The following is a 72,089-nucleotide window of genomic DNA, read 5'->3' as shown; positions in this document are numbered from 1 at the left end:
GAGCTACTCTACTTTACTCCAGCGCTACCACCTCCGCCCTCTTGCCTTGAGAAAGGCACTCGATCCCTCGCCGTCCAGCTCGTCCAGCAACGATGTTGTCCAGTCGGTGTCCACACAAAGAAAAAGATCGTTACGGCAGCGGAGCGGGGATTTTTAAGCTGACTGGCTGGCTCGAGAGTTACGCATGTGTGAGACTGCGACCAATGTTTCGTTAATTTTTTTCTTTTTCCTTTCCAATCGTGCTTCATTCTATTTCGCTGCTGCTCTGGTTGCCCGTTTTGGTCGGTACGATTTGAGGAGCACAAAATGGACCAATCAAAAATGGGCACATAGTGCATTTTGACAATGCTTGATATTTCACAATTATTCAATTATTTATCTCAAGAAAAATGAAATGTTATTCGTTATGATAGATGCGTAGATATATTTCCTATCAATTGATGCAAAAACCTTTGCGATCTATTGAGAAATGCTCGAGTTATAAGCGTTCCAAATCTTGCATTTTTTTCCTACTTGTTCAGTGCCTAGATTTCCATTTCACCCCCTATATCTTCCGGTTAGACGTAGTCCTACGTCAAAAACTTTGGAAAGTCAGTTTTTAAAACAATTTATTAGATACTGACAAAGTTGGAATTAGTCCAAATATTGCAACTTTTAGTCTTTGTTGTTTACTTCCTGTAGACAATGGTTTACTGAGCATTTCTGAGTAATTTCTAGAAAAAGTAATTGGGCCATTTTTTTGTCATTTAGTTGTTGTTCATAGAGAACGGATACAAACATAACGCGTTGTGTTGATTATTACCAACATGCGCTGTGATTACTGGTGTAAATAATATAATGTAATATTTTTTCAAAGAAGACTCATTGGCTTCAATTTAATTTATCGATCATCTAAATCAGTCCAGTAGTTCGAAAGTTATGAATTTTTGAAAAAAAATAATTTTTGGAAAAAAAGAAAAAAGGAACAATTTGATTTTTCGGACCACCCGGAAATGAGCTCCCGAATGAACAAATTAGAAAATACAGGTGTAATAGTTTGCCATAAGGAACAAAACTACCACTTTTCACAGAAATCTGATTTGAAAGTAATGAAATACCGACATTTCACGTTGGACGGTTGAGTAAAACTTCTAACTTCCAACGGAAATCAAAACCAAACAAAACGATTCATTTTCACTTTTGTGAGTTCGCTAGCGCTATAAAGCTTCAATCAACTGTGGCAGATATTTTCTCTGAGCTTCAAAAGCGCTTCCACAGGCTAGCTATGTGAGCTTCTGCTGTGATGTTTTCGTACAAAAGCTACCGCACAACAAGTAACATGGAAAGCTTATGTGTCGCACTATATCGATTCATAATGGCATCTTTATCGAATGCATCGGGAAACTTGAAAATAAAAATTGAACAGCTTTTTTTCAAACGGCTGCCATTTTGTCAGAAAAACATGTTTTTGACATGTCCGAGGTTCATGCGATAGCTGCATCTTTACTTATTAAGAATCTGTTCGTTTTTTTTTGTTTCAGATAACCAGAAGGGCTGGAATCGTGTACGTCATGGCATAAATATTGTTTGAACCCCCTTACTTCATCAGCTTGTAACTATTATAATAATTAATATTTTTTACGTTCAATCCTTTTCAATATTCTTTGTTTCATTTTTTCGGAGCCTCAAAAATGCCCGAAATTCGTGTCTCTACACTAGAATACCCCCTTAAACAAACGAAGATACCAAGAAGAATCAATATGTATTTTATTTTCATGTGTCATTACAGTGATCCTTAACTTAAAAAATGATCTGGTATAATAATGAAAGTAACTCGTTTCAAAATCCTCTTGTGGAATAAAATGTGCATCGTGAAAAATGACATCAAGATAAGCTTCGCTTTTCCGGCGCATTTACCCCCATCAAGCACAATGCTTGTTACCGTACATATCCATGTCAAATCCACGAATTATGAATCCTCCCGACAGCGAGGATTCTTTTAGTACACAGTGAAGTTACTCCTAACTCGAGTGCAAATATTTGTCTCTTGCCGTCACATGTGTCACAACCTGTTTGCACTCTTGGTGAGATTACAGCGTATTATGTTAACCACTTGAAAGAAATTGGCGGATTCTCGCGAGTTTTCCTAAGCACAATTGTTAGTGTGACTCGTTACGAATACTTTCCAAACTAGTAGCATAGACAGACGAATCGGGGAATTGACACGATTTTATAGATATATTCTATACGCAGCAGCATATTTATTATATTTATTTTTCACTGTTTTATTTTAAGAAACATAGTAATAGTCAGAGATGCCAGCCTTCCGGATTTTTCAGGAATTCCCAGACTTTTTAGCACGCTCCCTGATATCCTGACAAACACACAATTTTCCCTGATTTTTCTAAAATGATCCTGATTTTTCCTGATTTTTGTACTCTTTACATTACTCATAATAAAGAGTCTTAAAACTTCATATTTAGAAATGACATCAATTTCGTTGAAATCGTTGTGTCAGGATAGTCGATCGAAATTGATACAAAGGGTAATTTGTGATAATAAAACTCTATGATTTATAAACGTTGCTCGGCTATAAATCTCTCCATAACACAATGGAAATACAAACTTTTGACGTAGGACTACGTCTTTCATTTCTATACCGGGGTGTAAAATCAAAGTTTCGAAAACGAAAGCGTTACGCCGGAGACCGAGATTTTGAGCGTTAATAGCTCCTAAACAACTGAACGAAATGGTATGATAAACACTTCATTCGAAAGATAAAATGTCTACGCGTTCTATACTTGTTACTTTTTGATTCAAAAACTTGTTTCAATAGTCTTAAAATTGCTTTCAAAACAGGCTATTGAAATCACCAATCGGTATATAAGCGAGCGCCGCTCGGAAATCCACTCAGTTCTAATTGAACAGCGATTGGAGAATGTTGTCGCTGTTGTGGTGAAGCTCTTCGTTTATCATGAAAGCGCGGATGAACGGTGTCACCAAGAGCCTGTTTGTGCACCCTAGGCCAGAAGGGAATCCATCAGGAGGAGAGTGATGCCACAAACGGTTCCCCGGGATGATCTCGAAGCAGCCGAGATCTGCCCGCAAACAAACGCAAGCAGTTTGTTTGAAACTGTGAGGGAGCACAGAGAAGCCGATCCTTCAGGAGAAGAGAAGGTGACCATCGAAGCAGCCGCTACACACACACATACACGCACGGAATTCTTTCCGTTTGGATGCCATTCAGCATCGAGAAAGATCCGGAAAATAATCTGCCTGCCAGTTCCTCTGGGAATTTAAAAATACATTCATGTGAAAGAGTTTTCTTTAATGTTTTCTATCCATGTAACACTGTGACCAAATATGTTTCAATCAAGTGCTATTAACAGGTGGTTATCGAATTAGCATTAACCACTGGTGGGCTTCCAGTATCGAGGAAAATGTGGAAATATCTAATAGTTACTGAAAATAATCTGCCAGTTCCACTATGAATTTAAAAATACATTCATGTGAAAGAGTTTACTTTAATGTTTTCTATCCATGTAACACTGTGACCAAATACATTTGGTTTTGTGATTTTTCAATCAATCGCAATTAACAGGATAGCTTCTGAAGATTATTCTTCCTCACCAGTAGGATATTTCCGTATCCAATATTGTAAAGGGTGTGTCACATCAAATTGCATCACGGAAAAAACGCTGTAGAAATTTAATTTTTAGGAATTATATCTTCAGCTTTCGCTTATAATCAGATAAGAGTGTATAGATCACGTTGGCCATGCTTCACTGTCAATTTTTCGTAAATTTGGAAAAATGTCGTCGAACGAAAAAGAGCGTCGTGAATTAATCCTGTGCACTCATTTCGAGAATCCGGAGTTGTCACATCGGGACATCGGTAAGATGCTGGGAATCGTCCAATCCACGGTCAGCAGAGTACTAAAACGATACTTCGAGAACCTAACCATCGACCGGAAGGTGAAGAACGGCAAAAATGGATGCTCCGTCAGTGAAAAATATCACAAGCGCGTAGTTAAGCAGTTTAGACGTGATCCGAGAAGTTCGGTCCGGGATGTCGCCAATAAGCTGAATTTGTCAAGTTCATTCGTCCAGCGGACCAAGCAGCGGGAGGGCCTGCGTACATACAAGGTTCAGAAGACTCCTAACCGCGACGAAAAGCAAAACATGGTGGGGAAGACGCGAACCCGGAAGCTGTACACCGAAATGCTGACGAAGCCGCATTGCCTGGTAATGGACGACGAAACCTACGTCAAAGCGGACTTTCGTCAGCTGCCGGGCCTGTTATTCTTCTCCGCAGAGGACAAATTCAGCGTTCCGGAGGAGACTCGCAAGCAGAAACTATCCTAGTTTGCCAAAAAGTACATAGTGTGGCAAGCGATCTGCTCTTGCGGAAAGCGGAGCGCCCCCTTCGTGATGACCGGCACGGTAAACGGGCAGGTTTACCTTAAGGAGTGCCTACAGAAGCGCTTACTACCACTATTGAAGCAGCACGAGGGCCCGACCATCTTCTGGCCGGATCTCGCTTCGTGCCACTATTCAAAGGACGTGTTGGAGTGGTACGAAGCCAACGGGATCACCTTCGTGCCAAAGGAAATGAAACCGCCCAACGCGCCGGAGCTTCGCCCAATAGAGAAATATTGGGCGACTATGAAGCAGGCCCTCCGGAAGAACCCAAAAGTTGTCAAATCGGAGGCGGACATCAAGAGAAAATGGATTTCTGTTCAAAAAAAACTACAACCTGACGTTGTACAGAACCTTATGGACGGGGTAAAGAGGAAGGTGCGAGCATACGGGCTTGGGCTCGAAGTATGAATAAAAAGAAAATGCCAAAAGTTGTTTAATAGTTTTTATTTTACTGTCTAAAATTTTCAAAAGGATCGGTCTAATGGGCGAGTTTCTACAGCGTTTTTTCCGTGATGCAATTTGATGTGACACACCCTTTATGCGCACGCAATCGATTATTGCTCAGTCGCCGAAAGTTCCGAGCTCAGAGAGTTCATTCCCCTCTAGTTTGCCTTCCAAATTGCCATCGTAAACCACGCCTTCTCTCGATTCAATCACGCACAAAAAGCATACTTTAGCGATATTCTGGTGGTGAGACGCATTCATTTTTCGTGAGGACATCGACAAGACAACATCGATGCTGAGGGTGCCTGACGGCGAAGGATCGAGATTTGCCCGCAAACAAACGCAAGCAGTTTGTTTGAAACTGTGAGGGAGCACAGAGAAGCCGATCCTTCAGGAGAAGAGAAGGTGACCATCGAAGCAGCCGCTACACACAAACATACACGCACGGAATTCTTTCCGTTTGGATGCCATTCAGCATCGAGAAAGATTCGGAAAATAATCTGCTAGTTCCTCTGGGAATTTAAAAATACATTCATGTGAAAGAGTTTACTTTAATGTTTTCTATCCATGTAACACTGTGTCCAAATATGTTTCAATCAAGTGCTATTAACAGGTTATCGAGTTAGCATTTAGCCCACCAGTGGCTTCCAGTATCGAGGAAAATGTGGAAATATCTAATCGTTATTGAAAATAATCTGCCAGTTCCTCTGGGAATTTAAAAATACATTCATGTGAAAGAGTTTATTTAATGTTTTCTATCCATAAAATATCCATGTAATACATTTGGTTTTGTGATTTGTCAATCAAGTGCAGTTAGCAGGAAATCTTCTGAAGATTATTCTTCAGAACAAGGTTTTTCGTATCCTATATTGGATGCATAAAACCTTGTGCCTCCAACGTGTAACGCTCTCGTTTTTGAAGTCCCCCAAATATTCATTTATTCATTCATTCAGAATGGATTTAGATTCAACTTCAAACAAATGATTTCTAAATCAACGATAGTCCTACGTCACCCTTGCGGTTATACCATAGATATAACCCACTTCCTTTTTTTTTTGTCAAAAATCGACACTCTGGGATTTGTAGTGTAACAGACGTTCAACGTCTGTTCAACGTTTTTTGAAAAATTAAATATCACCGAAATTTTGGGTTTTCAAAAAAAATTGTTGATGCCAAATGTCTTAAAATTGCATTACTTGTCGAGAATAACTGTTATTTCGAAAAAAAATTGTCAAAAAAAATTGTTTTTGGCACTTGGTCGTATTTCCGTCTGAAAAGTCGATTTTTGGCAATGATTTTTTTTAGATAACTGTAAATCTCGACGTGTCATGCATTTTTAGGATATTGGGCATCAACAAATATTTTTGAAAACCCCGATTTCCTATGATTTTTCGGTTTCCAAAAAACTCAAATTCAAACGTCTGCAACACTAATGAAGTTCGAATGAGTTAATATTTTGCATAGGGTATATTATCGTGCAAATCATCATTTCGCAGCGTGTTCCGAATGAAAAATCGGGATAACTATTTTTATTGGCACTTAAAACCATATTCCGAAAAGTCCCAGAGTGTCGATTTTTGACAAAAAAAAATTTTCGAAATGAAACTAGATCTCGACGTTTCATGCTATTTTAAGACATTTGGGATCAAAAATTGTTTCTTGGAAACCCCGGTTTCCTTCACTCACTCACCCCCTGGGTGATTTTTCGATTTTCAAAAAAAACTGAAAATAATAAAAAATTGTAATTAATTGCATTTTAATTTTTGCAAGTTGTGTGACATGGACACGTTTCTGTGGGGTGAATTGGTCCTACAGGTTTGAGGCTTCTCTTTGGTCTAATTGATTCCAGATGCCGCTGAATTACTAAAAAAAGGATGGTCAGACAACTTTAGAAGAAGGAAGAGCTTGAAAGAGCAACGCAGGCCATTAAGGATTTTCTTTGACCAAGTGTTTGACGAAAGTGTTTGAAAGTGCTCAAACAACAGTGAAAAGATCTATGCAGAATTCGAAATTATCTCAATGCAATTTCTTTGGTCTGGAATCAAGACACCTGGTATCGATCCCAGAACACTGTTATTGATTGTAATATTTGAGTTATTTTACATTAGTTTTCTTTTTCGATGAAACACACACTGGACCAAAACACCCCACAGACGCACAGTGGTCCCTGAGCAAATTTAGGCGGCCAAAACTCAGATTTTTGAGCTGAAAAATCCAATTTTTGATAGACTGGGGTTTTCGGATACGCTGAGTTCATTTTTCAACTCTGTTTCAGAAAAAAACTGAAAGAGAGGAGGGGCAATGGGGCAAAGTTCAAAATTTACATTTTTTACATTCGGTTTTTTTTAAGGCCTCCCTCCTACAAATGAACTCTTTTCACTACTCGGTGCCACAGTCACTGAATAACATAAAAAATATTGTGACCTATAAAATATGTTTAAAGCATCATCTATATAAATAAAAATGTAAGGCAAAATCTGTTGGTAAGCGGAAAACCTGAAGAAGGGATGGTACGATTTTAGCCTCCTGTATTTTGTTGTATTCGTCTCTTCCCGTAGATCAATATAGTGAAAAGAAAAAACGGAAAATTTTCGGAAAATCCTGAAGGAAGATCGGAAAATTCGGAAAATTAAATTCCCACATGTTCGAAAATTACATCATAATGAGCGTTGTTAGTCCATTCGAAATTTGCGCTATCGAAATTGATCTTTGTTCGTAAGTGGAAATGGATTTTCAGGCGAAATAACGCTTTTCCATATCTTATACCTATAAATAAAAATAGAAGGCCAAATGTGTTGGTAAGCGCAAAACCCGAGGAAGGAATGGTTCAATTTGAGTCATCTATATTTCGTTGTATTCGTCTCTTCCCGTAGATCAATATAGCGGAGAGAAAAATCGGAAAATTCGAAAAATTGAATTCCCATATGTTCTAAGCGTTTTTAGTCCATTTGATCAAAAAACCTATTTTGGGCGGGACGAAGTTCGTCGGATCAGCTAGTTTATAATAAGAAAATACTACAATTACCAGTTTCTGAAGGCATTACAAATTCCAACTTCAGTCATCTCCTTCTTCTTGAATGGCGTTAACGTTCCCTGTGGAACTTTTGCCGTCTCAACGTATTCATTAACTAGCGTCGTTCATTAATACTTGGTTGAGATTTCTATGCCGAATAACACGCCTTGAATGTACTCTGGAGTGGCAAGCTCTAGAATACGCGTGACCACAGTGCAAGCCGGAAGAATTTTCTTTGACGAAAAATCCCCCAACCAGAACGGGAATCGAACCCGAACACCCGGCATGATAGTGTGGGACGCTAACCACTCGGCCACGGGTGCACATTAATGCATCTTATATGCATCTTATTTATTTGAAAAATCGATCCACCATATTGTTTGCAGAGCCCCATTTCTTCACTAATTTACTAATAAATCTCCCAATTTTCTTTCGTAGAAGCGCTTGCAAAGTTGACGAGATGTTGGTTAAATTTGTTTTTCCTATAACGAGGTCGTATAATAAATTCCTCACGGGAGTTGAGGCTGTTATATCCTGCCCAGTTGTTCTTAAATGATCGAACGAATTCTTATTACATAACTGGGAGGCCCTAACCGCAAAAATATTCGTTTTATTTTTGAAAAGGCACAACTTCAAATAACAGTTACAGTAGAACCTTGATTATCCGCGAGCGGATGATCCGCGGTGCGGATTATCGGAGAATGCGAGTTCCTTAGTAATTCTATAAATAAACTGACCAGGCGTTACGCGGGACAGTCCCGCATTTCAACAAAATGTCCGGCGTTAGATTGCGTCCCGCGAAACGTCCCACATTTGGCAAAAGAAACGAAAATGTCCCGCGATATCAATATATTTCAATATCACAATTTGATCATGTTGATTTTCTTAAACGGATGACCTCAAAAAAAAACAAACTTTTATTTGGCAGAGTGTTCAAGAGCGCTTCTAATGCATCGAAAGATTAATCCGTTGAGATGGTTTCATCACACCGACAGTGGGCTTTTTGTTTAGAGAGTGTCGACTGGAAGCGACAGCAACAAAATTATGATGATTTAAAATGATTTTTATAAAAGTCCCCTATTCATCCGCAGGGACCAACGTAAGTCAGACGAAAAGTGCATCTTTGGTCCCCTAACTAGCGGTCAGGGCTTAACCTTTTAAATAAGCCGAAAGAACTAGTGTATACTCGACAGGAAGAGGTCTTACAGAAGTTGGCCGGAACCTCAACCATGGCCGATAAAAAGATGTAAGCCGACGTGTTCTTTTACCTTTTCGTGGCTTATCTCCAGATGATCCATCCTCCAGTGATCTTTTGGCATAATGGGCTGATCCCAGGTTCGGCATAAAGACCACATCACCTTCGCCACTTCCGGCAAGCACATCATATGACTCGAAAGAAGAGCGGTTTGACCATTCCCTTCACGTCTGTCAGAGAAGAACCTTCTTCGAGAACTTGATGTGGATGATATATTCGACGTCATCGTTACCTGGAGGACGTAAAGTACCCGGTCCCCTGCCATTCGTTGAATTCTAGCATCAAGTACGTCTCATCTTTCATTATGAACAAGGAAAGAAGTTTTTCACCAGCATCTCATGCTACTCCTTCTGGGTGATTGCATGCTGCTCAGATACGGCCGGTCTCGTTTGGCGCTTCCGCATTAAAATGTCCATTTTGGACAGATTCTCCTTCACCGTTTGGCCGGTTGCTTCGATCTACCGGCTTAAGGAGCGGCAGGGAGATGATGTTGTAAATACCAGATCGGCTACATGTGGTGGACACAAAGTGCCTCAGGATGTCCAACTTTTTCGCTGTAGGGTGGAGCTTGCAGTATGGAAAAATCATTAAGTTGCTTGACAGTGCTGCTGCTGCGAATCAACAGCCTTGAATCATTTATGTTGTAGGCTTAATAAACGTAAGATTCAAGGAAAATTTGTTCCATAAAATTATATTTCATCACCGTCCGAAATTAGTCCATTTTTTGAATGCATACGTTAAGATTAAAATCGATGAAAAATGAATTGGAATTTTCGAGCAATCCATTCGGTAATTTGAAGAAAATTGTAGAACTTGAATCTTGCTTGCCAGGCGTAAATGCTCTGATTGAGCGTGTGGTTTTCAGGCGTAAACAAAATCCAAACCACCAAAAAATCACAACTGGGTACCGATACTTAGAAATAAATAATACCGATCAGATTAGACTCGCTAAACTATGGTTTATGTTCACATAACGTATATACATAACGTTTTGTTTTTTTGTGTCCCGCGTTAGACCTCTGACCATCTGGTCACTTTATCTATAAACCTTTCCGAAATTTGTCAGTGAGTGGTAGAGTCTTACTCTTTTGTTTTGGCCATGACTTTCGCATTATCTGATCACTGATGTAAACGACCTTACAGATGGATAGTTCAACAATTTCTGTATTTATAAAATATAGTTTTCATGCTAAAATATGTTTTTTTCGTGTTAGTATCGCGGTGATCTAGCCCGACTATTTCGCGGATAATCGGGGTTCTACTGTATTTCTAATTAACATTTCGGATTAACATTAAAAAAAATCCAAAAAGGGAGATTACGGGTGAAAAATTCAAGTGCTCAGTGATAAAAGACACTTTGAGGAACACTTTCATTAAAAAAGCTTTACGGGGAAATGAGGGGCAATTTTTATAAGTCCATCCGAAGTAAAATAAAACTTGCATAATAATACTTACTTTGTGTGGAGTTAACACATACTACAACCACCCGATTTTTTAAACTGACAACAAACGCAAATTCTCCGTTAAAAATGCTTCAAGAAACATAATGAGCCAAAGAAAGTCGTTAAAAAACTTCACAAAAACACATGTTAGAAAAACACACGCGAAATAGTGGCACCGGCAAGTATGCGAAACTGGTATCTTATCGTGTTGCCAGGGCAATAATGCGCGCGGGATGGGGTGAAACACGTGGTCCTAGATGCCTTCAACTTCCTAGAATAAGAGGATTTTTTGCTTTTCAGGCAACTTCATTTTTTAGGTTTTGGCCGCCTAAATTTTCTCAGGGACCACTGTGGGACGGTCCAGATGACCCCGCTTCAAATTTCAATATCCAAAAATCATCTCTTTTATTTTATGAGATATTTGGTAGTTTGAAGCTTGATATAATGATTAAACATTATTGATTGAGAGAAAATAAGGGTAGCTTAGTTCACAATGTGACATTTTTTATTTAGACCGTATAGGTTTGGAAATATTAGGCAATTTGTTCGAGGGGTCCAAATTCCCCCCATGTCCCCTACAATGAATTCGGTGAAATTTTGAATATTGCTTTCTCTGCAATGGACTCAGTGATTGGGGAAAAATATAAACAAACAAAAGATCAGGCGAAACACTGGCACTTCCATTTATGCGAGGACTTATTCCATGCTTATTAATTCTTTTACAAATCCGGTCCGAAGAAATATATACTCTGTTTCTGGTGACATTTGGAATGGATTCTGTATTATGAGCTACTATCGAGCAACCTGTTTCTCACATTTATGGGTCGCAACAATTTTAGACGAAGAAGCAAGCATGTTCTGGGAGCATAGAATATTTAAACTGCGTGAAATATGGCGAAAGATTGTGGAACAGAACTATGGATATAAAATTAAATTATAACGCTTCGATTGAAAATGATGTCTTTGTTTTTCCAAAAATCGACATTACTTTTTCCGACAACTGATTTCTAATTTTTCCTGATGTTTATTTTCATTCTTCCTGATTTTTTAAAATTATAGTTGGCAACTCTGGTAATAATGCAGACATTCTGTTGAAACCTAATAAATAACTAGGAGGGTATCATGTTCCAGATCACACTGCTTTCTTCATCTATCTAGGACATTGATCATTTTGTATTTGTATTACTTATGGCTGTCATGTCTTGTATCTTATTCCTTTTTGAAAAGGACTAAAGTTTTTTTTTCTTATTTTTTCCGCAAAAAATTATAACTCCAAAACTATGATACTTACAGAATTCTGATCAAAGAATGAAATATAGGAAATTATCTATATTTTCATTAAAAAATATAAGAAATATTTAAAAAAATATTTTGAAAAATTCAAATTCACTGTTTCCAAAAGCGATTTTTTCTAAATTCTCATATGAATAGCCTTCAAAATTTCTATTATGTCACCCATGCATTGAAAGATGAGCACTTTAACAAGGATTATTTTTTTAACAACTTTATCATGTTTTTTTTTTAAATTACAACTTGTTAAAGACATTAACTTTCTATCCTATAAATCTATGAATGAAGAATCCTGGAGAAATAATGTTTCATTCGTAACATTTTTGTGTGTGAATTATCGTGTCAAACATGTCAAGAACATATCAATTCTTGACATGTTTCTGAATAGACAAAAGTTGGCAGACCAGTTCATATTTTTATAAGAACATTGTCGAATACACTATATTGCTATCTTGAGTTTGAACAAAATAAGAATTATTTTTTCGATTAATGGAAGAATATTGTTAGAAAACACCTTTTTCCTGTATAGGAGTCCATCTTCCAATGAATGGGTGAGTTATTGTAAATTTTAAGGGCTATTCACATTTTTTTTTCGATGATTAAAATAACGTTTTTGTGAAAAAAGAATTTCCATTTTTAAAATATTTTTTAGCGTTTTTTTTTTCAAAATTTTCTCTGATTTTTTTTTCATGAAGAATGAAAATTTGCCCAGAAGCGTAGTCGTCTCGCCTTCAATGCTTCAGTGGAGGTCTTTCGAACCCCATCTAAAGGCGAGTGTACAATTTTCGAAAATCCCTCGATTCCTGATACTTCATTGGTTTCCAGATCTATGCCACCATCTTCAAGTGATCCAAACACAGCGGTAAATGTGCTCTCCATTTATTATCAGAACGCTGGAGGTACTGATTCATTACTACTTTCTTGTGTATTCGAGTGATATGTACGATATAACCGTCCTGATTAGTCAACGACTGAACAAAGCCTGGACCATTGATACTTCTTCTATCTGCAATCATAAAATAGACCCCATTCGTGATCCTTCGCTTTTTATCCAGTAATTTCTATCCCTACCTTTCTATGGTACTGACTGGGGAACGAGTAACCATATAGACAGACAGGACACCAAGACGGCGTTGCAGAGGTATAGTCCTCAGTAAAAAAGTAAAAAACGAAGATGTACCACCTCCTACGATGGGGGAATTTAAGGAGACCATTAATCAGCAAAAGAACCAAAAAGCAGCTGGCAAAGATGGCCTCGCAGCGTAGCTTTTCAAGAGAGATCTACCGAAACTTATACAGCGTATGCACCGGCTGACAGTCAGGATCTGGGACACACAAAAACTACCGGAGGAGTGGAATGAAAAAAAGGTGACAAACCGCAATCACGACCCTGAATGGTGCCCATAAAATTCTGCCTTAGATCCTTTTACAGGCTGCAGAACCTCTAAAAGTGCCGTGAGTGTCACGTCCCAACGCACCGCATCTTCGCCGACTTTGAAGCTGCGTACGATAAAGTCGACCAACGAAAGCTATGGAGAATCATGGACGAACTGTCCTCAAAAGTTGACAAGACTGATTCAGGCAATGATGAACGGTTTGGATCACAGGTGATCTGAAGGAACCGTTTGAGACTCACATGGGGACTTCGACAAGGCGATGGACTGCTCGTCAACGTGGCGCTGGAAGGTGTTATGCGAAGAGCGGGCTTCAACATGCGGGACACGATTTCCGTCAAGTCACTGACTAGTTATCTGCTTCGCCAATGCCGCGGACATAATCGGAGGGGACACATGCGACAGTATTCGACTTGTATACCCTACTGAAACACGAAGCAATCAGCCCCGGCTTGGGATCAATGCATATAGGAGAAAACACATGCAAATACATGTAAAACCATGAGGGACTGATCGTAATAGAAGCCTTCTTAGTAGTAGTGTTGTGGTCGTCAGCCTCGGCAGAGGAAAGAGAAGAGCTTCAATGAACTCGAATATCCATGTGCAGGGTATGTTGGGGAATTTACTGCCATCCATCGCACATGTATCACAATTCAGTCCTTATCCCCTGATCACTATTTTATTTTCTCGGGTAGTCTGAACAAAACCACGAATCACACGAGTCACGAATTTTACTCCATTTGCCGACAGCAGGCACTTACCAGTTGGTAGATCTGCAAGATCGCTTGTATAGATTGTATTAGAATGATGTCTAACCATTCCGCACTCAACACGCATTACTATTTTTCCTTCACCGGATTCAAACTGAATACCATCTCGGATGTTATTCTGCATTCTAGACAAATGGCTTCCTCATCGCACTCTTCCAGTCTTGACCACTTTCCGGATATTGGATTCACCGTAAAGTTGCGCCAGTTCGATCATTATTCTTCTGCATATGTCTATATGTTGATGTCGGCAGAGAAACAGATAAACTGATTGAACAGTTTCCGGGAGTATTTGTGCTAGTCTATATAGCAGTAATCGGTGAACAGTATCATATCCAGATTTGAAATTGACGACGATGTGGCGAAAAACGCTCAGGTATGCTACACCCTCCGACGAATGTAGAGGATCCCTTCTGTCACTATCAACATACTACCTAAATCCCATTGGGGTTGGTTATTCGATCTTATTCGAGTTATTCTTTTTTTTACTTTCTCTATTTCTTACAACACAAAACAAATAATTATTTTACTTGTCATCATACTGAATTTATTTCAACAATTATCGGTTTTGTAGTATGACATAATCGGTTCTTTTATGACATGTTTAAATATGTATATATATCCAATCATTTACAAACAATTTCCAGTGGAGTAAATCTCTCAATATTTCCCATTTTCAAAGAGAAATGGCAATTAGTTCCCGGGTAGCACCCACTAGCTAAACTATACGATATTGTTGCTCACCATTGTCGTCCCCCGGAGAAGAACATATTGAAGGTGATATATTGGTCACTGACTCTCTTACCTAACCTGATTCGCACTTGATGTTGGTTTGTGTTTAAGTAGGGTGGTCTGCTCTATTCTATGCTTAGGTATTAATTACATTTTGCTCGTAACACTTGCAACAGTAAGAGCTACGGCGATGTGAAACTGGGAGCCCTACGAATCATTTTACTTCTTGAAGCACGAGATGGGGTTGAAATAACACTGACGGTACCGAATCTGTCGCTTCATCTCCGGGGCGCGGTACAGCTGATCCCATCCGCCTCCACCACCAATTGCGCTGTAAAGAATGAAAAGCGACGTTAAAGGTTACCGGAGGTCACCTAATTATCCTGTTCTATGGCACTCACTTGCTTTGGGCGTATTGGGCCAGCAACTGCAACTTTAACCGATCCAAGCCGTAGTCATCCAGCTGATCCGGTACGTACGTGTTGTACAATTTCTTCAACTCGCTCAGATTTATCTCGGGGGCATCCTGGGAAAGGGGAAATTAGGAAAATACACTCTCTTTAATAGGATAGTTGGACGCGAACAACGGCAGCAATTTTGCGTTGAGCGAAATAAACGCCCAAAATGGTGAATGGTGATCACAGACTTCAAATAATTAGTTGCCTCTGGCAGGCGTGATTAAGCGACAAATGAAACTCGAATGAAGCTAGACGTCGAGGTATCAAATTCCTGCAGGGCAGATTTGGAAAGCTGTAAATCATTAAGTCGGTGGAAAGTGTCTTTCGAGAAATGAATGGCATAACACCTTGCTCCCTCTTTTCGTGCCTGATGCGATGACGGAGGCGTGTTGGAATTAGCACTGATTAATCTTCGCGAGAATACACGCTTCGCCATGAATGCGGTGGTTGTCATTATAAAGTCACACGTCTCTTTTCCCGACAATGATAGTGTATGTAGCGTAGGATTAACTGATATCCAACATGTAAAACTATGTTTCGTTTCGTTAAATGATGAACGGGGGATTAGATGCTGCACGGAGTGATAAATCTGAGGAATAATATTAATCAAAAGAACAATGGATGGCATTTTTGATTGGGTAAACGACAGTTATGCTAGTTTAACATGCAAGCGGTGATGTGAAGCACGTGAAATCTTGAAATCGATACACGAATTGCTTTCCCCAGAATCATTCACGATCAATCACTAGAAGCTGTTGAGCTTTATCGCTTTATATGATTTACAGTATCAACACAATTTCTTTCGAAGCTCCCGTCTTCACAAGAGGTCACAGCAATATATCCCAGAGCATTTTTCCATTATCAGAGGAGCAAAAAAAAATGGATGCGCGCGTACATTATTCCCTATGTCTCTGTCAATTCTCACCTCAATCGCATAGGTGTCAACATAAATTCCCATAAAGACGCCCACTTGCTGCAGCTGCTTGAGTGCCAACGGAAGCGCACTTGCCCCTATTGCAACGGCAGATTAAGTTGGCAAATGGAGCATCAAACGTCGGGTCTCAATAGTAAGTGGGGTGGTACGAATCATGTTTCGAACTGAGTGAAGATCATGAGTTGATATTTGTGGAAATGATGGAGTTTTATAAATTTCATCTAAAATACTTTCACTCAGGATAAACTTGGCTTGAATTTTTTTAACATCCCTGCTTTATACAGACGAGTTAACTCTTTGTTCAAACGTTTACTCGTGGTAAATCACAACTGCACCTGTTGTTACATGCTTCTTGTTACTATGTACATTTTGACATCTTTTGAAAATGATAAAATAAGTGAAACGAAATTTTTTAAGTGAAACGGTTTCATTGTGATTGAACATAATAATAATACAGATAATAGATAGTATACTAAAAACTAAAAAATAATTAGACAAGTAGCAGCTAGCAGTTATCACACCTCTTCCTTCATTAATAATATCGAATAAGATACGTCGGGAAAAGTTGAAGCACGGGTTAAGTTGGAACGGAAGCCATTACTTTTACTAGGAATAATAGACTGAGCTGATTTTTTTTCAGTAAACAGTACCTCTTAACCTATCTCATGACTACCAAGATATTGGATAGTCTGTACTCAATACGTGCCTTTGTTTACTTATCGTCGTTCGTGAAATCAAAACGAACCTTTTTGCGCGCTGACTCAATCGGTTCGAAAATACAGGTTTTTATTGAAAATCACTATAGAACTCTAGAAGAGAGGGGGTACGAGCGAGTCAGAGCACTATAACTATCCCAGGTGTACGAGAGTTGCCAACTCTTTTTTGATTATGGCAGATAATTCGGGTATTTGGCAACACGTTCAGCATCCACAATCATCGTTGATGACAGAGGTAGAACTAGTGTGTAAATGTATTGGTAGCAAAAAGAGATTCAAACAACAATATTGTACAATTGTCAGTGGAGCAGAGATTAACTCAATAAAAGGGGCATAGAAATTCAAATTAATTTATTCAAAAGTATTGTTAGTGTAAATTGTAGTTAGATGTAAGTCCAATAAAATTTGTACAGTTCGATGTAAACCGTGGAGATTAAAAGTTGTATAAATCACTAGTAGTCTCGTGTTCAATTATTACGTGGATTGGCCCTGTATTTCTTCGAAGTGTTGGCCTGCTGGATCGACGAAGGTATTCATCGAAGGAAACCCGCCAGGAACCGGAAACCCAGGAAGTCGTGGTTCAGTATCCCAACACCAGGGAAGGCCTCTCGAGTCTCTGTAGACATAAGGATGTGTCTGTTCTCCATGTTAGCGGCGGTGCGTTCACGTTTATTACGTTCTGTTTCTCTCCGCAGCGCTTAAACATTGCACAAGTTTTCGATTACCCGTCGAGACGTGTATCGATTAGGAAGCGCCCTCCAACATAACGCGCACCCCGACACAGCTACTCTCGTAGGTTACCATCCTTTTGCACAGTCCTAGCAGTTGTTCACATTGGAAGGTCAGGCGTTGTCAGCACGCTGGTCGGCCCTCCATTTCCGCTGTACGATTCCGATGGGTTTCGAGAGCCGCAGACCAGACCATCGCTCCGTACCGCAGTATTGACGAGGATACAGTAGCTAGAAGACCCCTTTTGCTATTGCAGGGTTCAGCGTTGTTTGGCAATATCCTCGCTATTTCTTTTCTGCTTTCTTGCAGGTGTAGTCGACATGGGTACCACGAGGTGTCGGATCATATGGACACCAGACATGTACAGATTCGTGATCCGCGCTTGTTACATTTACACGGTCATGAGTGGTCGCCCTCGAACACCAACAATGTTAGAGGAAACGTATTCAAAGCCCGTCGGATGGGACGCGGGACGCGATGAACGAGGCGAGACGTAGAGTGATTGTACGCAAAAACTCTCCCAAACGGAAATTTATGAGATCAAGTAGTAGGCGCAGAGAGAACTAAGCTCCACGAATTACAGAGTGAGCGATGTGTCGAGTCGGAGTTCAGTACGGCTGAGCAATTCAACAATTCAGGGTTCGTGAACCATTTGCACTAGTGAGGCCGCAGTGCAAGAACCCCCTGAGCCGGGAGACCCGTAGACAGATAAACAACTACTACGCGATCTGGTCTTCCGTTAAGACAAGGCGATCTCACAGTTTTGCGACACGAACCCTTTGTCGTGTCCCAGGTTCCCGAAGCTGTAGCATTCCCGCAGGCTGACAAGTACTGCAAAGCTCATGAACGAGCAAGTTCTTACGCTGCACTCGGTTGATGCTGATAATTTGGAGGAGCTGGAACTGACAGTTTACTGTGCTACTGTGACGATCGCTGAAGGCTACCGTGTAAGGCCAAAAGGCGGAATGCTCCAACATCTCCGAGAAAGGTGTCAGCCTATATGTCAAAGGAGATTGGAGCAACGGATTTGAAACAAGTGCGCTGCAAGAGGTAGGCTGATGTCGTATCAAAGAGGCAGCAGATCAGCGAAGTTATGTCGCAAATTTTCTGTGATCGTGCGGCCCACTGAACTTCGCCAGCTTGGAGCTCAAGACGATTTGAACGGTACTTTGAATTAGCAAAGCGCCAAGAACTAAATCAGATGTTCCGAGATAACGAGAAAGTATTGTACGACCACATAAGTGACGAGAAGCCAGATTACAGCGAAAGTTTGCCAGATATTAGCGATGTGATGAAACATGCCCATTTCCTGTGCCCACATACCACTAAAATTTTCGTTCTTCGAAGAATATTGTAGCTCATTTTATTGTAGTTTAAGATAGTAAGCGGTTTTTATTATGAAAATTGTAAATAGTACATTTTTTATTATTAGAAAAAAGGTTGAAAAATCGAACTTTTTTTTTAGTGAGGAGGTAAAGTGGTCACTCGCACATATCACGCTTAAAGAGATTGATTTATGGGTGTTTTCTTGGTGTTTTTTTTTCTTTGTTTTTTTTTGTTTGGAAAAATCATGCGGTGTTAAATGGCCCAGCAGCGCCTTCCAAAAAAATTCGTAGCACTTTTGATATTCAGTATCTAAAGTACAGAACGATTACAGATGACTTAGGGTTAACTAATCTATGTACTGACGTAGTTGTTACCTTAATTTTTAAGAGCACGGTCAAGATAAATCCATTCTCGCTTAGGGGGTGCGTATTACACACATCTCCAATACCTATCGAGTCTGTACAAAATACTAAGCAGCATCATACCCGCCAAAGTTTCTGCTCACTGCGAACAACATCATATTCTCACAGAAGAGCAGAAAGGATGCAAGAGAAATATGCATGGCTGCAAAGACCAGATCATCATTGACGCAGTTATAGTCGGAAGGCTTATGACTCAGTTACCTCTCGTCCGGGTAATGGAAATCTATAATATATACCTGCAGTAATGGGGAAAATGTGTTGCAATCTAGAACGCTGCAGATAAATACGGAGATATTCCAAGGCGACACTTTCAGCCCGCTTTGGTTTGGCTGGCACTGTTTGGCGTCATGGCTTTAAAATAAGGTATGGCGAAGGCGCACATGAAAAAGTGACCCATATCTTCTTCATGGACGATCTCAAGATCTACGCTGATTCAAGTCTGCGTCTCGGTGTAGCTATCCGGGTTGTCGAAGAAATAAGCAGGGACATCTGTATGGAGTTCGGCCTCGACAAGTGCCACTGTGTCCATTTGATGAAAGTGCAACTCACTGAGTCTGGAGCCTGCGAGGTCTATGATGGCTGTTATGAATACCTTGGATTTCGACAGCTCGCCGGGATTTGGCACTCCGACATCAAGACGGAACAGATAAACAAGTTCTTGAATCGAGGGAACTATATCCTAAAGACCTTCCTCAATGAGGGGAACAAGGTACGCGTGATCAACATACTCGCAGTTCCTTTGCTGACCTTGCCACAAGCGGAGTATTAACTCAACTACAATCTGCAGACAGTGTAGGAAAACATAACAGCTTTGAAGCAAAAGCCAGTGCATGATGCATGTGTGGCATGCCTAGTTCTGGCAACACGGGCATTGTCAGTTTAGCGAATAAGTGGGCTGGGCACTCACCACATTTTCCGTCATCTTATCAGCAGGCAGTCACCGCTCGGCTTCGGGCGGTCTCTGGCTATCCCGCGGACGCTCATGGGCACACAGTACCCACCCACATCAACTAAAGCGGCCACACGTTGACAAGGCCGCATCTAAACAGTGGCCAACGCGTTGTGAACTTTCTTCAGTAGTAGAAGCCGACATGATACCCATCCAGGAAAGGATAACATCGACAAGAAATTGCTGGTCAACGCCTCGATGAGATTTGCCAGATGTGCCATAAGCCCGGAGCATACACCGTGTGCCACAACAACATTGTCTATTGACCACTGGTACTCCAATGTTGTCTATTGGAAGACAAACTACCGGTATCTTCCTGCACCTGTCCTTGAAAATGACCGTTTCAAACTATACTGGAATCGCACTGTTCTGACCGACCTCTCGATCCACCAAAACCGTCCTGATATTGTGGCATACGACAAGAGCGACCGACAATTCTCCATCAAAGAAGTTGCTATTTCTACTTCTACTTGCTGAACTAAAATCTGGAGGAGACCCATGGTCGTAATATTTGCAAGTACCGACCATTGGACATGGAACTCAAAGAACTGTGGAGGCTAAGGAAGGTCTCAGGAATTTTTCCAATTGTTCTATCTAGAACTGGAATCGCCCCTAAGACACTTATAGTATCGCTCAAGGTGTTGAACAGTGAAAAGAAATTGGCCGGCATCCAATAGTCGATCATTCTTAGCACCTGCGCGATCGTTCGACAATTCCTAGGTCAGAACTAAACAGAACGAGCAGTTTTCCGTGTTTCACATCAAACACTGCGTATGAGACGAACAATGCTCACGCTGCTCTCGAAGTTTTTTGTTTGTAGACAAACATAATTTTTTCGTATCTTATGTTTGAAAATGTGACATGTTTGTTCACATGATGTTCAAACATCATGTGCAGTTTCTCTTGTATTTTCACCCAAGCAACGGCGATGTGTAGAATAAAATAAGCGAATTAGACACCCCACCACCACCACCACTCAACACACGGTGTGTTGGTGTGTTGACATGGAAAATGGAAGGGAAGAATCTATCATGACAATGGGTGCTTCGTCCAAAATTTTAGGCAAATAAAATACACCTCTTTATTTGTTCTGAACAAAATAAGCGTCAATTAATATCAGAGTTCTTCACACTTGATATCATTATTTAGTCCACGCATCAATTTATTAATTGAATTTATGACATATCCGCTATCATCAGCTATTTGAACAAGTACTAAAATTGATTAGAGCGTGGCGGATATGTTTAGTCTACCAAATCAAAATACCAAGAATAGGTGTGAATTTTCCTGAAAACATCCATCCAAAACTAATTTCCCAGACTTCAATTGGCAAAATGCACGGAGAAAAAAATTCTCATAGAAAGCTTCTTTCTATTCAGAGAATATTCACGGGAAATAGATATGTTAATGAATTAGTGTATAAAACAAAATTGACGGTCTGGATTTTTGCTTCAATTTATCTGATTTTTGTTTTTATTTTCCAATGAAACGTATAACGAAGCAATGTAAAGTGTTCTCTTTGACTATTAGAATGTAGAATAACATTTTCTTCGTGGTGTGCCCCTATGTATCCTTCCGAATACTTTCACAGTATCCGGAAGTATCACAGAATCACAGTATCAATTTTGTTTAGTGTTCAAAATTGTTAGGGATTCCTATCCGAGAACGATATTCGATCAAAACCGTTCGAAAATGCCGGAAACAATAAAACGTGATCTCGGACACTCCTCGTAACACAGATTAACACAGAAAATATGAAATAAAGATAATAAAATTAACAGAAAAGAATTCAAAACGTCTTGGTCAAAGTTGAATATATTACCCTTCCTCGAATTGCTTCAATCTAATTGTTCAAATATATCATAAGCGCATTAGAACAACACACATACAAAAAAAACAGAGAGAAAAGATGAATAAACCAGCCCGGTTACTTAAATATATTTTTTGTCCATTCTTGAGTATTTATGAACAGTTTTAGATAAATTCAAAAAAAAATCCTTCAATATATCGTTTCGAGGAAAATATAAGTTATTTATATGGTGACATGACTCTGTACATTGCAAATAAAGAGTGTCCCATATCAAATTGCATCACGGAAAAAACGTTGTAGAAAATAACCCATTGGGTATTTTCTCTTGAAAATTAGAGTAGAAGTAACTTAGTGTGTATTGTTTACAATGCATTTTTATCCCTGTCGGTCTTTCGAAAATTGAAAAAAGGAGATCACCCGAAAAGCAACATCGCGAAGCACCATATTTTGCACAAGCACCTGGGAAATCCTCAACTCTCCCATCGGGACATCGGAAAACAACTCGGAATCGTGCAGCCAACGGTGAGTCGTGTGATTAAACTTCACTACGAAACTCTGAGCATCGAACGGAAGGAGAAACGCGATCAGAATGGATGTTCTATTAGAGATCAGGATCAAAAGCGTGTCGTGAATGCTTTTAAGCGGAATCCCAATGCTCCGGTCAAGGGATGTGGCCAAAAAGTTGAGTCTGTCCAAGTCTTTCGTTCAGAGAGCCAAAGACCGGGATGGACTGCATACGTACAAAGTGCAGAAGGTACCAAATCATGACGAACGCAAAATACGGTGGGAAGTCACGAGCCCGGAAACTGTACACCCAGATGCTCGCGAAGCTTCATTGTCCCATCATGGATGATGGATAATGAGACGTTCGTCAAGGCGGACTTCCGGCAGCTTCCGAGGCTACTGTTCTTAACCGCCCAACACAAGTTTGATGCTCCGGAGTAAGTAAGGAAGCAGAAACTTTCTGCATTGCCAAGAATACATGATATGGCAAGCGATCTGCTGATGTGAAGTGCGCCGTTCGTGACTACCGGGGCTGTAAACGGACAGATCTACCTCAAGAAGTGTCCACGGAAGCGTCTGCTTCGTCTGTTGAAGCAACACGAGAGCCCTCCGATCTTTTGGCCGGATCTAGCTTTGTGACTCTGTTCAAAGGATGTCCTGGAGTGGTACGGAGCCAACGATCCCAACGCATCGGAACTAAGGACCATCGAAAAATACTGGGCTTTTATAAAGCAGGCACTACGGAAGCATCCCAAGGAGGTCAAATCTGAGGTTTTGGTATTGAAGTTAAATTAAATAAATATGCCATAAGCTTACTGAAGAGTTATATTTCATTGTCTGAAAGTTCGAAAAGGATCGGTTAACTAAGCAATCTACAACGTTTTTTTCCGTGATGCAATTCGATGTGGGACACCCTTCAGTCAACAATATACCGAAATATCATCACTGTGCCTTAATAAATAAAACACCAATAAAATATCGAATTAAGTGTAAATATGACATACAGATTTCGATTTGAATTAATAGTCTTCCATTTAGACCACGAAGCGAACAATAATAGAGCGATACAAGTAGTTCCATCATTTTTGTGTTCGGTTATCATACCACGTACGAAACATGATGAACGTTTAACATTTTCCCGAACGCTGTATTGCATTCCTCTATGTGTGAAACCAATTTTGTTTTCACCACTTCGTTGATCCCGGAAAAATAAAACATCTCCATACAGAGATTTCCACCTTTCATAACCCGTGTCGGCACTTCACTTACCTGACTGTCGATTGCGTTTTGTGGTCGGCCGGACGATAATTTGGCTACACAAAGCAGCAGGGCCAGGACGAGCAAAATTTGCCGTGAGGCCAAACTGCTGGAAACCATCCTGTTTTTGTGTGATGTGTCTATGCGCGGAATGGACAACCCAGATGCGGTCGTTGTGTTTTTTGTGTGTTCCTCTTTTACGTCCTGGCCAGTGACAGTGAACCTATGAAAAACAGATGGAAAATAATTTACTCTGTAGAGCTTCGCAATATGACACCTCAAATCGAAAGTTGAACCGAGCGGTGAGAGAGTGAAGAAAATGCAATTAATTCTGCGGTTGCAGCTATCCAGGATCGGTAATCTAAGTAGCTAAGTTATAAATTTATCGCCAGAGTGCATTGTGATGCTGTGGCGTTACATAAAGCATAAAAGGTGGAGATTATGTCACAAATTGCCACCGCCATCGATCGGTCGCAGGATGGCATGGTGGGCAAGGATATGAGTTCTATAATAAAGATTAATATTTATCAAGTGGTATCATCGCATCCAATGCTTGTGCAACCAAAACCCAGTCAGTGGTGATTGCGGGATGCCTGGCCAAGACAGAATCGGAATGAGCGTAGGATAAGTCGTGGAGGACTCATTCCGCGATAAGGCTAGCGCGCTTTGTTTCCCCCGGGATTATCCTCATTAGGCGAAATCTTATCGAAACAGGAACAGTTTATTATTCAATGTCAATGTAATGCCAATGTCGCCGCCGAATGTCATCGTCAATTTCGAGTGACACTGGGATGAACACAATTAGAGGCGAGAATTGAGATCATTATTCAAATGAGTTATTCGCCAGCGGCATCACTAACGATGGTTCGTGTTTGGAATAAGAATCGGACGCTTTCATTTTTCATATCGGGAAGCTGGCGTCTTGCTAATTGAGCATAGTTTTGCGATGAAGACGGATTAGTGTCCTCGTCGAAAGAGACTGCTAGAAAATACACATATTTGAATGTATCCATTATAGAAGGCGAAGACCACTTCAGGAAGGACAGCATCACGAAGTCGACTCGTAAAAAAGGTCACCTACTTTCATATTGATATTATGCAGTTGTGCCACATCGCTGAGAAACGCAATATTTTAGCATTCAGAACACATTTTAATCAACTGTTGTGCCTTTGGCCAAAAGCGGTAACATGTGGAGTACCGAATCTACTTCACAAGAGACTTATTTCGTTGACCCTTCGCTACACACGGCGTATGAGTAAATCCCACGTCAAAATACTGTTTTTAGTTTGGGGAGAATTCGGCTAAATATATGACTTGTAATCAATCATGATTGTTATTTCTTGAGTATGAAGTATTCCCAATAAATGTTTGAGCCCGATTTCATTACGCTTTTCAATGGCAGAATCTAAAGCGATGTGATTTCTATCGTCAAAATATATTGGTCAAACTTTTCCAACCCAAATCCATCGTAATCAGCAAAATAAGAAAAAATCCCTCTGCTTGTGCTTTCGAAGGGCTCCACTTTAAAAATGTCGTTTCCACCTTCCGCGTGCTAATGACAGTTAGATTGTATGTAGGATGCTGCATTCAGTGAGCGGTGATACGCGCGGAGTGGGTTTCTGTTCCCTGTTCCTTCACGGATTTCCCACCTCCGGGAAGTAAGGATACATTAATAATTTAGAAGTCGTTGGGAGATTACGCTTAACGCCAAAAACGTTCAGTGGAATTCAAGTGATGCCTATTTCGGATTATTCATTTGCTCGCCCTGGTCTCCAGGATCAGGAAGCTATTAGGGCAATTTGACGCGCCTTTTCATTGTTGAGTTTTTAATGCGTCGCTTAGTGGTCATTTTTCGGACGAATATTAAAATAACTGTTGACGAGGTGGCTGGTGGATGACGTCATTTGTTTGATTACATTGAGTATTTATTAAGTACGAATTCATGGAAAAATGTTTTATTGTGCTGTTCAAACAAAAAAAACCGTCGAAAAATTCTCAAAAGGAATGCAGTGGGAGTAATATAAATTATGAGTAAATAAAATCTCTTCAATTACGATTGAAACAGATTGTTTTGCTTTTTGTCTTTTGTTCGAAATTAACCGCGCTAAAAGTATCATCTCAATAGCAGTGCTGAAAAAAGTTCCTTTTAACACCATCAAGTGTTCCAACCGACAAAGGACTCAACTATCAGATCGTGAACAGTAAACTTGAAAAAAATCTTTTAGAATTTGAGTGGTCTGTTTAGAATTTGAGTGGTCTATTTTTGTCTCTTTAGTCTTCTCAGGTATTCGATTTGTTAGTTCGGCGAAAATTGATCTATCATGTTTCCAATAGAGGACCGATATCTCGCATTGTTTACGTGCGACACTAGGCATCGGTGGAAAGAAATGAAAAAAACTAAACTCTCAGACAAAGATTCAACTTTCAAGATTGCTTATCTCGGTTTGTTTCAGCCACGAGCAAAAATCAAATACACCAAATTCAACGGTTTGATCGCCAAGCCGAAAACGTAGGACAGACTGCTATGAACGTTAATAAAGTTTATGGTCCTGATACTATAACATTCACAAATTCCCAATGTTGTACCACACCAATTTTCGAAAATGTCCATCAAATAATGAAAATAGTTGAGTTTCACTGTTTCAACTGTACAGAAGCTAAACATACAACACAAATCGTATGGAGTATCATAAATGAGGTTGGGTATAACAGGAAGCTCGATGAATGGGTGCCACGCGGTTCAACGCAAAAAAAAACCTTATGGATCAAATCTGCATCTGCGAACTACGGCTGCATCGAAACAAAATCAATCCATTTCTGGAGCGAATGATGACTGGTGATGAATGGCCGATCGCTTACGAAAACATCAAGTATTTGCCACGCTACTGAGCTTCCGCTGTTTGTCAATAGATGGGTCCAGTACTACCCAAATACGCGTGGTACGCGTGGTTGAACTCTCGGCGAGAGTTCGTGCCAAACGCCGCCAATGGACGTTGAGCGTCCTTTCTTGCCCGTTAACAACTGCTCCAGCAACAGAAAACTAGGGGTTTCATCATTGAGGAACGAATTCTATTGCTTTTTTTATTATACGATTGCACATGCAATGTGCGAAAATGGCCACAACACGAGCAAGAGTCACGAAAAACATAGTAGTGGAGACAAAAAAAAGTTATTCTACAGCATAACAACGCTTCGCTTCCCGTTTGCTCATTAAAAGCTTCTTATAAATACTCATTTATTTCTGGGAATATATTGCGCTGTTCGATTATCACTTGTTTTGTTCGATAGCACATGGTCTACCAAAAAGATTAAGATTTAGGAGAAAATTGAAAACTTTATTTGAATGAGCACTAGTTATATCATAAATTATTTGAAATTTAATTTTTATTCACAAACTTTTGAGAGAGATGAGCATAAAAAACCACTTATTAAAAATATTTTAAGTTTTTACTATTTATATATGTTTCTTGAGATATCTCTACACTTGCTTAACCAATCTTCGATGTCTATACAGCAATTCCAAATGAAATCGTCCTAAAAATGCAGATTTTAAAAACTTGTATTTTTGATTCCAATAAAAGTATGTATTCCGTTTGGGTTGGAGGAAATATGAGTTTTTCACAGTAATTGGGAATTTTTTGACCCAAGCGTAACTTTTGAAAAGGGCGTATCGATTTTAGTAACAATAAGAAATCTTTGATAATTTATATCTCAAAAACTATGAGTCGTACCGAAATAGTGTCTTATAAAGAGTTATAGAGTATTGATGGTTGAATATGGAAAAAAAGGACACTGAGAAAAAAAGTTAGTACTCTTTTGCATATGAATATAAATGCATAAATGCATATTTTTAATTTTTTTTTAATTTTTTCATATAAAATAGAAGTCATGTAGAAAATTCAAAAAATGGGCCCAAGATGGTAAAGCTATTTTTGACGAACTTTGTGAAACATCGAATTTTTAGGAATTTTCGAAACTTCGAGTTTTTGTATGTTAGCAGTCATTTTTAATCACAAATTATGAATCCTGATGTTATTTAAAACAAAAACATCAATCTCCTTCTAAATGCAACCATTCTCGAGATATTTAAAAAATATTTCTAATTTATTGTTTTTTTTTATAGTAAATAATCCCTTTTAATACGATTGTCGTGTTATACCGTCATGTTCATGAAATTTTATGAATTTGCTTATAATTTCCAACAACTTTTCCGAATACATCATTATGGTTCATTTTTTGACTGAAGTGTAACTTTTGAAAAGGTAGTATCGATTTTAGTAAGAGAAATCTTTGATAATTTATATCTCAAAAAATATGAGTCGTACCGAAATAGTGCCCAAGATGATAAAACTATTTTTGACGAAATTTGTGCAACATCGAATTTTTAGGAATTTTCAAAACTTCAAATTTTTGTATTTTAGCAATCGTTTTTAGCCACAAATTATGAATCCTGATGTGATTTGAAACAAAAAAGGTTATTATCAATCTCCTTCTAAATGTATATTCTCGAGATATTTAAAAAAATATTTGTAATTTATAATTTTTGAATTTTCTACATGACTTCTATTTTGTATGAAAAAATTACAAAAAAATAAAAAAATATGTATTTTGGATATTGCAAATTGAATTTGCATTTTTTGAATAAAAAAAGGGTACTAATTTTTTTTCAGTGTACATTTTTTTTCATTTTCAACCATCAATACTCTATAACTCTTTCTAAGACACTATTTCGGTACGACTCATAGTTTTTGAGATATAAATTATCAAAGATTTCTCTTACTCAAATCGATACGTCCTTTTCAAAAGTTAAAAAATTCCCAATTGCTGTGGAAAACTCATATTTCCTCTAACCCAAACGGAATACACACTTTCATTCGAATCAAAAATACTCATGTTTTGTCAACAAGTCTTTTGAAGTGTTGTCAGGTCACAAAAACATAGCATTTTTTTAGTTTATCTGATGAACCTAAGTTCAATTTTTTTTATACTTTGGTTTCTCTGAGCAAACAATGAGGGTCAATAACCCACAAAATTTGGTTAAGATCGATCCACAAGTAGAGGAGTATCAAATGTCTCAAGAAGTTGCTGTCACGTCACGCAAAGTATACGATCCATTCCAGCGTGACGTGACAACATTTTGACTCACAACAAACACTTTTTTTATAGTGATATTGAGAAACTTTCCTACAAGAATCATCAGTTGGAGAATATTTTATAGTTAGATTGGCTTGTTGCCAGTCAAACACTTTCGTGAAGTTACAACTCCTGACTTTTTGCTGTTTCCGAATTTGAAAATTAATGTTGTATTTTTATTTCCGTTTCAAAACATGCAAATGAACTTTCTACTATATTTTGTCAACAAAAGACGAACGTAGATTCAAGAATATAGAATATAATCTTGTTTCGACTTTCTGTTTACTGATAACAGTACAGCCATTCCATGCCAAACCGATAAAGTGGTTTCAGATTTTCGTGAGGTAATTTTGTTCTTTATCACAAAACATTAGACTCGTATTTTTTAATTTTTTCGTTAGGGTGACCATTTCCATTTTAGGGTAGTTCAAAAAATCAATTATCACCATTTCCCAAAATTGGCCTTTTTTAAAAAAAATCTTAAATTTAAAATCTTTTGAACCACTGAACCGTTTTAGATGATCGACATATCAAATTGAAGCCAATGAGCTTATTGCTAGTTTATTGAAAAATATTGAACCAGCAAAAAAAATGGATTATTAAAGAACAAAACTACCTCTTTTCATGGGAATCTGAGAACCACTATATCGTTTTGGCATGGAAAACCCATACGATTTGGGTATGGGTTGCAGCTGTCTTACCAGCGGAAGAGGAATATCGTATTGGTAAGAACTTAGCCATAGACGCATGTGGAGTCAGACAAAGAAAGTGCACATACAAATGCACACGCAAACGTCAACGGTCAATGATCAAAGTCAAAGTCCGAGTCATCTTCAACACGCAAATACGCAAAGCCCTTGCGCATACACACGGATGCATACAAAGAGTTTATCAAAAGTATCTTATAGCAAAATCAGATGCTTTCCCCCGGTAGTGAGCGCCACTCGATGAACCAGGCTTGTGCGAGTCATTGATGGCAAGCGCCAGAGTGAACGTGTAAACAATCACGAAGTAAAAACTGGGGGTCGGCCTAGGATCACCACGACTTCCCCCAAATAACGGCATGCCGTGTACTACAGGTAACAGGTAGATTCAATTTATATAGCTTATTTTGATGAACATACCATAAGCAATCAAAAATGTCTTATTTTGTAATGTTTCGCAATCTAATTTTCTGTACAGGTCAAAAATATTTCTTCTCTGTTCCGCGGATAATCGGGGTTCTACAAGTTGTCAGCGTTGTGACACCTTTCATTTGACACACCTCAAAAATCGGTTGGAAGCATCAGTCCTGAGATACAAAGGGAGGTAGGTTCAGGACCACCCGTCGCGTTAGGAACACCTTCCCCTATAGGGTGGACCTTTGGAAGGGAAAGGGGAGATCCCAGAGGAAAGTGGGAAGTATTCAGAGTAATAAAAAACACAAAAACTAGTATACACTGCGTTTCCCGACTATAGAACCACCAATTTTTTTCTGAATTTCCAAAAATATGTAAGAAGTTGGTTGAATTGAAGTATGTTGTGTTGGATATTATAATTATTTTCATTTAAAGGACTGGCCATTTCAATTTTATTGTAGTGTTCAGGTGCGAAACAATAAAAAAAACTAAAATTCAAGTATTTCATAACTATAGAACCAGATGGAAAAACTCTCACTCCTTTACAGAATTTACGTCAATTTCACATGGATTACAATAGGTTTCTAATTCGTAAGTCATCTTTAGTTCTCAATCAGTTCAAATAAACCATCCTGGGTGATTTTTAATAAGCTGCGCCATGTTGTAGTTTGTATCTCGTTCTACGCAGAGGATACTGCTCGTTTAAGCTCTTCAAATCACTCATACTGCTTGTAAGCTGCATCTACTATTCGTACGATCCCTCCTCATAAGTTCTTGATAGGGTTTTGATCTGGTAAAAAAGCTGACCAGTCCAGAATCTGAAGCCCCATGCCATGACCTTCCGGATTTTATGAATTGATGCCAAACTACCCAATTAATACGGTGTTTTCGACGGAAAAACAGGAAACTATTCTGAAGTACTTCATTGCACTTCTGACTGTATATTGATGTTGATGTAAAGCTATTTGAATCAAGCCGTTTTGTAAATATTTGCCTCATACTATCAAACTACCGCTTGCAAAAGCTACGAGTTGAAAAAAATTACATGGCAAGTTCCGTAAGTCCTTCCAGTATGAAGACATTCTATTCAAGTTGAATTTATTTTCATCAGAGAAGTTATCCTGAAACAGTGAAATCCATGGCATTAGCATCCACATTAGTTTTTGGACCCGCAACTTTGGAGAAGTGATTTTTATGGTTTGGAGAGAATTTTCTCAAAAAAGGCCTGGTTTTGGTGGCTTACCATCAACACGAATGAATAGTCAGAAGTGCAACGGAGTACTTCAGAATCATTTACTGCTGTTTTTTCATCAAAAACAATGTGATAAATGGGTAATTTGGCATCAATTCATTAAATCTGGAAGGTCGTGGCATGGTTTGATGAATAAGGGCTTCAGATTCTGCACTGGCCAGCTTGTATACCAGATCAAAACTCTATCAAGAACTTATGAGGAGTGATCGTACGAATAGTAGAAGCAGCCTACAAGCAGTATGAGTGATTTGAAGAGCTTAAAGGAGCAGTATGCTCTGCGTAGAACGAGATACACACTACAACATAGCGCAACTTGATCAACACCCCCCAGATAGGGTTATTTGAACTGATTGAGAACTAAAGATGTCCTACGAATTGGAAACTTAGTGAAATTCACGTGAAATTGACGTTAATTTTGTAAAGGAGTGAGAGTTTTTCCATCTGGTTCTATAGTTATGAAACACTGGAATTTGAGTGTTTTAAATGTTTCGTGCCTGAACAAACAAAGTTCAAATGGCCAGTCTTTTAAATGAAGATAGTTATTATATCCTACACTTTATACTTCAATTCAACCGACTTCTTACATATCTCTGGAGACTCATAAAAATGAGTGGTTTTATAGTCGTGAAACGCAGTGTATAGCTTGCTACAATACGATGAAATTCTTATTTAATACATCTTATTGATTGTGTGACGTGACAATGCTTTATGGAGACTGTTTTTCTCGCACAGAGCGCCTTGCTACGTCACAAAATGCATGCCGACTTTTTCCAAGTTCTTGTGAGTTTTTTGAAAAACTGAATATATGTACAGGAATCCACTTTTATTTTTTATTGAAAAATCATAGAACAGAGTTTATTTGCATGTTTTGAAACAGAAATGGTGGGCTGGCGAATTCAACTGTAAAATATTCTCTAACTGATAATTCATGTAGGAAATTTTCGCAATTTCACTTTGAAATCGTTTACTATTTGGAAATCGTGTGATTTATACATGAGAACGAGAAAAAAGCTGTTTTTAGTGAGTCAAAACGTTGTCAAGTAACGCTGGAATGGGTCAATGTATGATTAAACACTGCTTTTGACAACTATAGAACCACTCATGTTTTCCGAATTTCCAGAGATATGTAAGAAGTCGGTTGGATTGAAATATATAGTGTAGGATATAATAACTATCTTCATTTAAAAGACTGGCCATTTGAACTTTATTGTTGTGTTCAGGCGCGAAACATTCAAAAAACTATAATTCCAGTGTTTCATAACTATAGAGCCAGATGGGAAAACTTTCACTGCTTCACGAAATTAACGTCAATTTCATATGAATTACAAAAAGTTTCTAATTCGTAAGTCGTTTTTAGTTCTCAATTAGATCAAAAAACCCATTCGGGATGGTTTTGATCAAGTTGCGCCATGTTGTAGTGTGTATCTCGTTCTACGCAGAGGATACTGCTCGTTTAAGCTCTTCAAATCACTCATACCGCTTGTAGGCTGCTTCTACTATTCGTACGATCACTCCTTATAAGTTCTTGATAGGATTTTGATCTGTTAACACTAGAAATACCAACCGGTCAAAATGACCGGTTATATAATTTGTTCGCAAGATTTTGTATTGACATTTTTTAAAATATTTTTTAATGGTGTTATGACTTTTTCTAAATTCATGTATTGATCAATATTATAAATTATTTTGGTCTCTCACTTCCAATTTTTCTGATATACATATGTGGTATACCTATTTATACCGACCGGTCAAAATGAACGGTCGTGATTTTAATGTTTCTAATCCAAAATTGCTCAGAAACTACGTCAATCTGCCACTACGGTACCAGCCAATCAACATTTCCGGAACAATTACTGCTCCTAATCCACAAAATTTAGAAATTTTTTAAAATTTTGTAATATATTGTGATGCAATTTTATTTTCTCATTGGCAGTTGTTGTATACGATAGAAATAGGTTATGTTGAAGTCATTGCATTTGAAATACTCACAATATTGTGGACGATTGGGTTGGTTTTTAATAAAATTACAGTTATAATAGGTTGCAGTGTAAGTAAGTTGTGAATATTTGTGTTATATTGAGGGAAAAAAATAACAAAATTGTAAATATATATTTTTATTTAGTTATAAAACTTAACCCTTAAATGTCGATACGCCCAACCATATCTAGAGTTTTAGAGGACGTAACAGCTTCAAGAGAAGACTTTTTTGATATCGATCAAGGTGTTTATGAATATAAATTCTGAAATTTGACCAGTGTCTGAAATATAGATGATCAATCATAAGAAAAAATTGTAAGGAGTTGTATCTAGGACACGACCGCATATTTTCGACGTAGAACTACGCAATTATATTATGCAATCCACTTGTTTACCATTTCGAATATTATTTTAGAAAGCAACAAATTTTTTAACAGATTATGTTCTTCGTTACAAATAAATTTGATGAACGTCCTTTTACGTTTGATATGATGCCTAGGACTACCAAAATATGTAAACGGAAGAATGGTCAAACGATCATTGTATTTTACATTTCCCTCTGGAATTATTGCACATCTCATGTTTACATAGTTCTCGAACCGCGAAAGTTCATTCACCTCTAGTATCTGAAATGACGATTTTCTCAGACTTCTCAGTTTAAAAGTATGTATTAGGGAAACATATTCCGGTCTGCACAACGACAAGCGAGTACAAAAGTACTCAACACCAAAAAAATACCCAGACTTGCATGTATTTGCAAAGCGGATTCTCCCAGGCACATTAATTTTGAAGTCCGTGTTAGGGAAACACAGCTCAGTGGGGAAAAATACCCCCGACTTGCATGTTTTGACAAAGCGGATTCCCCCAGGCACATTGAAAATCGTGTTAGGGAAACACAGCTCGGTGGGAACAAAAATATCCCCGACTTACATGCATATTTGCAGAGCGGATTTCCACAAGTACATCGATTTTGAAGTCTGTGTTGGGGAAACCTAAATCAGCCCAATCAAATCTTGGCAGTTAGGGCGTTTAAATAACGCTTGATATTTTACAGTTATTCAATTGTTCATCCCATGAAAAATAATATTTTATCAATTGTGATAGACGCGTAGAAATATTTCCTATCAATTGATGCAAACATCTTTCCGTTCTGTTCAGAAATGTTCGAGTTATAAGCATTCGAAATATGGGTAGGGTTAGCACACACATTGGAAAAACAAATGTATGGGAAAAAGGAAGTTCATCCATTTTTCATGAATTTTAACCGTTTAGTGATTAGCTAATTGTAATGTATAGCAGACTAAACAAATCTTAGAGAATTTCCGATTCGATTGGTAGGCTAGTCATGAGAATTCGTTCACAGTGAATATAGTTATTAACGTTAACTTTATTTCATAAAAACGTGACCTGTTTTCTGATTTGGCACCCTTCCTGAAAGACGTAGTTCTACGTCAAAAAATGTTTGTTTCCTCAGAGACCAATAGTAAAGAGAATCAACTTACGTGGACCAAGAAGAATGTTGATACTGTCATCATCCTCAGATGAGAATGACCATCAACAAGCTGAAATTTCTGCTGATGGAACTATCTGCACAAAAAGCTGAATGCATTCCAGGAAAGATATAAATAAACAACATTTTCAAAGCAATAATTGGGGGGGTGGAGTGTGTGTATATGTGTGAGAATACGTAAGTATATGTGTGAGTATCACCACTCCTTACAATCGTCATACCCAAAAACGCATGAAAATGGAAGTTACGAATCGTTCATTTGGAGGGTACGCATAGTATTTTGTAATTTTGGTACAAATCGCCTCGAGTGATCAATGAATAGGTATTACCACTAGTCAGATGTATTGACGTCACCAGCAACGAGCGATGCCTTCGTTTTTTTTTTCATGTTTACACATAGAGAACACTAAAAAACGGAGAAATGCCAAAATCTCACAAAAGCGATATGGCAGTGGACTCATTACTGTATGCACTCCCAAAGCTTTGCTCATATGATTGAAGGTTTATCGTGAGGGCACGCTACAAAAGAATAATCTAAGCTGGGGATCAGATATTGTTCGGACTGTTTACTACTGACGAAGATTTATGATCTGAGCATTACATCGCTCTGATTTTCAGTTACCGAAACGAGGTACTTGTGGCAAGCTAAACTGAGCGGAGAGGCGAGGTACTGAGAATCGTATACTGTAGAAACAGCTGCCTCCGTGGAGCAATTTACTGCTGCGATTTGCACACAAACCGAATGAAAAGAGTCTTTCGTTTCTTCTATCTAGATCCGTTGATGCGATCTATTCATAAACTTAGAGTAACCAAGAGAACATCATTCTGTTGAGAAGGGAGAGGAGTAATAGTTGATCGCAATATGTATAGATCGCGATCAGTGCAGTTTGCGATTAATCATGGATCGAATCATGATCGCATAATTTCCATCCTTGCTCCAAACTGTGATCGATCGACTAGAAAAATGGCTGAACGTATCAATATGAAATGTTCACAGGAGTTTAGGGGATACACCATGTTAAAATTTTTTTGCTAACATTCTAATTTACTGCAAAATTTGCAAAACTACTAAAGATTTTTTAAAACACTATAAAAACGGGATTTTGACACTTTTTTTAAAATTGATGCAAAAAAATCAAATTATTTTTTTCGCCAAAGCAACAAAATTTACATTATACAGAATTCATTGGAGTTTTCAAATCTACCTCTCCGTTTGCGGTGCGATAATTATTTATCGAATTATTTATCATCAAAGATTGTAAGGTAACTTTTCATTCAAACAAAAATATCTTTGTATGCAAAGATCCTACATGAACGTTTTAGGAATCAAATGAAAGCTGTTTAATAAGCAAAAAATTATATTAATCTACAAAAAGTTTGAAAAAAAAAATCGATTTTTTATTACTTCTTGATATTATTGTCCACTACATCTACATACACACAAATAAAAATGTGTTCATAGCATATTCCAAAACAACAAAGTTTAAGCTTCAAAATTATATGTATCCCATCTTCATACATTGATTTTTCAAGAAGCACTCTGTTTCTCTGATTTTTTTGAGTGTATGTCTAAATAAAAGTACAAATAAAAATACTATATTTTATACAAATAATCTTTTTTTCTCTATTATAGTGACTTTCAACACATTCCAGCTGGTTCGTCACTTTTACTTCCATTTTTGGAAGAATGTCGGGAGAGAGAATTGAACTCGTGATCTTTGCGTGAGAGGTGTGGATGTTACCACTACGCCAGAACGCCTCCACGTGCAAATAAATGAAGTTAATATGTACTTACAACATTAGAATGAAATATATTTTACTCTCTATAAAACCTTTTTCAAATTTTTATATTTTGACAACTAAACATCACACCGGTCAAAATGACCGGTTTGTTAGAAATAGGTATATAACAACTGTCGGTAGTTCTAGTGTTAAACAAGCTGATCAGTCCAGAATCCCTTCTTCATCAAACCATGCCATGACTTTTCGGATTTTATAAATTGATGCCTTATTACCCAATTATCACAGTGTTTTCGGTGTAACAGCAAAAAATGACTCTAATGTACTTCGTTGCACTTCTGATTGTTCATTCGTGTTGATGGTAAGCTACCTAAACCAGGCTTCTTAGAGAAAATTTTCTCCAAACCATAAAAATCCCATCTCCAAAGCTGCGGATCCAAAAGCTAATGTGAGAGCAAATGCCATGGCCCACGGGTTTCACTATTTCAGGAGAACTCATCTAATAAAAAGAAATCCAACTTGAAGAGAATTTCTTCATACTGGAAGGACTTACGGAACGTGTCATGTAATTTTTCAACTCGTAACTTTGCAGGCGGCAGTTTGATGGTTTGAGGAAAATATTTTCAAAATGACCTGGCCAGATAGCTTTTCATCAACACCAATTTACAGTCAGAAGTACAATTAAGTACTTCAGAATCATTTACTTCTCTTTTTGCAACAAAAATATCATGATAAATGGATAATTTGGCATCAATTCATAACATCCGGAAAGTCAAGGCATTGTTTATTGAATGGGGACTTCCGATTCTGTACTGGTCAGCTTGTTTAACAGATCAAAACCCTATCAAGAACTAATGAGGAGTGATAGTACGAGTAGTAGAAGCAGGTTACAAGCAGCATGAGTGATTTGAAGTGCTTAAGGGGGACCCATGTCTGGGAGGTCAAAAATAATGAATTTTCGTGATTTTTTTTCGGATGCTAGGGATAAAATTAAGTACCCGGGTATTTTAGTTGTTGTTTAAGGTATATTTGAAGATGTACTTTTTTTGATTTTTTTTATTTTTTGAGTACACGAATAATGATGATTACGCTGTTGACAGCTGGATGTGTAGATGCTGTCTGAAAATCGGTACTTTGCTGGTGGTATCTATTATGAAGCAACAGAGTATCGCAAAACGAATTCCAATGAATATTTTGGAACTTTAGGACAATAAGGCGTTACATAAGGGTTTTTGAAAGTTCAAAAAGTTGCCAAAATGGCGACCATTATTGTTAAAAACCAGTTATTTTCATGAAAAATCGCTGTTTAAAAGCTCATAAAAAATAAAAAAATTAGATATCAAAAAACGGCTATGTAACGCTTCAGATAATTCATTTTACATTCTGATAAAAAAATTCAGCCAGATCGGTCGAATAGATCCTGAGATATCGATACCACCAGCTGCGCAAACATGGTTTCGAGTAAAACGCGTTTGAAAATTCGTACAGCAATACCATATCCCTTGATGTGACCTTATACTTTTGGCTGTAACTTTCCAACGAAATCAAATATCGGAAAATCCTTTTAGGATAGCATTCCTGAGGGCATAAGCTTCCCAAAAATGCAAAAATAAAAAAATCGAATTTTTCGAAATTCCAGACTGGGGTCCACCCTTAAACGAACCCCCGAATCCTCTGCGTAGAACGAGATACACACTACAACATGGCGCAACTTGGTCAAAACCACCCCGAACGGGTTATTTGATCTGATTGAGAACTAAAGACGACCTACGAATTGGAAACTTATTGTAATTCATGTGAAATTGACGTTAATTTTGTAAAGAAGTGAGTGTTTTTCCATCTGGTTCTATAGTTATGAAACACTGGAATAATAGTTGTTTGAATGTTTCGCGCCTGAACACAACAATAAAGTTCAAAAGGCCAGTAATTTAATTGAAAATAGTTATCATATCCTACACTATATACTTCAATTCAACCGACTTCTTACATATCTCTGCAAACTCAGAAAAAGTGCGTGGTCCTATAGTTGTGAAACGCAGCGTACAATATCCAACACATCACCCATACATCAGAATATGGGCACTTGTACAGGGAAAAAGTTTTCCTTTCAACTACTTTTTCATGCTTTCGTTGAAAAAATACAGATAATACTAATTTTGTTTGAAGTCAAGATAGCAAAATAGTGTATTCGAATAGTTTAAGACAGTATTAAAGTATGGACTATTGTCAAAGACGTCAATTTTCTATGTAGGTGAGGTGTGAGCTTTTTTGTGTAAATACATTTGCGTTCAGCAACAACATCATGAATATAGAGCATCAAACCAGACAGATCCTAAATATTGATAATTGGGTTCGTAGTTATCCGTGTCTTGTCAACAGCTCACCAGAGTTCTTCCCTAGCCTATATTTCCTCGTGAATTCGTAATAAAGCGCAAAACAAGCGAAATTTTACGAACGGGCTTGTAGTGTACTCATAAAACCACCTAATTCTCGCTTCAGTTGCAACAAAAGCGGAAGCATAATTGTGAATCTACCGGACCCACTTTCGGGGGAAGAAACACGACAATCAATTGAACGGAAGCGATAGGCGCGGTCCCCAGCTGACATAAGCGGAGGTGCATCGAAACTGTGTCGGTAATAAAAACTGTCGAGTAGTTTAACGTGTTTCACGCGATTTAATTGAGTAATTATCGGTGGCCATAAACCCGAGGACGATTGATTTGATGCAGTAATTTCCAACTGTATGTTAGAATGATTATATGGCAAGTTATAAAGGTAATGTAACGCATTTTTTTCTTTGCGATTGACAATGAACGTAGCGAGTTAGTCAAATAAATGCTTTTATGCTCTCTATCAATACCAAACCCACGTTATTTCGATCCAACTTCTCATAAAAATAAATCGTTTATTTTCTTCGGCAGCTTCTTTGCGAAAGTGTTTGTCTTCCGGGGCGGCAGCGCGACAAGAAATGATGGCATTGTTCTCGCGCAAATTATCGTTTTGTTTGAAGGCTGGGATTTGAACAATGTAAAGGTGGAATTTTGTAGAGCCAAACAAACAACGGAACAAAAAAAGGGAAGCGTCGATTTCCAGATCTACAATTGTATTTCGAACGAAAATGAACTTTGTCTTCCGTTCACAGTTAAGAGCTGACAATCGGATGGAGCACAATTTGCAACTAAATTTTTGATGACTGAATCCGTTTCCCCCTGAATGCGAAACGGCGTATTTGAGCCGTTGAGTTGACTACGGGAAAATTGAAATGAAGTGGATTCTCAAAAGAAAACTCGGAAGAGCATCATTTGCTCACGTTAATACCTTCTGTGTTTCTCGGTCATTATTTACAAAATAGATTCACTGCGGGACTAAAACCTAAAGCCGTTTCGAATTTCATAATCTATTTTACAGTTAAGTTATAGCGACTTTCGAAAAAAAAAACGCGGGTTACGTATATTCGATTCTAGATTTTTTTTTTGCATTATGTTGGTATTCATGTCTCTCACTTATGGTGACAAATACCGCTATTTTGAATGTTCAGTTAATTTTTGACAACTATTTTTCTTACACGTGTTTTGGTTCATCTTCGATTTTTGCCTATTGCCTATCTCTAGAGAAATCCTTTTGTAGTGCTGAAGAAAAATCGGCTATGGCTATGGAAATGATTAATGGAATGGTATAGAGTGGACCACTCTATCTACAAGAGCTGTTCTAAAAGTATCACGGTTTTTGTATACCCACGGATCATCTAGATTCGATTTCAGTTGTTGACGTGCTCGGGCTTCCGACACGCTTTGCGTCGTTTACATCTTTTCGATCCTCCGAGAACATTTTTTCGAACTCCGATAAACGTTGTTTCGCTCCAAGGTAGGTTCACCAGATATCACAATCAACATTCGGAATGTGTTCGCTTGAGATTCTTTGATCCATTTTTGCAATAGGCAAAAATCTAAGATGAACCAAAACACGTGTAAGAAAAGCACTGCCCATGTTTGTATAGGAGACGTAAGCGACAAAATGAACAAAATCGACTTTTCACCGTTTTGCATTCTACGCAATGTTTGCTCAACATGCAAACCAACATTTTTTGTTCGAAAATGTTTGAGCAATTTCTAAAAAACATTTCCGAATTAATCACATTCTTTGTAGAGTCCAAACATGCCTGTCACGATAGTGTCTTATTACTTAGTGATTCCCAATAGATAAATATAAGAAATCATTGAAACACTGTTCATATAATCACTATTTTCTGTACACTGCACTACGATGAACAAAGAGAAGCAATTGTATTTGTATTTGTATTATTGTATACCTAAATTTCTGCATTTGAATCTTCAAGTAGGATTGCCATAATAAAATCTGTGTTTTTGGTCTCAAAAAATCTTTTTTTTTATCTGCGTTTTTTCTCAGAAAATCTGTATCGTAATCTGTATCAAACCTTTGCGGACGTTTCTTTGCTTTCAGCCACCACAGCAAAGTATTGCGGTACTGGGTAGATGTAAAGACCATTGCTCTGTATGTTCAAACAAAAAGATAAAAGGCGAAAGACGCCAAACTAATTATTGTTTTGATACATGCGAAAAATATCATTTGAAGAATAATCATAGTGAATATATTTAAACATAATCATGAAAACATTATTTAGTAAATACCTATCAGAAGTTTACAAAAAAGGGAATCTTGTTCATCTCATAATCTCACAAAGTCATACATCACTGCTTTTTCAAGTGAAAATAATTGCAACCAGTACGAATTAATATTTGATACGACCACAAAGGGTAAATTTTATAAGTTCAATTTGGAAACATAATAATCTGTAAATCTGTATGAAAACCCGAAAAATCTTTAATCAGTATCTGCAGATTCTTAGTTTCAAAAAGTCTGAAAAATCTGAATAAATACAGATTATTCTGTAGATATGGTAACCCTGGTAGATAATGGAACAATCAGATCCGTAGTAAAATCAAAATAATATTGGTTCTTAACATTATAACCCATCGAATTATTCCACATACTCAGCATTTACTCATACTTGTCAATATCTTAATCCTACTCAAAGTTATTGATGGGTTTTCACCGAAAAACTCATGGTTTCAATTTTAATTTACTCATTTAACACGAAAAATAACATAGTTTTGAAAATCACACATTATGTAGAGTGAAATCCGTTCTTTCAAATGCCGCCAAAAAACTCTGTTTACGTTTGCCCCAGAAAGAATGACAAACAATTGCAGAGAACGTATTTTTTGAGATGAAATATCAATAATTTTGAGTGAAGTTGAGATATTGACAAGTTCTGCATCGCAAAATATTTGTATCAGTATATTCTAAAAGTCTTTCGAAGACAGTTTGTATGTAGAATTTGAAATATAAAAGTTAGAGCAAAAAAACAGTTTTTTTAATGGTGACTCCAACGCAAATTAGGAAAAAGGCGCTTTATCGGTTATTTCAAGAGATAGAGAAAAAACTTTATTCTACAAAGATGCTTCAAATAACTGGAACTACAACATTGTCGAACTATGTTTATCTCTATCTATAGAGATAAGAAAGTTAGATTTTTTATTTCATCGAAAATGTTGGTCACCCTTTTTTTGGCAACATGAAAATGAGCGCTCTATCATATGTAACAACTTTGTCGAAGACAGTTTTTGTCTAGAGAATAACTGTCGAGCTTTAAATGCTAATTTCCACTTATCCTCCTGCATCTCCTGGACCATTATGCGTTGGTGTAAGTCACTCCACCATCTTTATGCGATTAATCGTGATATCGGTAAATCATGTTGGTAAAAATTACCAACATTGCAGATTGCCTTTACAAATTCAATCAATTGAAAAAACACGATCCTGCTGTTCTTTTCATATCCCAGAGTATTCAGGAGAAAGTACTATTCTAAACTCGCAACAAATCAAGAACACCTTTTCCAGACATTTCACTAAATTTCTTCCAAACCTTTTTGATTTTATCCGATAACAACTGAAACTACCGACAGAGACATTTTGACTATTATCGGAAGTGTAAATACTAACGCTACAGACAGAACAACCTGGTGATTACGTCTAGCTATGCGAACAATTGTTCATTGAAACGATTGATTGTCCGCATAAATAGACGTAATCGTTATCAAATTGGAAAAAAAATGTTTTAATCCGGAAAATCTTCTAGGCCCTCTTTTTGCCGATAATATCATTCAACTGGACAGATTATTTCATTGGAAATTTGCATGGTTACGTTTGTAGGCAAAAAACAACAAAATTGCGTTTACCCAACACTAATGGTGTTGGTGATTATGTCTTCTGTGCAAACATGGGCACATCAGTTGTCAAAAATTAACTGATTATTCAAAATAGCCGTACTTGTCAGCATAAGTGAGAGACATGAGTACCAACATAATACCACAAAAAAATCTAGAATCGAATATACGTAACCCGAGTAAATTCGATCTTATTGAACAAACCTCGTACTTACAGTTGGAATGGATTTAACTATGGATCCGAGCAGAATTTCTCGCCTTTAGATCTCTAGATCCCCCAATGATTGTCATTGATTCCAGTGATACGGGGAAAATATTGTTTTGGCTGTCGCTCGGATAATCACTAATGGAATGTAATGAAAGTTCATAAAATTATAGATCAATGATGACCGCAGATAGTAGATTGTAGGTACAAAAAAAAATGTTCATAGAATCATGAAACTTCTATTATTTTGAATTGGATATTGTTGACAGATGTTAAAAACATAAAAAATTACGATCGATACGGCTGTAACCTTTTTGTATTATCAAGAATAACTATTAATGTGTGAATTACACTTTCATTTCCACAGTGTAAAGGAAAAAATTTTTCAATATTTTTTTTCTGATAGAACAATGAATTATCTGTATTGTGATGCTAAAACAAGTTTTGTACCTTCAATCAATCCCGAAATACAGCTGGTTTTGTGATTCCGGATTCTAAATGAATCAAGCTTTAATCAACAGTACGAAGGGAAACATCATGAGAAAGGCTTCGTCTTCTGATTGAAATTATTCATTAACTGTACTAAAACAGCAACACAATAATGTATTATAGACTACGTTTGTGAGTACTTCATTATGCTTCGATATAACGTACAATTCGATACAACGTACAATTTTGAAAGTAAAATGTACGTTATATCGAAGTTTATCTGTACATACAAATCGGTGGTTCTGTTGTCTAGTGGATAGCGTGGGGCTTACTAAAATGGGGAATTCGTGTTCGATTCCCGCTCTGGTCAGAAAATCTATGGTCAAAGATCGTTTTCCTGGCTTGCACTGATTATGTCCATCTCGTGAAATTATCCTCGATGAGAAAGACTTTAATCACCAATAAGCTTAATAATATCGATAGTTGATGTACTTTTACAATAAATCGTTCCAGCTGTCTCCGATCAATTAGAGAAAACCGCTGTGTAGTACATTTCCGATTTCACAGCAGCGAGGATCGCATCGTCCCTCAAAGCATTACTCGTCCTAACCTTGTTTCGATCACATCGAAATATTGTACGATTCGATGCATGTGCAGCGTAATTCATATGTATTTAGAATGAAACAAAAACAAAGAGCTACATGTCAATTCGTGGTTGGCATAACAGTTGATAAATACATATTTCAAAACTACTTGGTGACAAACTTGTTACTTGTTGTTTGAAGCAAACCAATGAAGCGCTGTTTAGCAAGTGTGTAACTACAATCAATTATTTGGCAGGTTTCTGTATTTTGTGATGAGCGTGTTTGGTAGTTTTTCACACGAAACACGATTCAAACTAATCATTAGCCAATAGCATTCAGTATTTACGCTCTCGTCAGGGTTAAACAGCTCATAAAAATGTCTTCAAACAGGGTTGCCAACTATTTTTTTTCGAAAAATCAGGAAGAATAAAAAAAAATCAGGGAAAATCAGGATAGCTCATATTGGGTTGTCCAGATAGTTCGTACAAATTTTTGAGAAAACAAAAGTATTATTTTTTGAATTTTATAAGCACAGTGTTATTGTGCAATCAATTCAGGAAGTTCTGAAATCTTTCAGGTAGCCTAATAACTCTAAACATTATCTAATTATGGAAGCTAATTTGTCCAGTTGCGAGCAGTATTTGTGGGAATGTATCGACTGGTTGCTTGGTAGAAGCTCACAATACAGAATTCCTCTCCAATACCACCTGAACCAGATCATAATATTTTCAGGTGAAGACCAGGTCAGTCGGATTGTTTAAAATGACCCGTTTTCATCACCCGCCACGATTTGCTTTAAAAAAAACGATGCATAGATGAAACGCACAAGTCGTAAAGATTTACGTAACCATGTTTTAACTGATTCACATGAACGGAGATTTTAAACATATGTAGTGAACCTGCTAATTCATTTGTCGTGTCTCACGGATCATTCTTGCAACTGCTTGCTTTACTAACAATTTAATATACATTCTTCAAGAAATAAAACATTTTAAAAAAATATTTTTCAATAATAATTACAGATAAAAAAAGATGCTTACACGTTCTTACTTCTAAAATTTTTGTACATCGATTGTTATACTTGGATGTTATTTGCTGCGAAAATGTAATGAAACCTGTATCGTTTTTATTCAACTGTACAGAATTTTTGGTCGCTAATATACCTTTCATCGTTTCCGTTCCAAATCTGTTTCTAATCTTCGTTTTATTGAGATTGAATTGCGAGAACCTTCGGGCATATGATTCTTATAGATTATATTTCTTTCACGTCAACTTTAAAATTCAAAAAATGTGGACACTGTATCTTCAAAAATGCGAACAGATAAAGTATAATCGAAAGGAAGAATAAATTTTATTTATTCTGTCAAAAAAGTCCTGCGGTATTTTTTTTTAATTTTCATTTGTTCATAAAATTAGTCATCTGTTTCAAGTCAAATATGCGCCGTTTTGTTCGATGACTTGTTCCCAACGAGATGCCAACTTCATAATACCTCTGTTATAGAAGCTCGCTTCCTTATTGGCAAAAAAAACTCGGATAGCCAATTTTCACAGGCCTCTTTTGTGGCTAACTTCTGACTACCTAGCTCGTTCGCCATGGACAAAAACAGGTGGTAGTCACTTGGTGCAAGGTCCGGACTATACGGCGGATGCAAAAGAACCTCCCATCCGAGCTCCCGGAGCTTCTGGCGCGTCACCAAAGAAGTGTGTGGCCTGGCGTTGTCCTAATGGAAGACAATGCGGCCTCTGTTTATCAAAGATGGCCTCTTCTTCATGAGTGCTACCTTCAAGCAGTCCAGTTGTTGGTAGTACAGGTCCGAATTGAGCGTTTGGCCATAGGGAAGCAGCTCATAATAGATTATTCCTTGACCATCCCACCAAACACACAGCAGAACCTTCCTGGCCGTTAATGAGGGCTTGGCCACCGTCTGAGTCGCTTCAGCGGGCTTCGACCACGACCGTTTGCGCTTCACGTTGTCGTAAGTTTTCATCGCCAGTCACCATCCGCTTCAGAAACGGGTCGATTTTGTTGCGATTCAGCAGCGATTCACATGCGTCGACACGGTCAAAGATGTTTTTTTGCGTCAACGTGTGTGGCACCCATACATCGAGCTTCTTTGTGAATCCAAGCTTCTTCAAATAGTTAATAACGGTTTGATGACTTATTCCCAGCTCTTGACCGATGCTACGGCTGCTACTATGCCGGTCTTTCTCGGCTAATTCAGTGATTTTGTTGCAATTTTCGACGACAGGCCTTCCGGAGCGTGGCGCATCTTCGACGACCTCTACACCAGAACGAAAACGTTGAAACCATCGTTGTGCGGTGGAAATGGAAACTGTATCGGGTATCGGTTGAGACGCATTTTTGCCTTTGTCATAGTAGTACTGTAAAATATGTCGGATTTTCTCTTTATTTTGCTCCATATTTGCGACACTATAACTCACGAACGACTTAACCAAACAAAACACTGGCAAAAATACCTTTCCAACAAGCTATAGTATGACTCGATGAATGAATACAACTAGAACTACGCGCTTACAACGACACCTCGCGGAAATACCGCAGGACTTTTTTGACAGCCTAATATAAACGCGAACCGGAAAGCTCTTTCATGTAGACTATTATGACAGTTCTCATACACAACCAGCAAAACTCCCAGTATATTTATATGGATTTTTTTTCCTGATAAAGCAAAAAGTAAAAAATCAGGATCATTTCATAAAAATCAGGAAAAATTGAGTGTTTGTCAGGATACCAAGGAGCGTGCCAAAAACTCTGGGAAATCCTGAAAAATCAGGAAGGTTGGCATCTCTGTCTTCAAATGTAATCATAATGAACAAAAATGCAAACCATCACGATATTTCTAAATAATGTTCGATAAATCACACAAACAATTGTTCTCACATACTTTGAAATTACCTCAGTATGTTTTCACAAAATGAAATGTCTTCAAAACGAAAACATGTCTTCACATCTGGCATCTATATTATGTGCTCAGAGAATGCAGGAAAACAAAAGGATGGACTGGAGAATTAATGCAAGAATGCTTGGAGAACACGCTCACCGGAGAAACGGTTTCATCCCTTCGCTGGTGGGCATCGTATGATTGGAAATTATACCTTACAAAATAAAATTCGTAGTACTTTTGTTATTCAGTATCTAAAATACAAAACGATTACAGATGACTGAGGGTTAACCAATCTACGTACTGACGTAGTTGTTACCTTAAATTCTAAGAGCACGGTTAAGATAAATCCATTCTCGCTTAGGGGGTGCGTATTACACACTTCTCCTATAAGCTTTAGAACACGCGTGCTCACAGTGCAAGTCAGAAAAAAATTCTTTGGCGCTAAATCCCCCGGCCAGAACGGAAATCGAACCCAAACCTACGGCATGATAATGTGTGACGCTAATTATTTGGCAACGGGAGCACACTCATGACCATTGGATCAAGGAATTCCCAAAACTTGTTAGCTCCAGCAATAACTTGATGCGTTTCCTCCACTACTGCACACATACACATGACTTACTTCCCTCTTTGTCCACAGTTGGTTTTGATATCGGTCGCGAACACGGTTGGAAGCAAGATTGTTGAACACGATTATGAAATGTTTGGTACAAATGATACAATTCAATCGCTGAAATGACTAATTCATACTATGCAAATCCTGTCATTCTTATGGCTAATCCACCTTCGATAAGAGTGTTCATCGAGAGTCTATCCCAGAACTTCAATGACTTAATGTATGTTTTCGTTAACTTCCCAAATGTTGAGCGTTTTATCTTATCTTGCTAGATGACACACTTTTTCAGATCGACATTAACATCGCCTGTTCACCGGAAGGTTCGTAATTCGTCAATGAATTTTCTGGGATTCACTTGTTTGTATCATTTATTTAACTTACGCGGTTTCCCTAAAATCAAGTTTATTCATACTTGAAGTTTCATTTCAGAATCGGAAGTGTCTGCTCTAAGCTAGACCAAAACGATTGAGTGTACAAGTGTAACTTAACAGAGTTTTGAGATGTGGTAAAAGAAAATGACGAATTTTGCAAAAACGTAATTTGCGAGAATTTTCATTGCATTATGCTTACAGGCTTACAAAGAATACAATCTATCAAATATATACCGGGAATTTGCCATTTTCTTTCCGCTGAACATTTTTCCATTTTTTTCAAAGTTGGTTCTACCATCGGTGGTCTTTATGTCAATTTCGAGCGCGATCAATTTTTTTACACTTGATATGGATAATTCTATTGGTCACACATATTGTGTAAAATTTTGTGTTGTCAACAACATTTCTTGAGCCGAAACGTTGAAAATATTGCAGAATACATACATGGAGATTCAACTATGTCGAAAAAAACGGGTACATGTGAATGAATGGTATAAGGAATTGAAAGACGGCATCCCGCAAACTAATGAAAGCATCGACAAAACAAAAGGAATGCTGCCCGCAAATCGTCATTTAAGTATGAGAGAACTAGCCAATGAATGAAATATCTCTCACGAGACTGTTCGTCATATTTGATTGATGTTCTGGGCATAAGAAAAGTTGCAGCACGACTAATGCCTGCAAAGCTCAATTTTCTTCAAAAATTTCATCGCTATCAAGTGGCTGAAGACAAGCTTGAACGATTGAATTCTGATCCCGCGTTCATCCAACGCATAATTACTCTTCAGATATGGCCACGTTTGACTATTTCCTATCTTCGAAACTCAAATTACCACTTTGTGGGACCGGGTTTGACAGCATTGAGGACACAAAAATGAATTCGCTGCATTAACTGAATGCAATTCCTGAATACAGATACAAAAAGTGTTTCGATGACTGGATGGCTCATGCATATTCATATTCCATCGGTAAGCATGTTTGAAAAGTGGTTTGAAAGATTCAGAAGCCATGGACACTAAATGCACCAAATAATAGTTTAATTTATTAGCTATTTTTTGATTAGCTAGAGTATTTGATGTAGATTTATCCAGTCAAAAATATGATCTTGGTTTGTCCACTTTTTCGAATGCTCTAGTTCAGCACACCTATGTCAAATCAGTTAAACCAGTTATACCTCGATATAAGGCAACTATATTTATTTTCTCGTTACGTTAAATCGAGTTACGTTATATCGAAGCAAAATATTGATGCAAAACTATTCATGATTACTCAAAAATGCGCAAAAAACTAATTTTCTAAAATCCAGCAGTATTTATAAACCTTTCTTATGCCCATTCAAGATAATTTTTGTAAACAAACATGATCAGTTTCAAGTAGAGGAAAATGTCTGAAGAAATTGAGGTGAAATTTGCATCAATTAGTGATGAAACGGATAGTAGTTTGGCCGGATATCGGATACCGGATATTCGGCCTTCTATTCGCGAATACGAAACTGGAAGACACTGTATGTGTGCATGAAGCAAATGAAGGATAGAGTATAGAGTTTTCGCAAAGATTTTTCAACAGGATATTTTTATGATAAGGATTCAATTACTTAGCAGAAGATCAAAATTACCTAATTACAACCTTCTTAGACCCGAGGATCAAGTCAGACTTTTTAGGAGTTCTTGAAACGTAAACAGTCATGCTGGCAAAGTTTTTGGAGTATATAAAATGTCTTGCGACAAATCTTCTGAGAGAAACAGCTCATCGTCTTCTTCAAGACCTGTAAATGAAACAAAAGAGACGAAACTGGATCAAACCGAAACTCACGACACGCCTTTTGGGACTGTTTCAACGAAGTGGCAAATGAAAGTAATAGTTAGCGTCGCGTATAGGAAAAAAATCCCGTTGCTAACGAAATCGACGAAATGTGAAAAGATTTATAATCGATAGCAATTACGATCCTTGCATTTGGTGGTCATTAGAATCTAAGCGGTCAATCGAGGGCAAGGATTGCTAGAGTATATCTTTCAGCAGTAGTTGCAGTAGTATTACAACGAAGATTGTTCTCTGAAGTTGGCCTGGTGTTCGGTGCAAAACGTAATCAGTTGTCATCATCAACTTCTGAAAATTTATTATTTATTCATCATAATTTGCCACTGGGTAATTTTGAGTACAGTTCATAAATGGATGTTTTGAGTAAGTATTAATTTGAATTTAAAAAAACTGGCATTTCAGTAATCAAACCTTATTTTTAATTATGGATAAATTATTTTGCTTTGCTTTGTTAGCTAGCTAATGATCTATTTTTTTATAATTTATGTTGTGTTAATGAGAAATTGTTGATTTTCTCCAATATCCGATATCCGATTGGCAAATATTGGCCGGAAAAGCCGCATATCAGTTTCATCTCTAGTATCAATGTTTATTTTACAGTTTCTATGTTTAACTTACTTTATCTCCAAATGGAAATCCCTCTAAATTTTGAAACATGTTCAAAGTTATGCTAAAAGGCAAAAAAATGCGTATGGACGTGAAACATTTGTTTTGAAACATAATATTATTGGGTTTAGATAGAACATATTCACAAAACATTGAGAAAAGGACCAATGCTACCCCATTCTATGGTATTTATTTGTTTGAAATCTTACTAGTCATTTATTCGATATAATTTATGATCCAAAAACTATTTCTGCATTGTTTATTTTCAATTATGAGACATCTTAAAAAGCTACGTTATATCGAGGTTGCCTTACATCGTGATATGATATATAAATAAAATTGTATTTTTCATAGCTTACAGTAGTTTAATAGTGTTTTTTATGAATTCTCATTTTTAAAGGTTTATAAAGTCCACCTCCACGACAAGGTCTCAAGGCGCGCCTCATTTCAGCTAACTTTTAATCAACCACCAGAGGATCATTATTTGGTACGTATTCAGACCTTTTTTTGGATTATAACACTTACAAACATTGAAAATATCATGCTTGCACATCATTTGTATCAGATTTATATATCTAAATTGTCATGGTTTGTCAGATGCACTCATGTTGGCGCTGCAGTTTGCTTATGGTGTCCTTCGCGCGTGGTACATGCAGCCAAACTAGCGTTGGCAGAAAACATTTCATCTTTGGCAGAAAAGATGCCATTTACTGTGCATGAGAGTCAAATGCGTAAATAATGAGCTATTTTGAAAGCTTAAAAATGGTTTGTGTGTATGCGTGCAGACATCTCTTTCTGTTTTCTTTTCTCATTTCATTCGGGATTGTGCCAAAAAAAAAAGTCCATACGACGTCAATGGGGATTGAACCTAGGCCGGCTGGAATGCAAAGCTAATTTACACGACCACGCTATCTACATGGCTAACGGTGCCTAAGAAGTTGATCAGAAAATACGTGATAATATTGCACCTGATTATAAAATGAAGTTGGGAGGTGTTTTCTAAGAGTAAAACATGAGCGCATGAAGAAGAATATCTATCTCGGTCTGGGCCGTGTATGTGGCAAAGCATGCGGAAAGCTTATTTGTCTTTTGTTTCGTTCGCTCGTATTAATCTAATATTGCTGTACCATGTCTATTATACAAATGCTTACCAGTATTTGTGAGTTATGACATTTTCTGTTATGTTATGTCTCTTTTAATGTCATAAATTGGGATGACAAAACATGAGCTAAAAATCAATTTTGGGTGTAGAAATTAAGTTTCTCTGTGTTGAGTGATGTTCATTCTCAAAATGCCCAAAAAAAGGTCTCGAGGGCAAATGGGTAAATTATGAATGAATCAATATGATAACAGTAACTCAGACCAAAGAGGAATGCAACATCTACTTGATAATTCGAAAATCTTCGTTCAATAATGCTGATTTTTAATGACCATGACAAACCATGACCATTTTTCGGACAAAACATAATCAGAGGTGGACAACCCATGGCCATAATTTCGTTAAAAACATGTAAATTTGAATACACATCTTATTGTATTATTAGCAACTAGATATTTGGGACTTTCCAACAAACCCCAACTAACAAGGAGAGATTTTTGATTAAGAAAAATCACAAATTGCAATTACTAGTTGCGTGAACTTACCCAAAATCGGACAAATCAACATCATTCGCCCTACCTCTTACCACCAATTTCATTGAACTTATTGGGCTTGAAGCAAAGTTTATGTTTTAAGGAAAAATGTGCGTATGGTGTTTATATAACAATACCTCATAAAATACGAAAATATGTAACGTTTCTACAGTATTACTTTGGTAAAAAAAATACACATTGTGATGTAGAACGTGTATTTCTACAGGATTTTTTCCAGGTTTAATCAATAATTTTTCGAACAGTAAGTTCTCGGAAAAAAATTGAACAAAATAATTCTTGAAAATTGTGATTTCTTAACGTTAATAATCAAAATAACACAAATGGCTTTCGTTAAAAAATATTTCTAACAGCTCGGCCGCTAATGGGGTAATCTGTACCTTTCCAGATAAATATGTACGTGTGGCAACACTGGTTGCAATCTACTTGATTGAACCGAGCAACATGACAATACACGGGTGCATATAACAAAACTGATGAAAATATAGGCCCTATCCCATCAATGATTCTGGAAGTTATTTGCTTTGAGTGTCTGTATAAAATATGAAATTTCAGAAGATAGACTAACAAACTTTATCTATTGAAAATAATTCGGGAAGAATAACGACAAATTTATCCCTAGCATGATAAACCACTTATAACTACCAGGATGACCAAAGAAGACTACGAATTATATGATCTCTATTTTGCATCATCTCGAAATTTGTACATCCAAGAGAATTCCATCCATTCCATCTGTGTAATTCTTACATTCGATTTTCACACTAGGTGTACCTGAGAAAAACAGTTTTTTCGAACATATGTTTTCATAAGCGATTTCACATTCATACAATCTGTCAAAAAAGTACCAATAAATGTACACTCGAAGGATTGTGATTTATATGTCAAATAACACGCCTTGATTGTATTTTGAATGGCAAGCTTAATGCAACGTATGTACCAGTGCAAGTTTATGGCAAAAATATGAACTATATCACTAATAGACATTATTACACATATACATTATTACACTGATGAAAGTGTTATGTGAATATTTGATTCAAAACCAATGTTATGATATGAGGAGTTTGACGGAAAATTTTCAATACAATAAAATGCATTCCTTGAACGTTTTTTTCCGTGTTTGATGACACTTTAGACAATTTAGTGATCTTGTCATAATGTAATGCTTGATTGATATATGTGATCAGTCAAACTGCAATAGTTCTCACAGTCAAGTATTCCTGCACATAGTTGGGAATTGGACTCTAAGTCCCATGACAGGTTATTAAAACTCAATGATATCATAATTCAAACAACACAATACTGTGGATCTGCAAGATATGCAGCCCTAGACCGAAGTCTTTATCACAATGGCCCTAAAACTATCTTTATTGGTCTTTATATGAACGAAAAATTTATGATTTGATCGACTAGTATTTAGAGCGTTTTGTTAAATTAGTCCCGACGAGTTCGTACAATGCTAGTTTTTTTCATGTGAACAAAAGTTTGAAACAGTTTCCTTGAATTCTTGAGGTTTTGGGAAAATATACTTTCAACTATTCTCAGATGTAACTACATAATATTCCTCCAGGACAATCGCTTTCCACGCCGAGCGGATAACAACAATTTATCCGCCAGCGAAAATCAGCCACACTTTGACGCAACAACCACTTGTTTGTCCTGTCCAATAAACACACGTCCCATCACTCCCCCAATTTAATACTCCAGTAACTTCTCCGCTCTATCAACCGGAACCGCTTTCACCGAGATATTCAATTACCGTTTTAATTACCAATCTGGACAACCGTCAGAAAGTATTTTGAATGGTTTACTCACTCTCACCGTTCATAGGCTCACTACCGTTGATTTGATTGCTATTTCAACAAGTGCTGCTGCTATAAACGACAGAAGTAGAACTACTAACCAGGAATTATAACCTCAACACCAATGCTTCACCACCGCAGTGGCAATTTCAGCGCCAATTTCACGTTCAGTTCCACAGCAAAATCACCCCAACAACGGCAAGTGAAAATTCCTCGGATAAGCAGGAAGCTCAACACGTTCACTGATAAGGTTGTTAGCGCTATGAGCGGCTACAACCGAAAGCCTGAATATTTATACCTTGTTGGCCACATTGGAAGATGGGATAACACGCCGATGGATTGCCCCTCGCACGCATGTTCCTGCAACAGCAATCTTTGCAAGCATTTTGTTTTTGTTTCCCTTCTGAAGCAACAATTTTCCCGCGCACTCTTGCCGTGATGAAGTCAACTTTTTCCCCCGCACCCCCATTGAGGTAATCATTCGCTATAACTTGGTGAGCTCTCATCCTTGGGCGTTCGGAATGGCTTCGGTTTCGTTTGTCATCGGTTTCTATTATTTTACCATTATCTTGTCTACGCAACGATTTCGCGCGAAGAAGGAGCATGGTTTTTTCTTGTTCGCTCTGGATTTATTTTCGAACTGATTTAAAACATTTTCAAACTGTTATTTCAAACAGGTCTTTTCGAGCGAAGCAGTGGGCGTCTCCATGGTTTTGTACAACAAAAATGGGTTTCCTCGGAAGTGCCGGTACATCTCAAAATTTCCTATTGATTCCTGGATTCAAAGATGGTTCTCTACGATTTTTTTTTCAAAGTTTGGATATCAAGAAAACTTATTTGAACTACAGCATACCATACGTCAGAGATTTATCGACTCTGTTTAGCTTAAGCTTGCATTTACCCATATCGAAGTTGCTCTTCATGATTGACTCGAAAAAAATGCTTGAGATTAGACTCCAACTGTCAAATTTATACAGTACCCTGTTCTAAGAGAAAGCCATGTTAACATAACTTAAGTGTTATCATTTCCATTTACAAACTACAGGGAAACTTCGATATAACGTACATTTCACCTTCAAAATTGTACGTTGTATCGAATCGTACGTTATATCAAAGCATACTAAATAACCCAGGAACATAGTTTCTATCACTTTATTGTGTTACTGTTTGAGTAATGAGGATGAAAAAGCTCAACTAAAAGATGAAGCCAACCTTTCCCATGATGGTTCCCATCATACTGTTGACTAAACTTTGATTAATTTAGAATACGAAATCACAAAATCAGTTTTATCTCGGGATTGGTTGAAGGAACAAAAAATGTTTTTATATCAAAATACAAATAAGTTATTGTTCGGAAAAATATTGAAAAAATTATTCCTTTTCAAATTTATTCCTTTCCTGCAGCAACCCAAGTCACTTCGGCATCTTTTTCAATTTTGCTTGAAACTTGGTCAATATTTTTCGATTGGGTAGAACTGGGGACAATTGGGAGGATTGAGGTCTTTTTCAATGTAATCGACAGCGTAATTTTCGAGAAGAATGAATTTTAATCTTCAAAACTGTTTTTTTTTTCAATGAAATTTTTTTTCTAAAAAATTCTTCGATAATTTTTAATTAAAACCAAAACAATTTCCTACATTCCATTCGTCATTCTGACTCAAATATTATAGGTCTGACAGATTTTTGTGTTGGAATTTTTTTCAAATATTAAATCTTAATTTAAAAACTATAAATCTACAAAAAGTTGGTCAGAGAATGAAATGTAGGAAATTACTTAGGTTTTCTCTAACTTATTATTTCTCGAAAACATGTGATTTTAAAAATCTGAAAAATGATATAAATAGCCCTTGAATTTACAGCAAGTCACCCATACATCGGAAGATGGGAACATTTTTTTTCGAACAACTTTTTCATTTTTTTTTTCTTTGAAAAAGTACTATTGATGTTTAATTCGTAACATTTCGTCCCGCCCAAAATTGATGTATCGTTATCACATTCACGTTTTCTTACTAAACGCACGTTCATGGGTCCAATCGCACAACTGTTCATTGATTGACCTTCTAATCTACTCTTTAAAATATTTTTTTACTATAAAATTTCAGTACTTCTACAAAAATTCGACATTATAATATCACATTATTTTCAGACACAATTCGCGTGCAAGATTTTTCATCCACTTGCAAATAACATCTTTCTCCGTTACATGGAATAATGTTTGATACAGAAAATATGATAGAATGGTGACAGCCCTAAATCGGATAATTCCTTTCTCGAGATTCGCTCTTATCAACACTTTCGGCGAACTATTTTTATTTATATAGATAGAAGAAGATATAGAAGTGCGTTTTATCACATTAAAATCCATTTCCATTTTTGAACGAAGATCAGTTTCGTTGGCGCGAACATCAAATGAACTAACAACGCTTGTCAATATCTAATTGTAGTCATTGTCATGTTTGGTTTGAATATGTTTGGTTGAAAAATGTGCATTATTTCCATTGTGCTCCATTCCAGAGGAGGACGGGATGTCATATCATCATAGAAACATTTCTCGTACCCAAAAACCCTTCATTCCAAATATGGCTCAATTTGCTTGATTAGTTCTCGAGTTATGCAGAAATTTGTGTTTCATTTATATGGGAGCCCCCCCTTTAGAGAGGGAGGAGGAGTGTCGAACTACCATAGAAACGTTTATCGATCCCTGAAAACTCTGTATGCTAAGTTTGATTCCATTTGTTCCATTAGATCTCGAGTTGTTCAGTACCCTTCCTCCCCCCTCTTTAGAGAGAGGAAAGGAGTGTCAAACCACCATAAAAACAATTATTGCTCCCAAAAACCTCCATATGCCAAATTTGGTTCAATTTGTTTGATTAGTTCTTGAGTTATGCAGAAATTTGTTTTTCATTCCTATGGCAGCCTCCCCTTAGAAAGGTGAAAGGAGTGTTGAACCACCTTAGAAATGTGATAGGGGTATCAAACTATCATAAGAACCTTCCCCGACCTCTAAAACCCCTACATACCAATTTATGTCGATCGGTTCAGTAGTTTCCGAGTCCATAAGAATCAGACAGACAGACAGAAATAAATTTTTATACATATATAGATTATCGCAATTTACATGCTCTGCTAACTTTTCACTATTTTCATGTCAAGACCACGTCAAACGTGAGATTTTACACACAAAAATATTATGAGAAAAACATTATTTTTTTTAGAAGTCTTCATGCAAAAATGACTTATATTCCAAAAACATATAGAAAGTTGACGTCTTCGATAAAAGTTCATATTTTAATAAGATCTTAAACTTTGTCAAATACACTATATCGCTATTTTGACTTTGAACAAAATCAGGATTAGTTGTATTAGTTTTTTCAAAGAAAATATAAAAAAGTTGTTGTTAGATTTTTTGTTCCTGTAAAAGTGCCCATCTTCCGATGTATGGTATCAAATATATAGTTTAGACAATTTTTTAAAAAATACGCTTTTTAGAAAAATGGATTTTAATTTTTAAAATAACTTTTTTTTCCAGTGAAATTTTTCCCAAAAAAAAAAATTAAACAATTTCCTACATTTCATCCTTTGTCATCAATTCTGTAGGTATAAGAGTTTTTATGTTATTATTTTTTGTTAAAAATTAAGAAAAAAAATTGGCTTTTTCCAAAAAGTAGTCTAATTATTTTTCTAATATTTCAAGTATACAAAGTTGCTTAAATGACCCATGTCTTTACACCCACAACGTTTCACTGCTATCTGAGATGGTGCTGCCAACGGCCAGTCGAGTTGGCATGAAATTCGTCATATGTCACCAACTTGCAGAAATTGGCGAATAAATACTTTATTCTAGTTCAAAAGTATACAAAAGTATACTTTATCTAGCAGTTTGTACTCTGTTTTTGAAGATTCTGACTGATATTTCGATGATTAATTGACTAAATTGTATAAAAAACATGTTTCTCTGTTGCATATCAGTCAAATAATGAAAGAATACAAACGATTTCCAAGTTATATTCGCATAAAATTTGATTATATACTTGCATCTGATTACTATAAAGGGATATAAAGTCTGTCAGTAGTATGGCACCTGTGCCTGAACATTTTCCGCCAAAATCTTAATTCTTGAGAACGTTATCGATAACAAGGGATTGCTAAGATGGCCGCCTTTCTGTAACCAGCAAAGAAACTCATGAGCATAGAAATCATAACCTGAAATTAAAAATGAAGTGCTCCGCGCGATCCTGTAGCAGTGATTTTAATTGCAAATCGACAAGAAAGCTTCCGGATGGGTATCCAAACATCGCTTGCCAAAGGAAACTATCCAACGTGATCAAATATTAACATATATGACTCCAAACAGTAAACTAAACGTGAGCCCCCTGAGCGCGAGCCCTGTTTTATGTTGCCCACGCTCAATTTGCATTGGTTGGGATAAGGTTGCCAGTGTCCCGATCGATAAGCACACCTAATGTCATCTTCGATATACACTCTGTCACGGTGTTTTGATTCCATCAATCAGCATTGTAGGAATCCCAGATTCACATAAATACTATGCAAAAGACAACAACACTCGTAACGCTTATTCCGCATATCAGGATAAGAATCGATCATTTGAAGATCGATGACTTTGTTCTGAAATTGATCCGAAACTTTCGTCACTGCCAATCGGAAGCGATTTCGAACCATGTTCAGATCTTGTTCTTTGATATGAGCAAAACATGTTTCAAGTTCAACTTTGGGTCTTAACAAATCTTCTATTTTTATGGTCCACTGTACTGTTTCGTAGTGTATACCATCATAAATCACTAACGAAAGTCTTTCAAACATTGCGAAGTTGTTCAATTGATCATTTCATTTTATAAATATATGGAAATTTTTGCTGATGATCGCACATCCTAGCGTGTCCAATAATGTTTTTATAGCAATTTTTGCCATCTTCAAAGCGAAATAAATGTGTAATAGTTCTTTGCAAAAAAAATCGATTTTTGTTTTTTTTTTAAGATTTTGTAGATTAACGCAGTGTTTTATTAGGCAAGTCAATTGTAAATCCAATTAACCTTATCAATAAACATTCATTTGATTCCAAGAATGCTCCTGTAGGTTATTTTACTACATGAAACAGTTTTGATAGAATGAAAAATTTTACTTTTTCTAATGAATACTTTTTCAATAATGTGATTATTCCCAAATCAGAAAACAAAAACAAATTCCAATTAATTCTGTACAAGACTCATTATTTATTATTCATTATTCGGCATTTTTTGCCTAATTTTTGCTTTTACTTTGATCGATTATCTTAACCCCTTCACGTAAAACGTCGAACCACACTCGTGGCGATTAGACTGTGCCAGAACATACAACATCGAACCTTACTCGTCGTCTATCGATGTGAAATGGATACGTGTGATGACGCGGGACTGCTACGATCGCAAGTAAGATACACACACTCAGCAGAGTATCGAAACGACTCACTGTGTTCGTGTTTGGGCCCTGTTGTTGGAAATTAAATCGTACGGCAAGGGGTTAATTGACTTTCTCTTACGATAACCGTGGCCACCCAGACAAGTTTTGTGCCAAATAATTTCAATATGCAAAGCACATTGACCAATTATTTGTATTCAAAATTTAAAAAAAATAAGAACATGCGAGATGATAATCTGAGAGAAGGTACGCTCAATTAACTACAAATCAAAAAAGAATTAACATGCAGTACAAGTTCTGGTTATAATTTATCTACTATTAATGAGAAATTATTATTTTTTCCCAAAAATCCGGTATCCGGCCGAATACCAAATATTGACTGGATAGGCAGGATACCAAATATCCGTTTCATCTCTAGATTAGACTGTTGGTATGTGCTTCCCGGTTGTGAAATAACTGCCTCGTTGCCTGGCCTCTCTGCTAGCTGACAGGAGAATCATAAAGGCGCTAGGGTTGTGATGCAGTTTTCGCCTCTCTTTAGGAACTGGACAAAATACAGAACACATTCACCTAAGATTCAATTTTCAACAGAGTGGATCAAACAAATATGCTTCGGTCGGGCACGCATAGTGCTATTTCACTACACTGTTGAGCGTTCAATAGCGCCATATGATATGCAGCTTACGACATTGCGATAATTGGCACGTAGATGTTAAATTGTACCAATTATGGTAGTACAAAGATACATATTTATTTCGATAAAATCGTATAAGTTGGTCGAATTACAACATTAAGAAGGTTGCAATGTATGCGTCTACATTGTACTTGCATCATAACAGCCACTTCACAGCATAAAAATCTCATTTTTTTAACACATATTCCTTAGCAAAATGCTAAAAAGCTAGCATCAATGGGACACACTATTATCAAACTAAATTTTTCAACAAAAGAGCAATATTCCGCATGGAATCAAGTACCAAAATTGAAAAAGGAGATATTTCTGATGTTTAAAAATCATATTAGACCCTTTAAAAATAGATAATATTTAATTATTTAATACATCAACAGGTTGACATAGAACCCTAATGATACAATCTACTCTAATATAATTTAATCTAATTGGGATTGACGTTGCTTAAGACGATTTTTATCGTATATCTGGATAAATAGAAGTCTATGTGTTCAAACTGACGGTTAAATATTCGAGCCATGCTAGCAACGGGCTTATGATAGGCGTAATTAGTGCGTGCAGCTGGTAGTCGGAGAATGGCGTGATTTCGCAAATTTCTCCTTCTAACGTTGAAGTTAACATAACTCAGTAGTTCAGAACAGTCGATATTGGCTTGGATGAGATCGTATACGAACATAGCTCTAGCCGTATCACGTCGTTCACAAATTCGATCCAACCCCAGAAGCTTACATCGATCTTCATACCTTGGGAGGCTTTGAGGGTCATTCCAAGGAAGACGACGTAATGCATAGCGGACAAATTTACGTTGGACGGATTCAACTCTCAATATCCTGTTCTGGTAATATGGAGCCCACACAACCGAAGATACTCCAGAATCGAGCGAACAAGGGCACAGTATAGCACTTTAAGGCAATGTATGTCGGTGAAGTATTTAGTTGTGCGAAATAGGAATCCAAAAGCTTTAGAAGCTTTTGAAACTGTGTATGCTACATGTTCGCAGAAGGTGAGCTTAGAGTCCAAAATAATACCTAAGTTTTTTATGCTTGTGACTCTTTTGAGTGTCGATCCGAAAAACTCGTAATTGAAGTATGTCGTAGTGTGTTTGCGAGAAAAAGAGATGACTGTGCATTTTGATGGGTTCAGTGACATATAATTTGCTTCACACCAGCTGGCAAAAATTCCTAATTGCTTTGTAGAAATGTTGCATCCCTATGCTTTTTTACACACACGAAGAGTTTGATGTCGTCAGCATATGAGGGCTTCATACATTCAAGTATTGAATTAACATCACACACACAAATAAGATGTTTTCTAAACTAATAAAAAACTCAATCGTGTTACCATAATAGGTACTTCTACCCTAACATGAAAAAAATTCTCTACATGTTTTCGCAACAATTTTGATGGTTTTATATATGTATATGTTTCTATGGAAATAGTCGTGATTTCAACGGTATGGTTCAATGAATAAAACATAAACAAGTGAGAATGAAAAAACAAATTTCACTGGTAAAAATAGTACGATTTATTATGGTTATTTTCGGTAGATATTTCGTAGATTTATACGGGTTTCGGGTTCATACCCGTTCTAACCAAGGATTTTTCATTAAGGAAATTCAAATGACCCATGAAATACTACGTAGAGAAGGAGAAGTTCTTCTTAAAACGTTAAGACCATTTGAAAAGAAGAATAGTAAATACATATTCGAAAACACTATTTCCTTCAAATTGTATTCAAAAGCTATCCACATATGGCACCCCTGTTCGTAAAAAACGAATGTTGTGAATATCAAAACACCAAACCATCCATCCAGGCTTCCAAGTCTCGTCCTATCCTCACATTTTTGCAACAGGGCACACACAAATGAGCTCAGTTTTTTACTGTCAAGCTGAAGCTCACCCTGTGTTAGGCCTAGGTGACATTGGCTCGAAGTACACGCGAAATTTTGATTGTACGATAACTGACGAAGAGAAACAAAGAATTTTGTTAGAAGCCAACGAATTCGAGCGAAGCAAGGAGGAAACAATGTAACCACACCAATACAATTCTATGTAGTTTTTTACTTCTCACGATTGTATGCGTTTCGTGCAGTCATATTTTCGTAAGAAGCTGCAAGCAGTATCACCGTGACCGTAGTATTGTGATGATACTCTTCTCACGCTATTGAACTGGCTTTGGGGTGGTCACCAAAGATAATTGACGAATTTACGTTGGATTTACAACCAGATGGCGCAGCGAGTAAAATGAGGATGTTTTGTTTTTTTGGTATGAACTTCGTTCAAATTTTCTAGAAAAATCAGAATTTATCTTCAAATTTTCCGGTTTCATGTATACTTTCCACGCTGAAAAGGTTAGAAAATCATCATTTTACAATGTGCTACGTATATTACGAGGAATGGCTTGTTATAAGTATTGTAACTTTAATTTTTTTCAACTAAGTAAACGACGAATAGGGTGTTTTGCGCTAAAAATACTGCAAATCCTTCTCGTATCGGCCCCTACATAATTAATGATATCAGCCAATTTGATATGATATCGATTTCATCGCAATTATCCATAGTATCAATAACCGGTATGCATCATCAAACCTAAAATTTCCGAAGATTATCTATGACTTTGGTAAAATCGCTTGTTGAAACCATCGGCAATATACAAAACAATAATTTTCTAACCATATACTGACGACATTTAGTGGCTGAAATGAATCTAAATAAAAATAAAATTGATAATTACGACCGAATTGCGCTTTTCAGTGCGTAAAATAAACAAACACCCTCACTTTTGTAGTTCTGATCTCTAATGTAGATGTCGCATGAGCTGATTCAGCTTTGCGTAAATTCGTCAATAGAGGTACAAAATTTGTGGATTATCTTTGTGTAAGTACCATCATTTGATACTCATGACAAATAGCAGCTCCGGTCCAATTATGTACCACTCTGCGTGAAGAAGAGAGGGGACCATATTGAAATTTTTTTTTTAATTTTAGATACGTTTATACATTCAATAATTTATTGACGTAGGACTACGTCTAACCGGAAGATATAGGGGGTGAAATGGAAATCTAGGCACTGAACAAGTAGGAAAAAATGCAAGATTTGGAACGCTTATAACTCGAGAATTTCTCAATAGATCGCAAAGGTTTTTGCATCAATTGATAGGAAATATATCTACGCATCTATCATAACGAATAACATTTCATTTTTCTTGAGATAAATAATTGAATAATTGTGAAATATCAAGCATTGTCCAAATGCACTATGTGCCCATTTTTGATTGGTCCATTTTGTGCTCCTCAAATCGTACCGACCAAAACGGGTAACCAGAGCAGCAGCGAAATAGAATGAAGCACGATTGGAAAGGAAAAAGAAAAAAATGAACGAAACATTGGTCGCAGTCTCACACATGCGTAATTCTCGAGCCAGCCAGTCAGCTTAAAAATCCCCGCTCCGCTGCCGTAACGATCATTCTCATTCAAACCGTACACCACATCGGTTCGCATCACAACACATCAACAAATCAACCCAAGCAGCCATGTCTGGACATGGTAAAGGAGGAAAAGTGAAGGGAAAGGCAAAATCCCGCTCAAACCGTGTTGATCTGGAGTTCCCCGCAAGGGTAGCTAGGCCGAGCGCGTTAGTACCAGTGCACCAGTCCACCTAGTCGGCGATATATAGTTTCGACCGCCGAAGTGATCGAGTTAGCTGGCAAAGCTGCTCGCGACGATAAGAAAACCCGCATTCGGAACAGAACACATTCGGTTCATCAAGACAACAGGCAGTGGACATCAAGACAACAGGCAGTTGCAGCGAGTGGCGAATGGCAAACGCAATCGCAAAACGGCATCAGGTAGCAGAAGAAAAAAGTTTGTTCTTTATACAAACTGCTTTGGTGGCAAATCCAGAACAAGGCGGCATCGAGGGCGTTCGAAATGGTTTTTTTTCAAAACCACGAGTACTAAGTTTCCTAAATTGGAACCATTCCATAAAACAAGGCGCTTTTCAGGGCCATTAAACCTTCCAAAAAAGAGTTTAGGAAATACAGTTCAATGCTTTCTAAAACAATATCCAAAATAATAATAAAACACAAATTGATTTTTTCATAATTTGTTTGCCAGGATATGATGAGTATGTGAATTTGGCAGTTGTTCTGAGCTTATTGATTTTCACCAATTCTTAAATTGCTTCTAGATTGAAAGTACAGTAATTTACACTTATCTCTACATTTAGCTAATTGGACGGACCTGTAATGCGACATATTTATTTGGACATTTTTGTAAACATAGAGTTCGGGTCCAAATTATGACCCCACATTGAAAGTTGACACTGTACCACTGTCATCGCAAATGTTCAATTACAGGTTAAAATTACCTCCAATCCGATACTGAGTGGTGGTAATGCGACGTGCTATTGAATGTAATTTACTGTAAAATATGTCACAAGCTGGATGGGAAGAAATTTTCCAACTGTGAAAGCTGTGGCAAATGCAATCGCTAAACAGAAAGGTTTAGCCGAACAAGATGGGGATATCGAGTGATAACAAAACAATAAACTCTTTAGATTGAAGATAATTTTGTGAACCTGAAAAGGACCCTTTTTAGCCTGCATGTGAACGAGCGAACAAATCGTAATGAATGTATTTTATTGCCATCTCTCCCTTTTAACGCTCATTCGTTCGTCTCGTTGGACTCGCCTCTTTGGCTGAGTCTGCCGATTTGTCTCTATCCTGTGAGTGTGTACCGCTAGAGTATAAAACACGCGGACCCCAAAAATTATCTTATTTTCTTTCAAACCGTAAACCCGTGTGGTTGTATGGCATCGGCATCGTGGACGTAACAAAGGAGGAAAAGTTAAGGGAAAGGCAAAGTCTCACTCGAACCGTGCAGGTCTCCAGTTCCCTGTTGGTCGCATTCACTGACTGCTCCGCAAGGGTAACTAGGCCGAACGAATTGGTGCCGGAGCACCAGTATACCTAACAGCGATTATAGAGTTTCGGCCGTCGGAGTGCTCGAGTTGGCTTGCAAAGCTGCTCACGACAATCAGAAAACCCGCATCAAGAACAGAGCAGCTTCGGATCGGCGCTCATCAAGGCAACAATTAGTTTCAGTGAGTAGCAAAGTGTTTCTCCGGCACGTCGCATTAAATGTAATTTACTGAACAATATGTCACAAGCTGGATGGAAAGAAATTTTCCAACTGTGAAAGCTGTGGCGAGTGGCAAACGCAATAGCTTAACAGGAAGGTTTAACCGAACAAGATGGGAATATCGAGTGATAACAAAAACATAACACCAAAGGTTCTTTTCAGAACCATCAACATATTCATAAAGAGTAAACAGTAAACTAATCCATTTTTCAGGTAGATAGGTAGGTATTCACGTAGGAGAAGAAAATAAAACAATATATTTAAAATATATATTTAACAAAAGCTGTCCCCTTTGTATAGTCCTACGTCACTCCGGTTATGTCCCCGACATTACCCACCCGTCTTTTTTTATTTATTTATTTATTTCGTCAAACTATAGTAGACAACAAATTACATACATTACATTACAACTACAATATACTTAATGAATAATTTGTAGCTATATTTATGAAAATCAATTATAAGAGGTATCATGTCTTCAGTATTAATAATAAATTACGAACTGCAACGCAGCAAACATATATGACAAAACTGTAATTCACGAATACAATGATCTTTCAGTCAATGACTTTTTCAATAATTTCTTCGTCATTGTCACATCAATTACATTACTGTACTTATTGTACGTTCTCATCATTCTATTAAGAGGACCATTCATAGCATATAAAGTTCGAAATGAAGTTGGTTTGAACAAATTCCGTGCTCGCAAGGCTCGTGTCGGTCCATAAAAATTAAAAAAAAGCCTTCTATCTCATTTTATTCGCGAGTTATGAGTTATAAAGATTCAAACGACTGACAGAACTTATGGTTTTACTAGGTAGTTTATGCCTCTAGTGATTTGATTATTTTACTCGATAAACATGAAGTATTCGCTTTGCGGTGGAAAGTTCTATTGAACCCACGCTCAGAGATGTATTTTTTTTCTAAATTATGTAATGTACGTTTGTAATGTAATGTGATGTAATGTAATGTAATGTAATTTAATGTAGCGTAATGTAATGTAATGTAGTGTAATGTAATGTGATGTGATGTATTGTAATGTAATGTAATGTATGGGTTTTATTTCTGGGTCCTGTTAAAATGTTGGCTGGCAAGGTACGACCGGAAGTCTTCTCGCCAACAAATTCTCCGAACTGATGATGAGTCCTTCAATCCTGATGAAATTTTCACTACTGGATAAACAAACCATCCGGATCAAAATGCTGTCAATGGTTTCTCGGTGTGGTATTGCAGGGCATTGCAGTGAATAAAAATAAGCATCCAAATTTTAACTAAAACACACTTTGCGTCAAGTCTAGAAAACACTCTACAAATGACTTTTTCGAGTACTGGAAACTTTTCAAGAGTTGACAAACTCCTTAGTGATAAGCGTCAGTTGTATCTTCAAATGTTGGAGGTATGGAGAAGCGAATAAGGAAATATCCATTGGAAATGGTCGCATCTCTCGAAAAAACTGAGATTGTTCAATATTGGTAATTCTTGAAATAAATGGAAAGAGAAAGAATAAGCAGAAATTGCACTTGCAGCAATTTCGCCACAGTTACTGAAGTAGTTGCAGGCAAATTCTAACAAAATATTGCGATGCTTGAAACAGATTCACTGTCGAAGATCTTATTCGTCAAAGCAAATGGTTATTTGTTCGAAAAGTTATATTTCACATATAGATTTGTTTTTTATTTATTGAAGACACCTTACCATTACTATGGCATTTGTGTCGCTTTGGAAATTAACTACGTAACGTGGTTCCTCTTTTTTTAATTTCATGCAAAATAAAACCACAAATATTCTCATAAATATTGTGAAATAGTCACAAATTGATGCCACATATTTATTTTCAGGTTATTTTAATTTATTTAGCTATTTTTTTATATGACATAACACATTTATTGATTGAATAATGTATAATGTCACAAGTGTGAAGTACCATAACTCAACTATGAGACTTACAGTATCTTGTAAGGTTTTAAAAGAGAAACAAGTGACCCAAATTCAATTGCAATTGCTTTACCTCTTCAAAAATACCATTCAACCAATAAATTGCATCTGATCCCACGCTAAGAAAGGTTTTCCCCCGATCCTCAAAAGAATTTATCATCGTAAAGTGTTCCGTTGCTGTTCGCCAAAGGACTGTTGGTTTAGTTCCGCCCCACAACGAGTCACATTTGTATCCTTTTTCGCCATCGGTTATTCAGCACGAGACGCTACTTCGCACCCTTCAATCGAATATCAACAAGTGAACTATGGCTCACAGTTTGCCCGGACATGAAAGCGTTTCGCTCTGCTTCGTATCAGCTTGTGTCGGAAAAACGGATGGCGGCGGAATTAACGGTCGTGTTTATTATTCATTTCCCCTCGTAATGATGACAATTTTGGTCTGATCTTTTTTGGTGGATGAAGCGACGTGTTTGCCACGGTTTTTTCCCCGTATTCAGAATACGCGGAGTTGGTCAATGTGAGCGTAAACAGGCATGATTTTATTCACTAAGCAGAAGTGTATATCGTTGGGAGCTTTAACATTATCTTTTTTTTACAGTCACATGTACATCATGAATCCAATAATAATAAAACAAAATTAAAATTATTGGACATTGTAACTTGTTCAAAACAAATAAAATTTGAATTGTATTACTATTTTTTTTCAAATGACACATAAACTTGGAAATAGAATGGTTTCTCATAAATGTACTTAATGATAAAAACCAATTTTAATGAAATTACGCCACATCCCCTTATCAAAGTTTCACGACATATCCACCGATTGAGGATGGGTTCCAAGCTCCGTAGGAGCTATCCTCTGCGTTTTCAAGAGATCGATCCACTCAATTTTACGAAGGTTAATTGGTAGTAACACAGACAGTAAAAATATGCAGATAAACCTTTTTATTCTATTCCTAAGAAATGCATCTCATCTATAAACTAAAATCAAATCGCCAAATGTAAAAAACACTTGGCAGGTTTCGGAGAAATGCAATAAACATGTTCTGTGTAAGGAGAAATACACAATATCATCTCTAGGTGGGTGAGTTCAGTTTTTCGACATTTAACGAGCATTAGAAATGATTTCATTGCATTACCGGACCGGTAATAAAATATACGAATTGTGTACCGGTGTACAATTATATTTAACTAGGATATGAAAACATTTCGAATGTCTGTTAATTGTTGCAATGCCCACCCGCAATATAAACTCTAGCATAAATTCACCAGTTTGAACCTTCACTAATTTTTCGGTTGATAATAAGTATCATTGAATCGAAAATAGCAAGCAAAATAAAATTTGAAAAAGTATCGATTCTATCGGATTATAATAATTTAAATATTTTTAACTGTGTGCGCGTTCAGTTGCAACCAATTCAGAAGTTTATTTTTGTTCTTCCTGTTCCTCACTCTATCCAACCGTAATCCCAACAAAAATACATGCACTGAGAAGTTTATATGGGAAAAGAGCGTGACCTGAGAGATCAAACGTGGTATAATGTAAAATCAACATCGATTGGCAGGTTGGGCGTCAGTAGTCGTATCGTATCGTATGGTATATACGATTTAAGTTTATCATAAAACACAAGTTGACGGAACGATATACATGCATTTGCATGTTGATGGAAAAACATCGCTAATTCATCGGAAATTCGCTGGTGAACAATAATTCAACTATCAACTTTTCCCCTGATCTCTTAGCATTTGAAGATGAAGATGAGACACCTGTTGCCATCGCCACCTCCATCCGCCGCGGGCTTCATGGCAAGGGCAATTAGCATGAAAACTCCCCCCGCAATAGTGTTCCAACCCGTCGTAGCGAAAACCCACCCTGTGAAGCGCGCTGATGAATCGAGTGCGTGTGCTATCAAAGTCGGTGTGCATACGTCATTAGCTTGGATCAAAAGAATCATCGCACGTTAATAATGCAAGTACAGTGTGTGAATCAGCATAAAACTCCTTGTAACGTACCGACGCGCGTAATGTCTCGGAAGGGGTATCTCCTCCAATGATAGCGATGAGTATTTTATGTTGACAAGCTTCCTGGAGAGACGCCAACGCTCGGTAGCTGCTAACCGGGACTTTGAAATAAACGATTTTACGAACGCATCCATCGTACAACTGTGATTAAATCGATTACTTATTTATTGCGTTGTCATTGAGGTTGTAATTAATATTTGTTAGTTTAATTGCATATGAAAAAGTGTTATACTTAACTGATTCGAATGGACATTACGGGATCTTGCGTAGAACATATTTTTTTATATTTTTACAGATATGGGTGACACTTTCCTTGTTGAAATTAAATAGAATTTTCAAAAGGTATGATGGAATAGGCACCTAAATATAAATATAGGAAATATAGAATAATCATAAAGTCAAACTCATACAAATATAATGTTTATACTGTATTTTTTATTAACTTAATTTGTGGATAGTTTGTAACATTGTTTTTTCCCGAAACCCATATTATATGACATTGCCATGTGTCATAATGGTGAGTTCATCTTCAAATTGAAGAAAGAAATATTACTAGATCATGTAAAAGTTGTCTTGAAACAAAGTTCAATAATTTATCTGCGAGTCGGGTCCCGCAAGAAACTCGGACGAATCGCGTTGAACGACGAACTTGTTTAGAACATTGCTAGATGGTGATGTTATCAATAGTTCTGCACTGGATTAGGTTGCAATGATTCGACAACGTCGTTACACCGCACGTAAGGTCGATGTGCAACATCGCCGCCACCTTGAAAACATTGTTTTCAATTATATTACATCCTGAACTGGACCATCATCAACGAGAACTCTCTGGAAGTGTGTTCGTCAGCATCGCCGCTTGCTCATATTCCGTCGATCCCTGATTGTCCTTGGTTTCTTCCATCGGCAGCAAACAAATTTTTGTAATTGGTCGCACGATCACTCCTCGTCCGGTGCGCAATGAAACAACGCGTACTAACTTGTCCTTTCCAGGATGAACAGCAATTATTCGAGCTAGTGGCCATTTAACTGGCATTTGAAACTCATCCATGAGTACAACTAGTCTTCCTGGTTGGATATCCGTATTGATGCCAGAACTGTTGATAGATTCCCTGAACGTTATCAACGAGGCGATTTAGTGGTGTTCTATGCAAGTCTTGTTCCGGGAGCGATTGCAAAGAATCACCGATCAAGAAGTGCGCAGGAGTTAACGCGGTGATGTCATTTGGATCCTCGCTCAGTGGTACTAAGGGCCGCGAATTCATGCTGGATTCGATTTGTGTTAGCACAGTGGTGAGGTCTTCGAAGGACAGCTTGGATTTGCCGAGTTGACGGTATAGTTGACACTTTGTCACTTTCACCGCTGACTCCCACAGTCCCCCGAAATGAGGGGCTTTCGGTGGACTGAAATACCAAGTTTGCTCGCTGATATGGTTCGTTGTGATCTGATGGATCTTCTCTTCATCCTGCAGCATCCGGTATAAGTCTTCGAGCTCAAGCGCCTTGAAATTTTTTACCGTTGTTGGAATACAGGTCGGTTGGCCGTCCGCGACGGGCAATGAACCGACGAAGTGTGGCCAGAAAAGCTGACGTAGATAGGTCACTGACCAATTCAATGTGCAATGCATATGTACGCTTTCGGCGAGGCAGCTCGCTTATGGATGGGCTTCAAGTAAACCGGTCCAGCATAATCCATCCCAATGACGGCAAATGGTCGGGCTGGAGTAATTCGGTGTAGTGGAAGCTGTCCGATGTGTTGGCTTATTGGCACGGGGTAGCTCGGGCGCATCGGTAACAATTGCGGAGAACACTACGGAAGAGTCGGCGGCCTTGAATGGGCCAGTATTTTTCTTTCATAGTCGCGAGAATGAGACGGCCGCCACCGTGAATGAGCGATAGGTGGTATGATTTGGCAAGTAGATGGGATAAGGGATAGTTGCATGGTAAAAGAGCGGGATGTTTGACTGAAAAAGGCTGGTCTGACAAATTTAACCTCCCCCCCTTACCCGCATGGTTCCCTCAAGGTCTAGAAATGGAGTCAGTAGACCTTGAGGGAACCATGTCGATCGCTTCCCGACAGTTTTGTTATTCTGCAAGTCTCGAATTTCCTCGAAGAATGCATCTGCTTGAGCTAATTGAACCAACGTCCGTTCGGCGATGTTTAGGTGTTCAGCAGTCAACGAAATACTGGAAAGTGGGCTAGTCCAAGGGATGGGCTCCGTACGGGATTTATTGCGAAGATTGGTGATGAATCTAAGGACATATGCAGTTACATGAAGTAGCCGCTCGTAAGACGAAAATCTCGTGAATATGTGATTACAGCGGGGTGGTACCAGAGTTCTTGTAACAGCAATTATCTGTTTTCTTCGCTCTTTTCCATTTTGAGGATACTCAGGGAGTTTGGATATAGGCCAATTTTCCTGAACGTGCGATAGCCATTTGGGACCTCGCTTCCATAAATCACTAGCCAAAAAGTCGTCCACGTTCATTCGGCGAGATACAAGGTCCGCCGGATTATCCTAGCTAGCAACGTGATTCCATGCAGCTCCATGCGTCGAGCTTTGAATTTCTGATACGCAGTTCGCCACAAATGTATTCCAGGTGCTATGGGTTGCCTGCAACCACTGTAGGACAACGGTGGAGTCCAACCAAAAGTACGAACCGGCGATGGAGCGAGAAGCGAGAAGCTCGACACGAATCGTTCCTTTTGAATCGGTGCATCCGTATGCCAATTCCGAGGCATCAGAAAATGTATGCAGTTGAATGATGGAATTCGACAACAGTGCGTATCGACTGACGCGGAAGTTGGATATCTTCGGGATCTGATCAGCGAATTCCTTCCAGGATACTGCAATGAAATTTGGAACATCGTCATCCCAGTTACACGAAAGATCCATAGGGTCCCATAGGGTCAAATGATTGAGAGAGGACTGTTTCGCTGGAAGATCTTTGAATCGAACCGTAGGCTATCCGTCTCAGGTTCCCAGGTGATTCCAAGGGCTTTTACCATTTCATTGTTCTGACGTCAAACCTGAAAGAACGGATAGCTGATTGGACGACCACTTTCGAAGCTCAAA

At 37.6% G+C, this 72,089-nt stretch overlaps 1 protein-coding gene across 1 annotated transcript; it reads right to left on the bottom strand.

Moving 5' to 3' along the window:
- Nucleotides 1–14,526: 14,526 nt before the first annotated feature.
- Nucleotides 14,527–54,063, bottom strand: LOC129778434 (uncharacterized). The gene is made up of 4 exons (XM_055785325.1): nt 53,913–54,063; nt 23,855–24,065; nt 15,139–15,263; nt 14,527–15,068 (listed from the first exon to the last, which is right to left on the bottom strand). The coding sequence occupies exons 2-4, from the start codon at nt 23,960–23,962 to the stop codon at nt 14,957–14,959; spliced, it is 345 nt and encodes a 114-aa protein (XP_055641300.1). The 5' UTR covers nt 23,963–24,065; nt 53,913–54,063; the 3' UTR covers nt 14,527–14,956.
- Nucleotides 54,064–72,089: the final 18,026 nt, after the last annotated feature.

This window comes from Toxorhynchites rutilus, chromosome 3 (assembly GCF_029784135.1).
Source record: "Toxorhynchites rutilus septentrionalis strain SRP chromosome 3, ASM2978413v1, whole genome shotgun sequence".
NCBI lineage: Eukaryota > Metazoa > Arthropoda > Insecta > Diptera > Culicidae > Toxorhynchites > Toxorhynchites rutilus.
The sequence above is the reverse complement of the archived record's forward strand: the minus strand, read 5'-3'. Positions and strand labels throughout refer to the sequence as shown.

What these genes read in the sequence shown, in the direction of transcription:
- LOC129778434 (XM_055785325.1), bottom strand. Translation starts at nt 23,962, where the DNA reads ATGGTTTCCAGCAGTTTGGCCTCACGGCAAATTTTGCTCGTCCTGGCC. An exon ending in AAAACGCAATCGACAGTCAG is followed by an intron (nt 15,264 to 23,854) that starts GTAAGTGAAGTG and finishes CCCCTTTCCCAG; the next exon opens with GATGCCCCCGAGATAAATCT. An exon ending in GCCCAATACGCCCAAAGCAA is followed by an intron (nt 15,069 to 15,138) that starts GTGAGTGCCATA and finishes CATTCTTTACAG; the next exon opens with CGCAATTGGTGGTGGAGGCG.